The 72,089-nt window shown below is 35.4% G+C and overlaps 1 protein-coding gene across 1 annotated transcript; it reads left to right on the forward strand.

Annotated features, from left to right (window-relative positions):
- Positions 1-3,549: 3,549 nt before the first annotated feature.
- On the forward strand, positions 3,550-33,027 carry dipk1c (divergent protein kinase domain 1C). The gene is made up of 4 exons (XM_056451100.1): positions 3,550-4,006; positions 22,912-23,622; positions 27,625-27,789; positions 32,751-33,027. Exons 1-4 carry the CDS (start codon positions 3,599-3,601, stop codon positions 33,000-33,002), a joined length of 1,536 nt encoding a protein of 511 aa, XP_056307075.1. The 5' UTR covers positions 3,550-3,598; the 3' UTR covers positions 33,003-33,027.
- Positions 33,028-72,089: the final 39,062 nt, after the last annotated feature.

Consider the following 72,089-nt stretch of genomic DNA (forward strand, 5'->3'; position numbering starts at 1 on the left):
GTGTTACAGGTCCAGCTGCGCAGGGATTGAAAACACAGGTGTATGATCAGTTCTCCCTGTTATAAGCATTGTGTCTGTCTCGGACGTGTTTGGGGGCTGCAGTCGGAGTCTGATGGTCGCCTATTTTTCCTTGAGTCGGATCTGCAGAGCTAACAACATGTTGTTTAGTGAAATGAGTTAAAAATAAATATATTTTTCTACTGCAAATGCACTTGTTCTCTTTATTTGTGGTGACCGGTTTAAGGTCGCAACACACCTGATAATATATTTACTTAAAAACATACATCTAAAGTACATCTAGAGGTTATTTATTTAAAATAAAGCCCGACAGTCATATCGGCAGCTTCGATGCTAAGCAAATAATCAAAGTACTGGTGGAAAGGATTGAAGGACTTTAATCTGTGAAAACAACCTCCTTGATATACTTTATCCTGCATATTACACAACTACTTGACACAAAACATACAAATGTAACACAAGATATTGTTCTAAACCATAACAGTTGATTAATTCTTTAATTAAATGCAAAGCTGACAGAAACTAAAATGGCTGCGTGGAACATACACTAACCTGCTCATTATTCAGTCACAAGATGGTGGCAAACAGTCAAAAACACAAAGCTGACAGAAACTAAAATGGCTGAGTGGAGCATACACTGACCTGCTCATTATTCAGTCACAAGATGGCGCCAAAGAGTAAAAAAAAAAGCTGACAGAAACTAAAATGGCTGCGTGGAGCATACACTGACCTGCTCATTATTCAGTCACAAGATGGCGCCAAAGAGTCAAAAACACAAAGCTGACAGAAACTAAAATGGCTGAGTGGAGCATACACTGACCTGCTCATTATTCAGTCACAAGATGGCGCCAAAGAGTAAAAAAAAAAGCTGACAGAAGCAAAACCTGGCTGAATAACAGAACAAAATACACTATAAGTTATGTACTTTTCATCACAAGATGGTATCAACAACAGTGTGACGGACAAGCATGTATATTATATAAACGTGGATGTGTCATGTACATGGATGTGAACGTATTCACTGAAGGTCAAGATGATTCAAAGTTCCCAGATGAGCCTGTGTTTTTCAGTGATTGTTACATACCAATCAACGTTGTGACCAATCAGAATCAAGTATTTCAGACAGCGGTGAAATAAATTGTAATAATTGTATCTATCAGAAATACCTGATACTCCTAAACAATTTGTTAGTCTCATTGTCTGTTAAGCAAAGAGTATTCTGCCTGATATTCTGACTGATTCAAAAAAAATTAATAGAATTAAACTAATTTTTAAACTATGCCTGGATCCATCTACTCCAGTTCAACTAAGCTGAACAGCCATATCACCCTGCAGCCCAAGACCAGTTACTCACTGAAGCTAAGCAGGGCTGAGCCTGGTCAGTACCTGAATGGGAGACCACATGGGAAAACTAGGTTGCTGTTGGAAGTGGTGTTAGTGAGGCCAGCAGGGGGCGCTCAACCTGCTGTCTCCTGCAGTCCTAATGCCCCAGTAAAGTGAAGGGGACACTATACTGTCACTATACTGGAGACGTTAAAGCGAGGTCCTGACTCTCTGTGCTCATTAAAAATCCCATAAAGAGTAGGGGTGTGACCCTGGTGTCCTGGCCCAATTCTCTCCATCGGCCCTTAACCATCATGACCTCCCAATCATCCTCATCTATCGAGGTGTCTCCATCACTGTCTCTCCACTCCACCAATAGCTGCTGTGGTGTGAGCACACTGGTGCTGTTGTCCTGTGGATGCTGCACAGTGGTGGTGGAGTGGAGAGACCCCCCTCATGATTGTGCAGCTCTTTGGGTGTATGGCCACACACAATAAATGTGCAACATAAATACACACATTACATTATTTGAGAACTCTCCTAACTGGACATTATTAGTTTGGAATATAGCAGAGCAAAAATAAATGGCGCCAGCAGGAAAACAATACAATCTTGGTCAAACCTTAGTGAGACTGTTATCAGACCTGTTTGAATCCTGCTATCATGTCTACAATGTAATTGTGAAAAAACCTGTTACAATTTGTTTTCATCTCTGTCAGCTTTGCATTTAATGGGGTATATGCACACAGACTTTTAATTTCAGTCAGCCAGACCCAGAGCTTCCGGTTAATTGTCATCCCATACAAAATCACCCGCGTTTAAACCTGATTTCTTTAAAAGACAGCGATCTTCACTGCCTGGCTGATATAAAGTGGGTCTCAGACCAAACAAGAAGCAGTGCATTAAACGAAGGATGTCTTTGATGTCTTTAAATGCCATGTCTTTAAAATATGGAAATTAATTTTACCCCAGTATTTTCAATGGAGTTTCAAAAGTTCCCACTTAGATATGCTTGGCGTATAAAGCAGGTTTGGCATGCTGTCCCGGGAGAGAACCCTGAGCTCGGAGATATTTGAGCCCTGGGCTCCCGCCCGGTCAATAAGCAAATCAGGAGATCCGAGATCAGGTAGGTCTCGAGAGCTCCCCCTTTAGAAAAAGGAGGAAAAGGAGGAGATGGGGTGGAAGGGGGGATTCTTCCAAACGAATATAGAAACAGTAGGGAGAAAATGATCCATTTATAGTAAACTAGGATCACTCTGATTTGATTATTACTGATTACAGATGAGTGGCCAGACATGCTCAATCATACCAGGTGCTCCTCTCGAAATTAGTTATGAAACTTCACTTCTGCGCTATAGCCTCCTGCTAATGATGGCGCCTGCACTTAAATGGTCTTTTTTTTAACTCTTTAACAACTAAATGTATGCTTAAGTCTATTTAACTGATTATATTTGAATAACATTACAACATCGATGCTGTAAAAGGAGACTTATGAACTTGAAAATAGTCACATAAACCTTTCACCAAAAGTTCATCATTGGCTGAAAACACTAGCTGTGCATATAGCCCATTAAATTAATAATAAACTATTACGGCTCAGGTCAATGTTTTGTCAAATTTTTATGCTTTGTGGCAAGTAGCTATGTAATAAGTGTGATAAAATACATCCGAAACAGATGTTTTCACAGAGTAAAGCCTTCAGTCTTTTACAACAATGATCCGATTCTTGTTATTCCACGATGTACATTATCCCTGAATATATTGCTTTAATCTACCTTTCTGTCACAGAACTCCTCCATCCCCCTTTATTATTTCATTGGGGTGGATCATGAGCTTTGTTGAAAATAGTTCTGCATCTAAAATGTTCAATAAATAAAGAATGAATCAAAAACAGATATCCTTCTTTTGGATTCAATCCTTGGAATCCTTCCTTTGTGGAAAATCCTTTTGTATTATTATTGTTATCAGTGTTAAAACAATGCTTGAAGTGCAAACAGGATTCAGTGTGGAGTAATCTGAGGGTCTGGCACCAGAGAGAGGGATCTGGCACGCCGAGGTCTGAGGAAAGGCCAGGCTGCCTTGGAAACAGAGACGAAGGCGACCCAAAGGAGGAAAGCACTCAAGAAAGGGGGCGGGAGACAGACGGAAAAAAGGTGGAGTGTTGAATAGAGAGAGAGAGAGAGAGAAAGAGAGAGAGAGAGAGGGGGAACCGAGAGCCAGAGGCAGAGTGAAAACACACTGGATTCAAGCGTGCTGAATGAGAACGCAGAGAGAAAGTCTGCTCATTCACAACACAAACGCAGGAAGCTGGAGAGGAAGCAGAGAGAGAGGAGGATCTGCAGGTTTAATAGGAGTCATTCGGAGGAGCGGCAGCACTGAAGCAGATCCTCCACGGCTCCACAGATGCCACACACTCCCTCATCCCTCAGAGGAAACCAGCGGGCTCCTGGGGAAGGGGGTCCGACAGATGTGGCGGCCCCTGCGCGGGGCCCTGGGCTCGGCCCGCAGGTGTCTGGGGGTGAAGGTGTGCCGGAGGAGCGCGCTGCTAGTGGTCCTGCTCTGGCTGGCCTCCTGGATCTTCCTCAATGGCCTGGTGTTCGTCCACAGGAACATGTTCTCTGACTTCTGCACTGATGACAAGAGCAAAGAGATCCTGCAGAGGGTGGTAAGCACAACTTTCTCTTCCTTTCCTTTATTAAATAATAAGTTAATCAGGTTTCTGCTCATTTTGTTTTATTATACACAGTTTAATGCAACATTTTTAGTCAGTTTGACTGAGATGACTAGAAAAGTTCAATTTAATTCAACTAAATAAATTATGCTGAATGGTTTTAACAATCTGCTTTATACTATTGTAGTCGTCAGCGTTGGCTAACTTGACAAAAGAGCCAATTAAAAAACTAAGTGTAGACTAGTAGTCAGTGTAGGCTTGTCTTGCATACATTCAACAAATATTTTTTGCTGCTTGTTCAAACTACTTATTTTAAACGAGCTGCACAACTTAATTGTTTTTTGCTCATTTTTGCTATATTTATAAAAACAATTAAATTAACTTTATTGATTTGTGCTGGGACAACATGAAGGAATTGTGTGGAACCTAGCATATTTTTACAGCGTATGCAAATACAATCAAATGTGTATGAATTAAATATGCATAAACTATTTGCATAACATCTGAATATCAGATGAAGCCAGGTTTAAACTCTTGTTTCATTTTATTACTTAATTAAATGTTAAAGATTTTGCAGAGTAGATGTTTTGTTTTATTTATGACTTCATAAAGAGATGTAAAAACGTAATATTAACACACCATTTGCTCACCCTCAAGTGGTTACAAATCTTGAGCACAATTTTAAAGAAAGCTGAAAACCTATTGACCTCCATAGTGGGAAAACGAAATACTATGGAAGCCAATGGTTACAGGTTTTCTGCTTTCTTCAAAACGTCTTCTTTTGTGTTCAACAGAAGAAAGTTAGCAATAAAGGTATAAAAGAAGGGTGAGTAAGTGATGATGAAGTGATTTTTCATCTTTGGGTGAACTGTTCCTTTAAATAATAATAAAATAATAAATACAGTAAACCTTTAGAAAAAAAACACACCATGTTTTTAGGAATAAAATTAAATATAATGACAATTACATTTTATAACATATAGATATAGATATATACATTTATTACATATAGTCCTTTTATAAATCAGGGGTCGCCACAGTGGAATGAACCGGCAACTTTTCCAGCATATGTTTTATGCTGCGGATGCCCTTCAAGCTGCAACCCAACACTGGGAAACATCCATACACACTCATATACACTCATACACTACGGCCAATTTAGTTTATTCAATTCACCTACAGCACATGTGTGTGGACTGTGGGGGAAACTGGAGCACCCGGAGGAAACCCACGCCAACACGGGATTATTATTGTTATTAATATTATTATTATTGAGTTTGAATGATAATTACAATGCATACAAACCAAAATCTTCTGATTATGGACAGTACAAAGTGTGGTAGAGCTATTCAAGCTTATTTTCTATACATTAGAACGTACAAAATTAATACAAATGTTCTACTGAAAACGTGATAACAAAATATTTATGACACAAGTATTATGAATATCATGTTTATGACAGATTTATGACAAGTTTTGTTGTCTTGGTAATGTCAAATTGAAAAATAAAATACACCATATATTTAGGAATAAATCTAATATAATGACCATTACAGTGCATGTTATAAAAACAAACCAAAACCTTCTAAATATGGACTGTACAAACTGTGGTAGAGCTTTTCTAGCTTATTTTTTAGACATTAGAATGTACAAAAGGAATTAAAATTCAGAATTAAAATTAATTGCTGCAATGCGTACATTGTTATAATGGTTCGCAGAAGATGCCCATTAAAATGTCATTTAATGTAGCACTAGTCTATCCATCTATTAAAAGTTCTGTCAGGCATATATTTAGAACAAGAGCATATTTTAACCATTTCAAATGAATAATATAGAATAAAGATAACAAACATATGAGAGTGTTAGTGTTAGAAAGTCAAAGCAAGGTGTATATACAGTACAGACATGGACGAAATTAACTGTACTCTTCCACTGAAGAAAGAAAAACTGCAGCGGTCACTGACATAACTAAATAAAACGTTTAAAATGACTGGAAATTAACTAATGAGAGTCTGACATTGCTTTCGAAGTGTGGTTCAACAGAAGCAATACAAACTAATGACTGAACTAATGAGCCTGGCCTGGACAAAACTGAAGGGCCAACAGATTTGTCCATGTCTGAATAAATGATAAGTCTTACTGTTAGTAATTTAAGCAGAGAATTGAATTGACAGTGCTAGAATGTAGAATGTTAGTAAAGGTAAGTACTGCTGTCTGTCAGTGGATCAGTTGTCATGATATGCAGTACCTCTGGGGATTTTGGTGAATTTTCCACTGACTGATACACAAAGCATTTCATAGGATTAATCAGTCAAGCATTGAATCGTGGGTACCAGCAGAAACGGGCCTCCATTAAAGGCTTAAGCTTTGTTCCTCGGGGGAAACCTAAAGCTCTTTTGAGCCACTGGATTACGTGATGTCAAGTGAGCGCTGAAAGAACATTTTGTTTGTTGCCACATTGGGAACCGCAAAATCCTGGTGGCCTTGAAATAGGGATTGGGAAATGTTTACTAGCATCAATTAGTTGACAAGTTTCTGCACGCAAACTGTCATTACTGAAGCCAAGCGTGTTGGCATGAGCAGATTTACAGCAATGCATTTCTCTGCAAGAGTGATTATATATACATATATTATATATAAAAACATTCAACTATTTCTACAATGCTCCAAATAACATTTCTATAACTAAAACATCAAAATATGAGCGAAATAATGTTCCATCTTAAGATATATTGGTTACACTTTACATGAAAGGATGTTCATAAGATGTCATGAAACCTTCATAATCATGATAGAAGGTCATGAATGTGAATGAGATTTTATCCATGCTTATAACAAGTGTCATTTGCTCAGTTATGACATTTTAAATGCAAAAATGACATTGTTTGTTATGACAACTTGACAAACAAATACATCATAACCTGTTTTTGTCTTTGTCATGACAACCTGACATTACCAAGACAATAAAACTTGTCATAAATCTGTTATAAACATGATTGCCATTAAGGCTGCACGATATTGGAAAAATATATTGTGATATTATATCTTTCTACATTAAATATTGCGATATGAATACAGTTCACAGGATGGTTTAAATAGCTTTATTTCAGGTATTCAGAAACAGAAACTGAATAATCACAAAGTAAAAAAAAATTGTCTCGTTTCTTGTCCATATTTCTAAAAATTCTTGTAGATCAAGTAAAAATACTGTTTTGTTTTTTGCTTCAGAATAAATAAGTCAACATTAGGAGTTTATCCTTAAAACAAGCTAAATTATCTGCCAATACACTGAAAAAAATTATTCAAAGATGATTCCTTGGATTTACTCAATTTTTTTACGTTGAGTGGTTGTAAACAATTTATTTGGGCTGAAATTAAACAAACAAATTAAGTTGAACATTATTAAATTTAATTTGTTTGTTTAAATTCAACACAAATAAATTGTTTGCAACAGTTTTGCATGCAACACTTTTTTCAGTGTAGGGTGATAACAATAATCTGATTTTCGTTTTAAAATGTGGATATTTGGACTACAAGACAAAAATTAAAAGTAAAAAATATATATATATATATATATATATATATATATATTTGTACCTAAACTCTCTTGAAATGCTCAATCAAAGGCCTTAAAACACATGCAAATGATAAACTTTCTCTCTATTATGGGTTAACTCTATAAATCGGATGTGTTTTATGGCTCCTGGTCAACTATACTCAACTATACTAGACTCAACATTGCAGATCTTGCAATGTGATTATTGCACACATTGCGATATCAATGCTGAAATGGTATATTGTGTAGACCTAATTGCCATATATAAATATGCCATGAATTTTATAACCGCATCGTTAATATTTTTTTTTAACTCAACTACTGTGGTACAAGCCGAATTTGTCATTAATATGTCGTCAAATATAAATGACACTGTTACAGATGATTTGACAGTTTTAATGAGACATTTTAATGACAAACACGGTTTTTTCTACTGAAAATGTGATCAGAAAAATATTTCTGACAATTATTATGTCAATCATGTTTATGACAGATTTATGACATGTTTTGTTGTCTTGGTAATGTCAAATTGAAAAAAAGTACAACACATTTTTATGAATAAAATTTAATATATTGATAATTACAGTGCAAAAATTAATTGTTAATAAAAATTTATTGTTAATAAAAATTTTGTTTTGTTTGTTATTGTTAATAAAAATGTATTAAAATTTATTGCTGCAATGCATATATTGTTAAAATGGTTTGCAGAAGATGCCCATTAAAATGTAATTAAATGTAATGCTAGTCTATCTACTAAAAGTTCTGTCAGGCATATATTTAGAACAAGAGCATATTTTTAATCCTTTAAAATGAATAATAAATAGATAATAAAGACAACAAATATATGAGAGACAATCATTATTATGTCAATCATGTTTATGACAGATTTATGACAAGTTTTGTTGTCTTGGTAATGTCAAATTGTCATGGCAAAGATGAAGACTGGTTGTGATGCATTTATTTATGTCAAGTTTTCATAACAAACAGTGTCATCTTTGCATTTAAAATGACATAACTGAGCAAATTACACTTAATAACAACTGTCTTAAGCATCTATAAAGTTTCATGATCATAAAATCTTATGAATCTCTTACGAACACCCCTTCAGGTAATGCGTTACTGATATATTTATGTATATATATATATATATCAACAACTTGTAATTTTTTCATATTTAAATACAATATGAAATCATGCAATCTTCTGAACTTCTGAATGAATGTGAAATCTACTGAGCGAGTGACATTTTTTGCTCCTGTAATAACTGAGATCATGACACGAGTTCTCTAATTCTTAATATTTGGGCTAGCTAGTGTAAATATTACAGTGAATTCAACAGCTGCGAGACTGAGGAATGCTGCGGTTTGCCAGTATTGTGCAGATGATGACTGGGTGGAGATATAACTGTGAGGTATCAGTCATATTGGCAGTGATTTTTGGCAGTGAGGATCAAGTGAAAATAACAGACCGGCTGCTGTAATTGTTGGGTTGGAGTCAATTTGAAATTCCCAGGGATGTTTTAGTGAGAAAGAGTTTGGTTCAGATTCAGCAGCTCGCGGTTTTAAAGTTTCAGACAGTGAAATAATTCTACAGCATCTGTTTTATTATTAATCATTTGAATTTAAAAGATTTAGTATGAAATTGCACTGTAAAATATATCTGTAAATTAGCAGTTTTCCATATTTTGTGATTAATTTTTTTAATTATTTTATTTTCCCCCATTTATTCATGCTTTTGTATTGCACTATGGCAGTGTTTCCCAACCCTGTTCCTGGAGGCACACCAACAGTTCATGTTTTGGATGTCTCTCTCATCTGACCCATTAACTTCAGGTTTTGGAGTCTCTTCTAATGCAGAGTTTCCCAACCCTGTTCCTGAAGGCACGCCAACAGTACACATTTTCAACCTCTCCCTAATCAAACACACCTGAATCAACTCATCAGAACATTGGAAGAGACTCCAAAACCTGAAGTTAATGGGTCAGATAAGGGAGACATTCAAAACATGAACTGTTGGTGTGCCTCATGGAACAGGGTTGGGAAACACTGCACTATGGGACCTTGACAGAGCAGGGATCAAACATCCATAATGCACAGTATTAATAACTGATAGGGTTCAATGCTAAGGATTTTTTCTACTGGCCTGATCCCTGCCCTGCCAAAATTTTCACTGGCCCCACCAAAAAAAGAGAAGTTGATAGCTATTTTAAAACCACATCTTTTAAATAATAAGATTAAATATATACATGCCTTTATTCAGCATAACCTTTCTTTAAATACAACCGACAATTGAAAAAATTACAATTGTGATGCAACTAAATTTGAAATTTTTTTTTAATTAAATTATGCATTACAGGCTTAAATTATAGAGATGAAACGAGACTGATGAAGCGAGACTGCAGTTTGACCATGAAGCAGATCAGTGTTGATCTTTCTTTCAAGGTGTCAGTGCAGAAATGAACAAAATAATACGCTTAATACAAAATATTATAAGATTAAAATATGGGAAAATGATCAGATGGTAATTTCTGTCAATTTTCCAAACAGATAATCAGCACACAGTAATAGTTCAGCATGCTTTCACTTTCATATTCGACATGAAACGCACATTTACCTGTAGGAATGACATCCCATCCCACTCATTATTGTCTGCATTTAGCTGTTTATATGGCAATTACACAACCATAATACACTGTGATATAGCCTGGTTTGTTAGATTGTTGGATCGTTTTGCTTTCTCACTACAATCGATCCGCTCCAGAGTTCATTTCAATCGAGCCGAGACCACCTCATTCAGGCGATCTCCAACCGAATGATTTCAGAATCAGAAAGAGCTTTATTGCCAGGTATGTTCACACGTGACAGAGCTTCTACAGAGCTTCTACAGTGCAACAGCTTTACAGAGACAGGACAAAAAACAGATAATAAATATATTCTAAAAAACAGAAGCAAGTAGTGAATGCAAATATACAAACTGATTTGGCGTGGATCCGAGCGCGATTGCAAGATTCACATATGTAAAACGAACCACGCTAGCTGGGCAAACGAGACAGGTTCAGAAACAATCTAGGTGTCGAAGCACCCTATTTGCACGCAATTGACAAACAGTCGCAGCCAAATTAAACTTCAGTGACAAGGCAGCACTGTCTACTGTCTAGTGTCCCGAGCATCTCGCATGCTGGCCCCGGGCCATCGGGCAGTACATATTGTCGAGCCCTGAATGACAACCCCAAATGTAAATGGAAAGCACTTGAGAGTCACAAAATACGAAAACTGATAATTAACAGATATTTTTATATCTGAGTATTTTTATTAATAACCTCTCAGTATATGCAAAGACAAAAGAGGGTCAGTAAAAGTGGAAAAACAAAACTGTGAGTGCAATACACCTGCATGTATATATTACTCATTCATTCTAAACATATAATAATGATAATAAAACTTTTGATTTTATTATTTAAAACCATTTTCTTTTTTACCAGTAAAACCTCGAGAACCTCTTGACTCTTTTTCAAGAGTGTCTATTACCTTTACCATGAATTATTAAAGGCACAAACTAATATTCAATGTAAAAATAAGCCATCTTTATAACAAACAAAACAAAAAAATGATGACATATTAAAATATTTAAAGGATCACATTGCAAGCATTTAAACTGCGGTGCTATTAAATGCTTGATTCTGATTGGCTGATGATCATTTTAGTATGTCATTATTTTCAGATAAACCAATGCTATCTCGCGGCTGTTTGAACCTTTTTGATTTAGAGGCTAATTCGTCTGAATCCGTGCGATCTCAGTCGTACAATTTAGTGCAATTTTCTCATCTCCCAATGAGGGTTGAGTTTAGGGGTGGGGTTTGGTGACTGACCTCGTACGAATTGAATTCATACGAATTACATAGCTGCTAAACTGACAAAATGTAAAGTAGCTACATTTCCTCATCAGGCTTGATAAACGCACAGCTGAAGTAGTTCCGGCAGGTTTAAAGTGCATTACACTTCCATATCCCTACGCTGAATGATTTCAGTCATTTCACAGCTACAGGATGCCAATGTTTTGTGTACAATTAACAATTTAGCAATGCTTTGAATCAAAGTGACTTCAAAATGAGAATAATACACTCCTCTGACTGCTGATTTGTTTATCCAGCACTCTGTGACTAATTTTCGTCTAAATTGTCTTACGAAAGTTCAAAAGTGTATGATTGTTCTCATGAGTCATAGTAGATGTTTGTTTGGAAAAGCTTTTGAATCAAATCCTTCCATAAGGTGTCAAAGCTCTTTCACTCATTCTCATGACCACATGCATCTGCATACACTTACGTAATGCACAAATACCAGTGTTTATTCACAAGTGTGATGATTGGAAATTTAAAGGGGACCTGTTATGCAAAAATCACTTTTGTAAGTTATTTAAACACAGTTGTGTGGCAACAGTGTGCGAATATAACCAGCTTCTAATTATAAAAATGTATTCATTCATTTTTTATATAATCACACTTGATAAAAACAGTCTGGAGAAACATGTTGATTAACAAATTCTCCCTTTGTACGTGTCATCAGAGGTGGAAAGTCCCGCCCACTAGAGACGATCTCTCCCTCATTAGCATAGACAGCCCTGAGTGAGAAGCAGCGGTCTTCTATTAAAGTTTTGACCTGATGAAGATAAAGTCAGCGACTGAGAGGATAATAAATGTGGACTTTTAGGATACACAAATGAACACTGGAGTCTCCATATACCTTCTTCCAAGCCACTTCTTTTGACGTTGTCAGTTTTTCACAGAGCTAACATTAGTCTTGGTTTGAATCTACCACTTTGCTGACACATAGGAGTAGCTCCGCCCTCTTTTGAAAAGGGTACAATATCATTTAAATTTAAAGTGACAGTCGCTTAAATGGCACAGTTAGGATCAAAGCCTATAAGAGGCAGATTCAAAGAGTTAAATAGAAAATTATTTGTTGTTATTTTCAGCTGAAACTTCACATACACACTCTGGGGACATCCGAGACTTATTTTACATCCCTCAGAACAGGCATAACAGGTTTCCTTTAACTCAGATTAAATTTCAGACCTCAGATCCCTTTAAAGAATATTGAAATAATTGATGGAGGTTTTAGTTATGATAACACAGCCTCCAAAACACCATTTCCCAGCTAATGAATGGTAAAAACATTCTGATAATCTGCCAAACGGTTAGCATTTCTAAAGGGTTCAACACTGCAATAAACAACTCCGAGTGGTTCACATTTACACAATAAACTGTTTATAGTTTCTGGCAGCATGCGGTTGAGAACCTTTGGGCAATTATGCTTTGAACCACACAAGACCTTTTTTAATCAGCGGCACCATCTGTCACCTGTGCAGCCAGCCTATGTAGAAGAGACTTGTTGGCTTGAGCTCGTGAAATGTACCTGTTCTGTAGTGTTTGCCTGCTGCAGGCTGCCATTCACTTCATTCTTTCCTTATGATCTAATGTGAAGATTAAGCACAGATGGTCATCCGCATGCTTTACCGATACATTCAACTTTCATGCAAAGATCACTGTTTTGTAGAAGGTTTAACGCCTTGACATCAATTCATCATTTTAATATTTTCTGTACAACGTAGATTGTGGCAAATCATCTAAACAGATGAAGTTCTAGTTAAATAAAACCACTTCAGATGAATATTAATATGTTTACAGTATATGCAGTGGCCTAAAAGCAACATAGGCTCATTCGGAAAACGTAGCCCAAATACATTTCTGGATATCATGAATGTAGCCAGAAGTACGTATGGCTGCATAAATTTTTCAATGAACACTACGGGGTGGTATGACGCCATTTCTTTTCACGCTTATCAGATGACCGGTTACCTTCGTATAGACGGCTTCCCAGCTTTTACCAGTTTGTCCAGTTGGCTCGCCATGTACGTCGGTAGACTAGAGATGTAGAGAGGAGATGATGATGACGGGGGTTGAGTCTGGTGAACAACAGTTCCAGAGGGGGGGTAAGAAATTAAAGCGGGTAAAAAATTAAATAAACAAGTAAATAACAGGGTGAGAATGTGGTAAAACATAGTAAAAATCAGGTGAGGGCTTTTTTTCAGAATTTCTTTTTAAATTTGTCAGTTGGGTTTAGGAAAATGGGTCAGCAGGTCAATCTATGCTTTTAAAATTACTACTGGTTGGCTTTAGGGAAGGGAAGGTGGGTCAGTCGATCGGTCAGTCAGTCAGTCAGTCAGTCAGTCAAACAGTCGACAGCGGCCTCTGGTGGATTTACAAGAGAACAGCAGGCGTGAACGGCACTCGTGAGGGAAATTTGAGATGTCTTAGAGCGTACACATCGGTTTCTCGTGGATTCGCGAAAACAAAAACGTGAAAAAAACCCATACCTTCTGGGATGTATTCGATGATCTCCAGAAATGTATGGTATGATTTCAGAATGAGCCTGGGTTGCCTAAAAGACTAGGCTTAATAATATGAATGTCATTGCATACTCAAACAATGACATTTGCTTTATGCTACTTAAATAAAATTAGCTGAAACAACACAATCGCTTTATGTTCAATTCACTTAAATCTGTAAAACGTATTAAGTTAACTTGATTCCTTGATGTTGTCCAAACACAGATCGATTGTTTGGAACCCAGCAGAACCCAGCACAACATATTGTTTGTCTGTTTTACATATTTTAACTTAATCAAATCAAGTAGTATCGTTACTACTGGTATAAGCTTTGTGTTTTGAAATAAATCGCTCACAACGGCTGGATATATATTGAAAGAAATTAATTTGCATATACCACCAATCCTGTCAACAACTGGATAAATACTTTTACACTAAACACAAAAATGGTTCTGATAAATGAGTTTTAAATGGCTAAAACATCTAGCGTTCTAAATGAGTCTGTAAAACTGAAAAAGCTTGTTGAATCAAGTCCTAAATTAGTTTATAATGATTCAAACTAATGTTGAATCAAACATTCTAAAGGAGTCTTTAATGACAAAATACATTTTGAGTCTAAAATGATTTAAAATGCATTCAAGAGCAAAGTTCTGTATGAATCTATTGGCTAGAAATGCAAGTAAATCTAACATTCTAGATGTGTGAATAATGACTTGAGATGCAATTAAACAAAATGTTTTAAATGAGTCTAAAATGACCTGAAATGCCACTGAACTTAACATTTTTAATGAGTTAATAATGACTCAAGATGCTATTAAAATGAACCATTCTGTATTTTAAAAGGGCAATACGGTAATCAAGGGACAAAACATTAATCAAGAACATAAATCCCAAATCAGCCCAAAGGCTATAATGAGTTCATAATGACTCAAAAAAGAGATGAATCTTCTAAATGAGTCTATGATGAGTCAAAATGCAGATCAACTGAATCTTCTAAATGAGCCTATGATGACTCAAAATGTTGAACATTCTAAACGAGTCTATCATAAGTCAAAATGGAGTTGAACTGAACATTCTAAATGACTCAAAATACATAAGAACTGAATGTTCTAAACGAATAAATGAGTCTATAATGATGCAAAATATGGTTTATTCAACTGTTAAATGCATTTATAATTCAAAATATTATTAAATCAATTATTCTTAATGAGTCTATAATGTTTCAAAACAATTAACATTCTGACTAAACGTTCTAAACGAGTTTACAATAGCAGAAAATGTTATTGAATCTGGCATTCTAAATAAGTAATGATCATTTATTTAATTATTCTTACCGAGTTTACAATGATTCAAAACACAATTGAATCAAACATTCTGAATGAGTCTATCATGATTTAAAACAAATTTGAATCAACCATTTGAAACGAGTCTATAATGACCAAAAACTCCTTTTAATCTGAACCTCTAAGAGAGTTTATGCTGACTCTAAATCCAGGTGAATCAAATAATCTAAATGAGTCTAATGACCCCAAAACACAAAACATTTTTGGATCAAATATTCTAAATGAGTCTACAATGATTCAAAAAACACAATTGAATCAAATATTCTAAATGAGTCTACAATGATTCAAAATACAACTGAATCAAATATTTTAAATGAATCTACAATGATTCAAAATACAATTGAATCTAATATTCTAAATGAGTCTGCAATGATTCAAAATACAATTGAATCAAATATTCTAAATGAGTCTGCAATGATTCAAAATACAATTGAATCAAATATTCTAAATGAGTCTGCAATGATTCAAAATACAATTGAATCTAATATTCTAAATGAGTCTGCAATGATTCAAAATACAATCGAATCAAACATTTTAAATGAGTCTACAACGATTCAAAACAAAATTAAGTCAAACTTTCTGAATGAATCTATAAATGACTCAAAACAAAATTTAATCAAAAGAAGGAGTCTATAAAGACAAAAACCTTTATAAAGGAACCTCTAAAAGAATCTATTTCGACTTAAAATTTAGGTGAATCAAAAACCCTAAAGGAGTCCAAGGATCTAAAAATCCCAAATATTTTTAAATCAAATATTATAAATGAGACTACAATGATTAAAAACACTTTTGAATCAAACGTTCTGAATGAATTTATGATGACTCAAAACAAAATTGAATCAGACATGTCTATAATGACCAAAAACGCAGTTAAATTGAATCTCTAAGAGTGTATGTTGACTCAAAATCCAGGTGAATCAAATACTCTAAATGAGTCACACAATTGAATCAAACATTCTGAATGAGTCTATAATGACTCAAAGCTAAATTTAATCAAACATTGTGAATGAGTCTATAATGACCAATTTTTTACCCCTATGAGAGAAGACAATGAATGAATGAATTAATTAATGAATTAATGAATGAATGAGAGTCTATACGCTGACTCAAAATCCAGGTGAATCGAATACTCTTAATGAGTCTAATGACCCAAAAACACAACTGAATCAAACATTCTAAATGAGTCTATAATGCCATAGATACAATTCACAATTAGCCTGGCTCTTTTCGGGCTCCGTTATGAATGTATATAGGCACACGTTGCATATGTTGTACATTAGAGAACAATAAGACCCCCGTTCTCATGTTTCATCACTATTTGTGGTGAGTTTCTTGTAAAGTGAAGATGATGAAGTGACCCACAGCAGCCTATGGAGACATTCTTGGCATGCCGAGACTGACCAGTGCTCCGGCCAGATGGCAATTCAGCCTGCGGGCAACAGAAATAGACTGCTATTCTCCAGGGTCTAATATTTAATCATTACTACATGCTCACGAGCATAAAGAAATACAGTTTGCCTCTTATTTTATATCCTCACTGAACGCTGTTGAGTTGTGCTTGCTTGCTGGCATGATTAAAAAAGCATTAGAGTTTCTGCTCACAGAGAGCGCTCAATATGGTGGTCCATCCTTCAGTGAAGTTTTCTGTTTTTGCTTTTTTTTCTCCACCTGGCAAGAGATATAAGTGCATTTGCTTAGTAACGGCACAGCTCTTCTCCAGAATCCACACCGATTGAAGCATCAGTCATGCCTGAAGTACAAACAGTTCCTGTACGCGTGTTAAACGCTGCAGACAGAGGTTTGTCCAGATCACTAAAGGCTCATTCACACTAGCAGCGGCTTTGTTGCTGCCTGTCGACTTGGGTGGCGTTTGAAGCCTTTATATAAATGGAAAATAATTATAAATGGAATATATACAGTTAAATTCAAAATTATTCGTCAAAATTATTAATTAAAAAATATATATTTTTACAGTATTTCCTATAATATTTTTTCTTCTGGAGAAAGTCTTATTTGTTTTAATTCAGCTAGAATAACAGCAGTTTTTTATTAAGATTTATTTTTTGGCCTTTTTTAGTAGGGACGGGAAATGTCCTCGAGCCGGGATTCGAACTTGGGACGCCCTGAAGTGCTACGGCACCAAATGTCAGTGCGCTAACCACTAGGCTATTGCACAGTAACAGCAGTTTTAAATTAAACAATCGAAAGTTTTCGATTGTTATACGATGACTTGCCTAGTTAACCTAATTAATCTAGTTAAGCCTTCAAATGTAACTTTAAGCTGAATAGTATCTTGAAGAACATCTAGTCAAATATTATATGCTGCCATCATGGTAAAGATAAAGGAAATCAGTTATTAGAAATGAGTTATTAAAACTATTATGATTAGAAATGTGTTGAAAAGAATCTTTCCATTAAACAGAAATTAGGGGGAAAATATACAGTGAGGCTAATAATTCAGGAGTGCTAATAATTCTGACTTCATCTGTATATAATAAATAGAAATGGAATCAGTACATAAAATGCTAAATTACGAATATGACCAGGAAATAAGCATGTGCCCAGTCATTGTGGCCATTTATCTTCTGCACACGCCGGTCTGTGTAGGTCTACAGCACGGAGAATACAACCAACTGATCTAGCAGCTGAAAGAAGATCACATGGGCTCTACTGATGCTCCTATTGGCTGTCACTCACAAAAGTCGCTCTTCATTTGCATAAAGTTGAAGGAAGCTTGTTGGAGGTCGCTCACTCTCCACTGAAATAAGTTGTCACTTGGTCGCTGATGGACAATTGTTTTAAAGTATTACCATTATTCAGTCAGTCATTATGATCAAACTTTAAAAAAAGGGTCACTTTATTTTTGTAATGTTCACAAAGACAGTATAACAAGACTCAGCACTGATGTGTGTGTATGTGCGCTGTAAAAATGGTCCTTGTAATCAGTTCAAGAGTAGCTCCCAGTCGTGAGAGTGTGTAACCTACTGAATGAGGAACCGGTGCGTGTGAGCGGTGCATGACCGGAAGTTTTAGTCCATATACCTGCGGATTTGTAGTGCTTTTGTGATCTGCTTGTTTACCAGCGATCTGCCAGGATTCGATTGCTGGTGATTGTGACAATTTTAAGGTTTAATTATTAGCAAAGCATTTACCAACACTTTTAGCTCAATAAACTAATAATTACTGCTGCCTAATAGTTAGTAAGATGTAGTTGGGTTTAGATATTGGGTATGATAAGGGATGTAGGATAAGATCATATTTTATAAATACTAATAAACAGCCAATATCTTATTAATACAGTCTGAGAAATAAAGGTCCAGAATCCCAACAACTGAATTAATTTGTCCCAACACAAATCGATTCGAGGGTTACCTTAACAAATTTAAGTGGGTTGAACATAAAGTAATTAAGTTGTCCCCAAAAAATCTCAAGAAGCATGTTTCTTTCAGCTCATTTTAGGGCAGCAAAATCATTTTTGAGTGTAGTTCATTTAAAAAGTTCACATTAAATGTTTGCAAAATAATGTGCCAAAACTAACCCACAGTCAAATTCAGAGTTTACACTTAATCTAGGCTGTACTGAAAAAAATGCATGTGTTTCTGTCAATTCAACCACCAATTTACAAACACAGCCATGATTTACACCATACAATTCACTGTCTCCAAGCTGACTTTCACTACCGAGTGTTCCTACACAGATTCATTCATCAAATCTGTAAACACAGCGAGTCTACTTTCTATACTGAACACACAAACATACGTGGGATTTAGGAATTTAGTGTCTGTGGGATAGTTTATATGCAAACGGGAGCTGTTGTTCCATCTGTAGCAAAGCCTGGGAATTAAAACACATGTGGGGAATCTGGCTGCCACTTTCAGGACAGAAAAAAAAGAGCAGACTATAGACCAAAAGCCTCAGAGTGACCACAGAGCACAACATGCATCTCTGGCCCACATAAACACCCCTGAGAGGCCCGTGAGAGGGTCTGTGGGGATGAAGCTCTATGTTTAGTCCCAGTCGAGCTGATAACAAACCTCAGAGATTCCCAGTGCTTTATTCGAGCGTGTTGTCATGGTAAAACCACCAACTGGGAGTAATTCAGGTAATTACTGGTACTTGCTGTTGTTATTATTGCTCAATGTGTTCACTGATGCAGAAGAAACACACACTTAAATCACCACAGACCTGCCTCTCGTGGGGCTGCTGGAAAAATGTGTTGCAGCTAGGTTTTTTAAGCATGGCCTGTGATGGATTACATGTGAAATCACAAAATTGCTTCAAGAAGTTTGCATAATGTGGATTTAACACAAGTACAGATGCAGTTTAAATGCGATTAAATATGTGGCACGTTTTATATCTCATCAGCGAAGAGAAAGTGACACAAATTTATAATTGATATATTGTATATGACGACAAGCCGACTAGCATTTGACGTTGAAATTGGGAGAAATGTATACAGTGGGCGACGCAGTGGCGCAGTAGGTGGTGCTGTCGCCTCACAGCAAGAAGGTCGCTGGTTTGAGCCTCGGCTGAGTCAGTTGGCATTTCTGTGCGGATGTTCTCCCTGCGTTTGCGTGGGTTTCCTCCGGGTGCTTCGGTTTCCCCCACAGTCCAAAGACATGCGGTACAGGTGAAATGGGTAGGCTAAATTGTCTGTAGTGTATGAGTGTGAATGAGTGTGTATAGATGTTTCCAGTGATAGGTTGCAGCTGGAAGGACATCCGCTTCGTAAAACACGTGCTGGACAAAGTTGGCGGTTCATTCCACTGTATGGAAAATGAATGAATGAATGAATGAGTGAATAAATGAATGAATGATATATACAGCGGCCTCAAGTAGATTTATGTGAAATGGCATGTGTGAGAAAACATATTTGAGATTGAAAATATAAAGAATATTAATAAAAATAAGCACACGTAGTCCAGGGTACATATTTCTTGATTCTTAAAAATGTAGCCCTGGGCACATATCTCCAATGAGCCTTAACCACTTTTAATCCAACACTACATCATGAAATCGAACTTCTCAACATTTCTCGTAAATTCTGTTCTGTTTATAGTTATTCACACTAATGGTCTCTGATCAATAAAAAGTCAAAACATCAGTACCAACTTGTTTGGTAACTCATGCACAGCTGTACTCCACTGACACTGTCCTCAGACATTGTACTAATCTTGTGTTATCACTGCCATTTAAAATCAAGCAAGTGTAATTACACAAATGCATGAACTTACATGTTATAGTGTACAAGTAAAATGTTTTAGCAGGATTTTTAAACACAGAGGACATATTTTATATAAGGACACAATCTGACCATCATTGATAGAAATGATATTATATTGCTTAGAAATTATATTGATAGAAATTATATTGCTTACATGCTAAAGCCACCACATATAATAGCAGGACTGAACGTGGATAACAGCTGTTAACTCTGGTAGGGGACAGAGGACGATTTGCAGTGTAATCTCAGTGAAACACAAATCAACCGAAGCCCTGAACTGACATATATATGTGCCGACTGCAGAAACAACCAGTAATTAGCTCATTTTTCATGAGAGGTTCAGGGAGGAAAAAACGAAGAGCAAAAGCAGATCTGTTTTAACAGCTTTGTTTCACAAGATTAAATGTTAGAAATTCATGCATGCTGGTTAAATATGCTGACAGGTGGCGTTGGTACTGTATCTACACAAAGGCACATATTCAATAAATATGAGATGGAATTGAGATTCATTGATTAAAAAAAGCTTAAATGCCATTGATATTAGTTTGAAGAGATGCATAATAAGACTATGATGCTAAAAATGTGTGTATTAGGGAATACAAAGGGGAATGCAGGGTAAAGGACGGGTATAAAGGAATATTATACTGTAGACCTTGTATTTGAAATGAATGAATGTAGAATGAATGTAGAGCTTCATGTTATGGCTCTGAGATCAGAATTATTAGCCCCCCTGTATATTTTTGTCAACAATTTCTGTTTAATGGAGAGAATATTTTTTCAACACATCCCTAAACATAATAGTTTTAATAACTCATTTCTAATAACTGATTTCTTTCATCTTTGCCATGATGACAGCACATAATATTTGACTAGAAATCTTTCAAGATACTAGTATTTATCTTAAAGTGACATTTAAGGGCTCAACTAGGTTGATTAGGTTACAGTTACAGTAATTAGGCGAGTCATTGTATAACAGTGGTTTGCTCTGAACTAATCGACCAGGGGGTCAATGCAACAACGGCGTAACTCGTGGCTGAACTATTATAGAACAATGCATTGTTTGGTGAAAAGAACGATGTAGTGTCGAGTGTTTCCCAAAAGCCGTAGTTTGCCTGTTGCAAATCCATCATTTGAACCACGTTCGTTATAACGTTAAATGCCCATAATGATGTTCTAAACCGGGTGGAGTAACAACTTCTTTAGAGAAGAACCCCATCATTTATTTGTGCAAATTATATTGTTTTACACGCACACGCATTTAAAAAAAAGAAAAATACAATATTAGTTTTGGTAAAAACATGCTCTCGCTTTCCATATTAAATGGAGCTTTATGTAAATGGCACATATAGATCCTGTGTTTCCTTTACATATTTTATTCTAAAACATGAAATCACTTACAAAAGCTAACACGTGTTCTAATATCATATATAAATCATATCAATAAATAAATAATGAGGCTATTTATTAAGAAATGAAATGTAATATTTATTAGAAAAATGAAAAAATCTAATCTAATTTAATAAAAATTATATTAATAATAATGATGATGATAATGATTATTAAGTAGGATATTGTTTATTTTATTTTTGGAAAAGTCTACTTTTACAATTGGACACATGTAAACCCCTGCACAAATGTTCTGACCAACCTGCCCATGTCATATACAGTACAGATACTTAATAAATAACCTACTATAAATTTAAAGATTAACGTATGCTATGTTTTTCATCAATAATACGTCACATACAGCTTTTATCATGAGCCACGGCTGTGTTCAAAATGACATCAATGTTTTCAAAGTGCACTGCGAAGGGACGCAATTGTAAACATGAAGATTGCTAAAACTGAACTGTGAAAATCCTTTAAAAGCAAATTACACCTAAGAGAGAGGACTTTAATGCTTTTTTTCCAAGTTTAAATGTTAGAATGTTCTAAACGAATAGGGCATAGGGCGGATAACTGGGAATATAACACAACCAGAAACTAGGCTTCAGCTCCAGAGATGTAGTTGTAAGCATGCAAGTTTGCGATGCAGTTTGCGAATGTTCGTTGGAACGATGGATTTGGGAAACGCCAAATCAATAAACTATTTTTGTAACGACGGAACTTGCGACCTTAGTTGGCTAACGATGGTTTTTGGAAATGCCCCCTTGTACGATTGACCTTAAAATTGTTTTAAAAAAATGTAAAACTGCTTTTATTCTAGCCGAAATAAAACAAAGAGTTTCTTCAGAAGAAAAAATATTATAGGAAATACTGTGAAAAATTCCTTGCTCTGTTAAACATCATTTAGGAAATATTTGAAAAAGAATTCACAGGATGGTGAATAATTTTGACTTCAACTATATGTGGGAATCCAGATCGTAAGCTGATTGTGTGTCTATATTTTCAGTGCGACGAGTATCATCAAGGAATCCTGACCGGCGACCTTTGCGATGACCTCTGCGTGTCAGGTCGAGTGGAGTACAAACGCTGCCTCTATTATGAGAACGGCAAGAAAGTGATGGCGGCCAGCTGGCGTGGCCTACCCGTGGTCCTGAAGTCAAAGCTTGAGAACTTCTCTTCCTACGAGGCTCTTTCTCTGCTGGACTACCCGGATGGAGGAGCCGGTGGTGGTGAGGATGAACTCTCTCCTCTGGATGTGGTTTTCTACGCCACCCTGGAGATCAAAAACTCTCTGGGTCTGGAGACGGGAAATAATCTGACTTTACCACGTCTGTGGGGTCAGCGGTTGAAGGAGAGCGAGCGGATGTACTCGCGGGCGGAGCTGGCCTCGCTCTGGGCTCTGCTTCAGCAGGAGGAGTACACCTTCCTCAGGGTCCTGCAGGATTTAACAAACCATGTGGCCAAGATCTTGGGCTCCTGCGGACATTTCTATGCTGTGGAGTATTTGGCGGCAGGACATGCGTGGGATCAGCATATCTTCTCTTTGGACGAGCTAACGTTGAGTCCTTCGCCGAGCACATTCTCGGTGAAAGAAATGGTGCCTCGGGTGGCTTTGAGCTTTTTGGAGATGGTGGAGCATTTTGAGAATGATTTTTCCCACCGTTTGCATCTCTGTGATATCAAACCAGAGAACTTTGCCATCCGGAAGGATCTGACGGTGAGTCTTCTAATGTTAAAAAATTATAAGGGTTTCTCAACCGTAATAGTGTAATGCAGGTTTATTTGCAAGCTGAAATAAATAAATAAATAAATAAATAAATAAATAAATAAATAAATAATAATAATAATAATAATAATAATAATAATAATATTAATAATGATTACTACTATTGTTATTATTATTATTATTATTATTATTATAAATTGAAATTAAATACATGATAAATAATAAAAAACAAATAAATAAATAAAATAATAAAATATAAATAATAAGAAATATTAAATAAAACAAAAAAGAAGCAATAAATTACAAAATTACTATTTTAAATGTGAAAGAAATGCCATCAGTAGTTTACTGTCAAAGAAAGATGGAATCGCCCACATGAAACCGGCGCACACAGAAATCTGCAGATTTTTAGCCCATCATTGATTTATTTACTTGTGTAAATTTATATTTATTCAGTTTTTTTTTATTAATTTTATTAATATTATGGACTAATATGAAAATGTTCATATGATTTATTTACGGTACAGGTTGTAAAGTCATTTTTTCTGTCTTTTACTAGATAAATTATATAAGTTTATCAAATAAGTGGATCTAATAGGATTTGCATTGTAAACATTAATTAAAATTTTTTATTAATATTTTTTATTTAATATATTCAGTTTTGAGTTATGATACTCCCCAAATAATTTTTTGCTAAATTCTCAGCGGAAATAGCCAAAAAATGTCCACAGATTCTTTCTGGCCCTATCTATAGCTCACATAATGTCCATTTGATTTCTTTGTTCATTTGTTAATATGTCACTAAGACAAAAAAAAAAAACCTTTCAAGGTGATCATCTTCACGTCGGATCCAAATGTTGGGCCTTTTTGTTAAATTTTGTTAGATTAAATTATTTTGTTAAAGTAAATTAGATATTTGCTTGCAGCAATTCTCTCTAGTAGATTAGATCAAAATCTCTAGTAGATTAGATCAAAATCTCTAGTATTAGATCAGTAGGCGATGCACATTTCTCTTATAATGTGAACCCTATACATTTTTTACAAATATTGCAAACAATTTCATTGGAATATTTTATATAGTCAAGCCTTAAATTATTCACACCCCAGGCAAATTCCGACTTCAAGTTTTTGTTCAAATGTAAATAAAAGCTGAGAAGTATTGTTTTTTCCACAATGATGCCTCTTGTATATTGTCTTATTATCTTTTGGGAGAAGCCAGTGTTATAATCTGGTCCCCAAAGAAATAATAATCCTGCTGGTTGAATAAAGTAACTTTAAGTCAGAATTTGCCAGGGGTATGAATAAGTTCAGGCTTGACTATATTTGTCCTGTTTCATTATATTCTGAGCAACATTTTGAGCATGATGTACAGAAGACGCTCACTAAAATGTTTAACAGTAGTTTACAAAGCAGGAAAAAAATGTTGTGACATTTAATGATCATAATTTAGCAAGTAAATATTTATTTGTCATTTAAAGTGTTTACTTTACAACTATCCCTCAAATCACTAAGCACCCATTTGTCAGCAATAGGTTTTTCTTCATTTAAATAAATAAATAGTACTGTAAAAAAATGTGACTATTAATGTATCGGGTGTATTATGCTACAAAACCCAGGTAATGAGCTGCCAATACTTTTAAAAATCTCTAACGGATACATTTTATGTATTTTTTAATTATTATTATTTATTCATATTTTGTAATTGCATTGAGGGATCTTGATGTAGAACTTGGTGGGAACGTTTAATGTAGAAAAGTTTGGATATTGCTTTACAGTGTATTTATTTTATTTATTTAATATTTCTTATTCAATACACTGTTACTACTAGAAGGTCAGTAAAAGTTACTTTTTTTAAGTAAAGACTAAAATGATCAGCATCGAAGGATGTCAAAAGTTTTCTCAAAGCGCAAAGCATCATCAAAGAGTCATAAGATATGGGTATGTAGTTTTACAGCATATTATGTTATGATGATAACCTACTCTGTATATATATATTAATAATTACAATCCAGAATGTTGCATTTTTAATCAAAATGTTACTCTGAATAGCAGATAAACAGAAAACATTTGTAGATTTTTGTAGTAAATTCTCTTGCAGACATCAAAATGGGATGTCTCGTCTTTGATCCACGTATCGATTGACTAATTGTGTGTGTTTTCCCCCACATTTTTAATGAAAGCAGCCACATTTCTTGCTTTTATCTTCCGAACATTAGTATTTCAAACGTTTCTAAAATAATTCACTCATTCTATGAACTTACTCTGGAGCAGATTTACACAGATCTACCAATCCATGTTATTAAATAAAGTATGAACTCATAATCATGTACAAGGAGAAAACCACTGCAGGAATTTGCAATGATATTGAGTTGAAAGGTATTCAATCTGAATTAAATTCCAATATTTTTATTACGAGTTAACAATTATTCTTTCCAGGAAAGGATTATTATACAAAACTTATTATTATAATTATAGTAAATTCAAGAGCAAATGTTGACAAATCATCTACAGCACCGGTGCCTAAACTCAGTCCTGGAGGTCCAGTGACCTGAATAGTTTAGCTCCAACTTCCTTCAATACACCTGCCTGGAAGTTTCTAGTATACCTAGAAAGAGCTTGATTAGCTGATTCAAGTGTGTTTAATCGTGGCTCGAACTAAAATATGCAGGACACCGGCCCTCCAGGACTGAGTTTAGGCACCCCTGACCTGCACTTGATCCACTTGCATATGACAATTTATAATGATTTGGTAACATATCTCAGATTTATAAAAAAGGAGTCAAACATGAATTTTATAACAATTATATATATATATATATAGTTGAAGTCAGAATTATTAGCCCCCCTTTGAATTTTTTTCGACTGTCTACAGAGCAAACCATCATTATACAAGAACTTGCCTAATTACCCTAACCTGCCTAGTTAACCCTATTAACCTTAAATGTCACTTTAAGCTGTATAGAAGTGTCTTGAAGAATATCTAGTCTAATATTATTTACTGTCATCATGACAAAGATAAAATAAATCAGTTATTAGAAATGAGTTATTAAAACTATTATGTTTAGAAATGTGTTGAAATAATCTCTCTGTTAAACAGAAATTGGGGGAAAAAATAAACAGGGGGGCTAATACAATTATGAAATTAATGTTAGTAAATACATTAACTAATACAACCTTATTGTCAAACTTTACCTGCAAAATTTCCAATTAAAGCAAGAGTGGATGTTGTACAAACTTGATTCTTTTTTGTCAGAAATCTATCAGAAAAACTAAACATATGGAGAACTTGATATGCTGGTTCTTTAAAGTGATGAAGTTCTATTTTGGCGTATTTTTGGTTTTTATTTGTCCTCATTTGTAAGCTGCTTTGAATAAAAGCATTTGAAAAATTATTAAATATACATGTAGTTTGAGTCACAACACTGCACTGTAAAAATTGATAAGTTGATATAGTAAACCTGTTGCTTTACGTGAGTAAACTCATTGCCTTAATTTTAATGTGGATAATTATATAAAATAAGTTCAATCGACTTAACAGTTCCAAGTTATAACCGGTTTACCCACTTTTTTTAAGTACAGTCAACTTGTCGCTTTTAAGGTTACGGGTTTACTCACTTTAAGTACAGTGTGTAAACAAACACTCTATAACTATATAAATTATACCGTTTTTTAAGTAAAGTCAACTTGTCGCATTTAAAGCAATGGATTTACTCCTTTTTTAAGTACAGTGTGTGAACAAACACTGTATGTAAATTATAATTTTTAAAAAATAAAGTCAACTTGCTGTTTTTAAGACAATGGGTTTACTCACTTTTGTAAGTACAGTGTGTATACAAACACTCTATAACTATATACTTTTTTTTTTTTAAGTAAAGTCAAATTGCAGCTTTTAAGGCGACGGGTTTACTCACTTTTTTAAATATATAATTTAAATATAACCGCTATATAATTATTGTTGTATGTATATAACTGTTTTGTTTTCGCTCTGTTCAGGTGGTGGCGATAGATGTGGACATGGCTTTTTTCGAGCCCAAAATGAGAGACATACTTGAGCAGAACTGCACCAGCGACAGCGACTGCAACTTCTTCGACTGCATTTCAAAGTGCGACAAAACGAAAAACAGATGTGGATCAAAACGCAGAAACAGTAACCTTCAGGTGGGTAAGGCATTTGTTGATTTAACTCTATTGTGCGCTGCAATGCTTTTATAATTTCAATCAATTCTCATATATATATATATTAGCGTTCAACAATCTAAAAGTGTGCGGTTTAGCCGTTATCTATGTGGCAAGGTGCTGACTTGCTGTAAAAAGAGAAAAGAAAATGGTTTTGTTTTGGAAACCTGTCACAAAGGAATACCGGTAAAATAGCCGGAGGAGACGATCATTCTTCGGCGGTAAACATTGGCAGGGAAAATGTGCGGAATGTTAATAGTTGATGATAACGCTGAAGGAAATCAGATAACGCCATCATTACTGCTCCAAAACACAATGAGGGTTAACAGGGCAGACCGAACAGAGGAAGCACATCTGACTGAGAGTAACAGATCCTCATCAGTTGTGGATAAAGACAAACGCTACACTTTTTGAGGATGCTACAGTGCATATGCACATGACATTTATTCAATAAATCCATATTATGTAAAAAAAATACTCAATAACGACATTTAAAACTGCATGTATGAGAACTTGTTAGCATAAAATCCCATATTAAGTGAGAAACTAAACTGCAAAAACTGACTGTAACAGACACTACTAAAAACAAACTAATAAAAAGATTAAGAAGTGAAAACATGTCAAATTCAATGATTTCTACATATAGAAACGAGCTGTAATGAGAAAAGAAATGTATTGTATAAAATTGTATTGTATAAATGAATAAATAATTTGCTAATTAAATTCTACTTGCGATTAAATTTCGTTGAAAGGTAATGTTAAAAAAAAATCTTGAAATAAATGTTCCACCTCTAAATATCTACAGTGCATACACACATGACATTTATACAATAAATCCATGTTAATTATGTACAAAAAAACTACTCTGATTTATAAAACATATGAGAACATATAAGAAGCCCTGTAATCCTATATTACGTTTGCAGTTGTGAGAAACATTAAACTGAAACAAGAACTGACTATTACAGATATACTATGAAAACAAACTAATAAAAAAGATTAAGAAGTGAAAACATGTCTTGTCAAATTGATTTCCACACATAGAAATGAGTTGTAATGAGAAAGAAATGTATATTGTATTGCATAAATAAATAAATAATTTGCCACTTGTGATTGAATTCTGTAGAAAAAAGGTAATGTTGACAACTAAAAATCTTGAAATGAATGTTCTACCTCTATATCTATATCTATAAACAAAATATTGCTTGCTTTTAGCTTTTTATTAGAACACTGCACTGTAAAAAATGATTAGTTGACATAGAAAACCTGCTGCTTTTAAAACGATTAGTTGACTTTACTAAAAAAAGGAAATAAAAACATTGCCTTAATTTTTAAGTAAATGAACAATTTGGAAAATTATTTTTAAAAATTAAGTTAAATCAACTTTACGGTTAAAACTTGAAACAGGTTTACTCACGGTTACGACTACTCAGGTTTTCATGTTGAAAGCTTTTAGCATTTTATTGCAACACTGCAGTGTAAAAATGATTATGTGACATGGTAAACCTGTTGCTTTTAAAACAATGAGTTTTAATTAAGAGTGAGTAATCTTAGCTTTAAAAGTGAGTAAACTCAATGCCTTACTTTAAGTAAATGAACTATTTGGAAAACTATTAAAAAAATAAGTTAAATCCACTTAACAGTTACAACGGTTTATTCACTTTTTTAAGTCAACTTGTTACTTTTAAGTCAACAATGCTGAAAACCCAAAATCTTGAAATTAATGTCCCACCCCTTTATACCTGTTTAAAATATTGCTTGCTTTTAGCTTTTTATTGCAAAGGGTTGCATTTAAAACAAGTTTTTAAAAAGGTATTAAATTACTTTTAATCTCAGTACTTTACATTTCCACTAATCAGTACTGCAGTTTTGTTAAAAAAAAACTAATAAACAAACAAAAACAAAGGGTCACAAATGTAATACAGTTGTACTAAATGCATATTCTACAAAAGTGCAGTATAGTTTTAAACAGTTTTACAATTGAATTAAATACCAGATTGTGGCAAATATCAATAAAATATTCATATAATTGTTTAGTTTTTTCTGGTTGTAAGAATTATTAAAGTGTGTGGTTTCTGACCTAACTACACTGTACAAATATCTGTAAATTAGCAGTTTTCCATATTTATTTTTCCCTATTTATTTCTGCTTTTGAATTGCATTATGGGAGCTTGATCTTTCTTCCAACAACTTTTAACCTTGAAAAGTAAAAAAAAAAAAGTTACTTTTATTGACATTTTTAATAGTTTAAAGTGTATATTGTCTGGTTTGGAGTTGTATATTACGCTACAAAGACCTTGTAATAAACCACCAGTATATTTTCAGTTATTTTACAGACTTATTTCTCTATATTTTATTTATTATATTATATTACTTCAAACTACTAAAATGCCAATAAAAGTCACTTTGTTGAACTGCAGAGTTAAATTATCAACATCAAGTCGACAGAGCAGAGGAGAGACAGAACTGTAAGTGTTTTTCATTTGGAAAGCACTTGTGAATCACAAAATACAGAAACTGTTAATTAACAGATATGTTTACAGTGTATTTGCAAAGACTTTACATTAAAAAAAAACTCGCAAGAGCCTTAATACGGTATTAAAAACCCTAGACTATTACAAACACTACTAAAAACAAACGAATAAAAAGATTAAGAAGTGAAAACATGTCAAATTCACTGATTTCCACATATAGAAATGAGCTGTAATGAGGAAAAAATGTATTGTATAAAATCGTATTGTATAAATGATTAAATAATTAGCAAATTAAAGAATTCTTGCGATTGAATTTCATAGAAAGAAGGTTATATTAAAATTAAAAAATCTTGAAATAAATGTTCCACCTCTATATATTTACAGTACATATGTACATGACATTTATACAATAAATCCACGTTAATTATGTAGAAAAAAGAACTACTCAATTCTGATTTATAAAACTGCACATATGAGAAGCTTTGGAATCCTATATTGAGTTTGCAGTTGTGAGAAACACTAAACTGCAAGAACTATTACAGATATACTATTCAGTTAGTTTACAGATTTATTTCTCTATGTATTATTTATTATACATTATATTATTACAGACTACTAAAATGTCAATAAGTTACTTTGTTAAACTGCAGAGTTACATTTTCAACATCAAGTCGACAGAGCAGAGGAGAGACAGAACCGTAAGTGTTTTTCTTTTGGAAAGCACTTGTGAATAACACAATACAGAAACTGTTAATTAACAGATATGTTTACAGTGTATTTGCAAAGACTTTATGTAAAAAAAAACTCGCAAGAGCCTCAATATGGTATTAAAAACCCTAGACTATTACAAACACTTCTAAAAACAAACGAATGTCAAATTCACTGATTTCCACATATAGAAATGAGCTGTAATGAGGAAAAAAATGTATTGTATAAAATCGTATTGCATAAATGATTAAATAATTAGCAAATTAAATAATTCTTGCGATTGAATTTCATATTAAGAAGTTATATTAAAATTAAAAAATCTTGAAATAAATGTTCCACCTCTATATATTTACAGTACATATGTACATGACATTTATACAATAAATCCACGTTAATTATGTAGAAAAAAGAACTACTCAATTCTGATTTATAAAACTGCACGTATGAGAAGCTTTGGAATCCTATATTGAGTTTGCAGTTGTGAGAAACACTAAACTGCAAGAACTATTACAGATATACTATTCAGTTAGTTTACAGATTTATTTCTCTATGTATTATTTATTATACATTATATTATTACAGACTACTAAAATGCCAATAAAAGTCACTTTGTTAAACTGCAGAGTTAAATTATCAACATCAAGTCGACAGAGCAGAGGAGAGACAGAACCGTAAGTGTTTTTCATTTGGAAAGCACTTGTGAATCACAAAATACAGAAACTGTTAATTAACAGATATGTTTACAGTGTATTTGCAAAGACTTTACGTTCAAAAAACGCAGAAAATTTCTGTATTTGTAATAGATTCACAAGAGCCTCAATATGAAATTGATCATGTAAAATTCTGTGATTAAAAAACAAATAATTAAAAATCAAAAACCAAACACACTGTACGACATTTTATTGTGTAAATTAGGAGTAATTCCAAAAAGGCTCCAACCCAAACTACAAAGTTAGAATTTTATTTACGATTGAACATCCTACATGCAGAGGTCAATACGCCGAGTGGAATTTCAAAGCATAGCTGTATTTCCATCAATGTCGCCGCCATTACAAGTAAATGCATGTTTGATTTCCAGTCACGCAACGTCTTTCCTCAGTTCATTGCGGTTTCATTGGCAGTCAACACCTGCTGTCAGTGCCAAGTCCCCTTAAGGAGAGCTAGCTAACAGACGAGCTGGACGCATGAAACCAAGTCCAGCTCCAGTCCACAGGTGGCAGAGACAGAGCCCGTCTCTCCGTTCCCGATCACTTAACGCAACCCTCATTGACCTCTGCCTTCCCATTGTATGGCCTGCCATTCAGAACAATGAGGGCTTTGTAGCGTCAGGTCAAGGAGACCATTGCTTTTCCCTTTCAAATGGCACGCAATGCGAATATGGCTGATGAAATGATGAAATAAGAGCGGGTTTCATTTCCCAAACAACGATGTAACCCGCTGCTGTAACTCACTACCATAGTATGATGCATTGTTGGAGGAACTAGGAGGTTACGACTAAAATAATACGCCATTGATTAGAACTGTCATTATTAGTGAAGTCGTAATAAAATAATCGAAATAATGTCTGATTATTGCTGGTAATACCAACTGTAACATCAATGGATTGCTATGCGGTTTTATTCTCTGTTAAATGTCCCGGGGCAGTGCTTTGAAATATTTTGCTGATCGATGCCTGACGTAATTGGAATTGAAACATGAAGACAGAGAAGACACGCAGCTCAGGATGGTGTTAATGTCTGAACTCTTCCTGTCTCTCTGCAGGTGATCTGTGAGAAGATCTTTAGGCCGTGGTTTTCTCCCACACTGCTGGGGGCTAAAGCAGGGCTCCCCCTACAGGTGGAGCTGCAGCGTGCAGTGCAGGAGTGCGCAGAGATGGAGGATGGCAAGCGCCGGCGGGACATCAGACAGCAGCTGTACGCTCTCCTCCAAGAGCTCGTCCGGGAGGACACGGGGCACCCGGGTGGAGGACAAGAACACAAGAGGAGACGCGTCCATACTGCACTTAATTTCTGAACTCTTGAAAGAGCTAATTCAGTCACGTGCATAGGCTTGTGCCGGTATTCGGTAATGCGATAAATCACGGTAATGAATATGCACGATATTGTTATCGCGGGCACTTCAAAATACCGTGAAAAATAATAGATCCGAATTTATATTCTTAGAACGCGCCTTAGCTTATTTTCCATCAACCGCTTGAAGAAAAACTGCGTATATGCTGCGCAGAACTGATGCGCACTCTGATGTAAACAATCCCCGCATGTAGAAGCCCTGTGTGCGCAGTGCGCGCCGCCGCTGCCACCGCACTATAATCCTCACACGCATGCCATCTGTCAGACCGGGCACTTTCCCGGTGGGCCGACGTACTTTTTGGGCCGGGCTGATCATCGTCTTATGATCTGATCGGCCCATAAAAGGCTTAGCAGCCTATCGTTTTTTTCTGCCTTATTGATTGACGCTGCTGTGATCTGTGACTCTCTGAAAGTAGATGCTTTTTTTCCCGGACAGACAGACCGGGCCGGCCCATGTGACACCCTGCAGCCCATTGGCTCTTTTCGGTATTGACATTGGGCTGGCCCAATCACAAACTCCTATTTTGGACTCCGCGTGAGCGTGCGTCGTCTGTGTGTATTTGTCAAAATAGTCGAGAGTCAGAGAGAAGAAACGCAAGGGAGGCGCAGAGAAATCGCGGGAAATACACCGGCGTTTCATTTAGCGATTCTGAAAAGTTCTGTTCATTCTAGTACACGGCTAAAAACGCAAATCACGTGACCACACACTCTCTGCCCAGAGCTGCAGCCACTAGTTCAGCGGGTAAGCATAAACCCCAGGTCAGAGTATAGTGCATGTCAGACAGTTCATCTGCTGGAGGATCTCATCTCACTATAGCTGTTAAACGTGATATTGAATTCATCTTGTTGTCTCTATCTAACAATTCTTATGTCTTTTGAATCACTTGTTCTCAGTTAACTGTTTTGGCTGAGTGCAAAGATAAGCTAATATATAAATTTATGTAACCACATACACTGATTCTGCACATTGACTGATTGCTAACCTTTATCGTTTAAATTTAATGTACGTTATACTGTTATAATGGCCATTATTGGTTATTAAAACTGATATTCTGCAAAAGAGACAGGGTAAAGTTCATTCTTTTCAATCGAAATGAAAGGAGACAGTTATATTTAAGCCCTGTTTTGTTATAAATATGCAGTGTGAAGATGATGCTCATAAAAATATGCAGCTACACGAGGCTGTTTAGTGTCTGTTAATCATAATATCAAAATGAAACAAATTTGACTTATATTATGTTTTCATTGTTTAGATAGTGAAACAGCAAGCAGGATGAGGTGAAAGGTTAAAGTGTAACACTGTTCCCTTTGAAGATTTACCCATGCATTATCAGGCAGTTTTTGTTATGTTTATTATTGAATATAGGCTGAGTCAATAGTGTATTGAATAAGCTAAATTGGCTGTAGTGTATGAGTGTGTGTGAATGAGTGTGTATGGGTGGTTTCCAATATTGGGTTGTGGCTGGAAAGGCATCTGCTGCATAAAACATGCTGGAATAGTTGGCAGTTCATTCCACTGTGGCGACCCCTGATAAACAAGGGACTTATGCGAAGAAAAATAAATGAATGAATAGTGTATTTTTTTAGAACTCAACAAATATCTTTATGGACAGCATACAGAAATTAAATTGAGATTAAAGTTTGTATTTATTTATTTATTTCATACATATGGCTTTTGTGTTTTATAGAATATGAGTTGATAAGGAGGAACGCTGCCGACAATTTATCCCCCTTTAAAAAGGTTAAAGTCAGAAGTTTGGAAATATTTTGGGTTCCAAAAAAATGCAGAGGGATTACGAAGATGGTTTCCCTTTTGCACATTCACTTTGATATAATTGCTCAAGTTTACTTTTATATTGTGTATTGTTTTATTTATATTTATTTGTATTTAAATGTTTGAAGTACTTTTAGTTAATTAAAAAGTTATTAAAGTTTTGTTATTGAAGTTTTTTGTGTTTTTTTACCTGTTTCTCTAGTAAAATTACAATATCGTGATAATACCGTATACCGTGATAAAAGCTCAATCAATTAATCGCAGCATGAAAATGTGATACCGGCACATGCCTACACGTGCAATTCTGGAGAACATCTCAGATGACTAATAAAGTCAAGATGGTGCCATTTCAGCTGTTTTACAACAAATAGCGTAGTGGTTTACGGCTAGTATTCAGAATGTCTGTTCAAAAGGGGAATAGTTCAGGCAAAAATTAATATTTTGTCTTTCCAAACTTGATTTTTCTTCTGTCACAAAAAATAAAACATACTTTGAACTGTTTGTCCATACAGTGAAAGTCAGCAGGAGCACTTGTTATATATATTAAGATATTTTAGTATGTATATGAGGGTGGATCAGTGGTTAGCGCTGTCGCCTCACATCAAGAAAGTAGCTGGTTGGAATTCTGTCTGGAGTTTGCATGTTCTCCCATGTTGGCGTGGGTGTCCTCTGGGTGCTCCGGTTTCCCCCACAGTCCAAACACATGCGCTATAGGGCAATAGGAGAAACTAAATTGCCTGTAGTGTAAGAGTGCATGTGTGAAATTGAGTGTGTATGGGTGTTTCCCAATACTGGGTTGTGGCTGGGATGACATCCGCTGCATAAAGCATATGCTGGAATAGTTGGTGGTTCATTCCGCTGTGGCAACCTTTGAAATAGAGACTAAGCAGAAGGAAAATGAATGAGTTTGTATATGACTAGTTGTATAGTTATAGGAACTGAGCCTTCACATGACATGCAATCTGGCTAATCATACCACTGATATAAAGCACGCCTGTTGCTATACAGTTGAGGTGAAAAATGATTTGCCCTCCCGTGATTTTTTTATTCTTTTTTTTAAGAATTGATGACTTTAAGTGATGACAGACAGACTAAATGAATTTTCACAGTATTCACTATAAGATTTATTAAAATTTCTTTTAGTTTGGCTGCAATAAAAGCAGTTTTAAAATGTTTTATTATAAGCCACTTGAAGAATTTGTTTTTTTATTGTCAACAAGAACAAACCACCATTCTCCAATAACTTGCCTTGCCTAGTTAATCTAATACCTTAGTTAAGTCTTTAAATTGCCCTTATACATGAATACTTGCGAAATAAGTAGTAAAATATAATAATAATAATAAGTAGTAATAATATTATGCTGTCATCATTGCAAAGACAAAAGAAATAAGTAATTAGAAATAAGTCATTAAAATATTATGTTTAAAAACGTGTTGAAAAAAGCACCCTTAAATCTCACAGAAGAGCTCATCATTTTGACTTCAACTGTGTGTATATATATATATATGTATATGTATATGTATATATATATATATATATATATATATATATATATATATATATATACACATATACATACACATACATATATATGTATGTGTGTGTATATATATATATATATATATATATATATATATATATATATATATATATATATATATATATATACACTAATCGATATATATATATATATACATATACACACACATACACAGACACACACACACACACACACACACACACACACACACACACACACACACACGCACACACACACACACATACACAGACACACACACACATTTTCATTTTAGATTCGAAAATATGTGAAAAGTTGCTATTATGGGACATAGACAGCAGGCACCCAGACAGGCTATACAAAATTCATGTCTACTCTTGTCATAAAAATGTGTATTTCAGAAGTTCACAGAGATCGAGACCCCAAACAGAACACCCTGTTTGTTTTCATATTTATCAAAAGTACAACCCTTTTTTGATATTGTGACTATGCTCAAGCAGAAGTAGACCCTATATAGTTGCAAATAATGACAAAGCCTCATCTGTATGATCAAAACAGATGGAGTACTTTAGGTCATCTGCAATGTGCCGGCACACTTCTCAAAAACCTCTAAACCTGTCTTCTAGATGCCTGACTTTAATTCATAAACATCTAAATGTGTCAGTCATCTCGTTCACAATTTTACCCCGTGTCCTCTAGGCTATAACTTATTTATTTACAGTCTTTATGTTGTTTACTTCATTTTGACATCTGGAATATATCATTCAAATGCAAATTTCAGAGATTTCTGTCTGCTTCCTTATGAAATAAACATACCAGTTTTCTAGAACTTCATTCTATTCATTATTTCCCAAGGGAATACAGGCCTGATAATAACATAGCAAAGGGAGGAGAGTAAAGAGTGCTGAAGGGTCACTTTAGGAACTAGCCAGCAGGTTGGTTTCTAGAGAACCAATATTTTCCCCAAAGGCCATCTTCTGGTTGCATTCATGCCGTCACAAGGAACTCTAAATTGTTGTAAGACAGCTGACAGTGACAACAAGTGCAGCATTCATTATAATCAACAACTGGAGGATGGAGGACTGTGATTTCATTGTGTCATTGGTTCTGTAATAATGTGGTGGAATACAGATTTACATGTAGAAGTAATGCAATTGAAAGAGCAACACTTTCAAATGACGTGCTGTTGTTATGTACACTGTAAAAATGCTGAGTTCCACACAATTCATTCATGTTGTCTCAACACAAATCAGTTAAATTAACTTAACAAATTTAAGTGAATTGAATATAAAACAAGTTAATTGTCCCAAAACTCAGTTTCAGCTCATTTTAAATAAGTAGTTTGAACAAGCATATATATATATATATATATATATATATATATATATATACATATATATATATATATATATATATATATATACACATATATATATATATATATATATATATATATATATATATATATATATACACATATATATATATATATATATATATATATATACACATATATATATATATATATATATATATATATATATATATATATATATATATATATATATACACATATATATACACACATACACTGCTTAAAAAAATAAAGGTAACACTTAAACAACACATAGTAACTCCAAATGTTCCCCTTATTTTTTTTTGCAGTATATTTTTAGAGTTTATATGACACGTATTTACCCAGTCAGTGTACACCTAGTACTTACTAGAGATTATGTTTAAGTATGCACTAATTTAGTCCCTCTAAAAAGAATTTCTAGTCCCTGAGAATGAAACTAAAAGTATTAAAATTCCTGATGCAATATAAAGTATGTTTTTATTGAGTTTACTGCATAGACAAACCTTAGAAGAAATAAGTTCTAGTTATAATAACTTCAAGTTTGGTTTGGCAAATTTGTATATCCTGTGCTATCAATATTGTTGGTAAACCTATATGGGCTTGTGAAAAAAAATGTCATTCAAATAAACAAAAATGCCTCCAAAATGATCAAAACTGCTCAACAAATTCAAGATAATGAGGCAAAAAAGCCTCTTTCTATATAAACTTAATCATCTGTTGTGACTGAAGTGAAATGTGAAAACAAATGATACAATAAAAGGTGAAATTTGCCATTTATTTAAGAGCTTTTTAAAATATATTTATTGCAGCGCTGAGCATTAAAACCTACCATTTAAATTTTTTGTTGAGCTTATGAATGCAATGGTAAATTAGAGGGATTTAGATGAAAATGCTGGAGATAAGTAGTCTTTTTCTAATGACAACATGCAGATACAGTGGGAGATATTTCACAGCCTCAGTGATTATAATAGAAGATTTTGTGAGTGTTTAACTTGGGCAAACATGCTTTGCAGTTTTTCTATTTCCCCAAACACATAAGTAACATTATATGCTACGCATATAATAATAACATTATACCCCTTTAAGGTGAGCTCTATATATTAGAAAAAATTGGCCAATTAATTTCATTGGTTTCTGACACCACTCTAAGCAATTTAATACATATAAATGAATATATATAAATATTATTATTATTATTATTATTATTATTATTATCTTTTTTTAAATAATGATTATATGGACAAAAGGTCAGCCAGTTGTTTATGATGTCTATTAAGTGAAGTGTATTTATAAACTAATTTCGAGAGGATCGCGTGCTTATGATTGCTTGCGGCTGGACCCGCATTATCCAATTTATGATTCACCAATCAGACAATTCTTAAGCCACAATAAATACCCTAAGTTCCATATAACAGCCATCTTCGTTTTGAAGAATCCCCTTCCACCCCTACTCCTTCTCCTTTCCTAGATGAGTGGCATGGTGGCCCAATGGTTAGCGCTGTTGCCTCACAGCAAGAACGTCACTGGTTCTAGTCCTTATCAAGCCAGCTGACGTTTCGGTGTAGAGTTTTCACATTCTTCCCAGGCTCATATGGGTTTTCCCCAGTTTTCTCTCACCGTCCAATACATGCAACTTAATTGACTAATCCAAATCGGCAACATAGACATGCTTCTAGTAAGTAGTTATCTCTTAAGAGCAATCCCTATCTGTTCATTAGCTACTACAGCAGGGTAGTTCTCAAGATCTACCTGAGCTCAAACTCCCCTCTCGCCTTGCAAACGGGAGGGTTCTCTTCCGGGACAGCATTACAAACAAGCTTTATAATAAATCATCAGCTAAGTGTGAACTCTTGAAAGGGTTAATGAATAAAGTAGAAAATGCCACAAGAAATCGATACTGGAATACAGTAGGTCACGCAAAGATGAAAAATACCTCATAATTGACTCACCCTCATTCTCATTGTAGACGACTTTATTCTGTCAGTCAATCACAGTCGGAGATTTATTTTATTCTACATCATGTAAAAAAGGGCATAATAGGTCACCTTTTATGGAACAGCTCATTTCAGACCCTAGACGATACACAACTGACAGTTTTTTTCTCACCGATATGACCGCACCTTACACAAAATACTCAGGATCATCTCAGCTAATGCATCCATTTTATTTCCTGTAGAGAATATGTCTATATGTGTGATTTGTTTTGTATGAGCATTTAAATAAACCATCACAATTCATCAGTTTTGTGTCTTACCCGCACTAAATCCCAGCTGCACGCCATCATGCCACACTATATTCAGTTCACATATCAACACCTTGCAGAGAATCCAACATAAAGCTCAAAGATCAAACCAGCATTTGGTTCCTACTGACGGAAGAGGAACACTCGGTAGATTTGTTTGGATCTACCTTCAGCCTAGTGGCCTTCACAGGAGATCAGGTTTCAATCTGCCTCCAGCTGTCTTGCAGAAGAGAGACTAAACACAAGGCTTGAGCGCGGGGAGGATGAGATAGGGTAGAGAGACTATAGGAGCACAGATCACCTGCTGGTGAACTTCACTGATTTATGTTGTTCGGTCTTGAACTACAAACGTTTTGCAGCTTGGCTTGCAGAAGCAGCAGCCATCAAATTTTGCATCTCCAGGGCAACGACAGGGGTCTGGTTTTGATCTGCTCAGAGAGAACCTGCTGACGGCATTAGATATGTTTCCATCTGCCTATTTTTATGCACACTTTGGAATATTTCATTAAAAATGCTTGATGGAAATACTAAGATGTGCATACATTTTGAAAATGTGCAAAACCGAGAACATCTGATAGGAAAAAAAATGTGCATAAACTAAATGCCCGAAGCCAACCTGGTGAAAGGGGTGGTTCTTTTTTCTCACGTTTTGCAGTTATTCACCTCATTTTTTATTTAACTACGAAGTTAAGTATTTACAGTTTAAATACTGCAATTTTTGTGACATTTTAAGCACTATTTATTTCTGGATTAGCTTGTCGGGTGGCCATCATAACCACACTAAAATTTAGAATAAAGAAATATGAAAAAAATATATATTTATACATATTTTTATCATATATAATTAGGAAAAGATAAAGGAATCTGCTAAAGTTTTAAATTAAAAACTGCCTATGTTGACTGGAGTTGGCTGTCTGGTGTAGTCACAACAACCTGGAGCTCAACACGCTCAAAACAGTGGAGATGATAGTGGACTTCAGGAGAAACCCCCCTGCTCTCCCCCCACTGAGCATCATGGACAGCATTGTGGCAGCAGTGGAGTCATTCAGGTTCCTGGGCACCACCATCTCTCAGGACCTGAAGTGGGACACTCACACTGACTCCATTGTCAAAAAAGCTCAACAGAGGCTGTACTTTCTTCGTCAGCTGAGGAAGTTTAACCTCCCAAAGGAGCTGCTGAAACAGTTCCACACCTCCATCATTGAATCAGTCATCTGCACATCAATAACTGTCTGGTTTAGCTCAGCTACTAAATACGATCTCCAAAGACTACATTGAATAGTTCGGACCGCTGAGCGAATCACTGGTACAACCCTCCCCAAGAACTGTACTTTTCCAGAGCGAGCAGAAGGGCTGCCAAAATCACTCTGGACCCCTCACACCCAGCACACTGCCTCTTTGAACTTTTACCTTCTGGTCGACGCTACAGAGCACTGCGCACCAGAACAGCCCGACACAGAAACAGTTTCTTCCCTCAGGCAATCCATCTCATGAACACTTGATGATAATAATTGTGGAACCAACATCACTACTTGCTATACACTTTTATACACATATACACTTATTTAACACACTTTACATGCCAATTTGCACATAACAGCTGCACATATAATGTTGTATATAGTAATATAGCTCTACATACACTTGTCAATTTGTATTTTTGCATTCACTACTTGTATTTTTTTAAAATATATTCATTATCTGTTTTTTGTCCTGTCTCTGTAATCCTGTTGCACTGTAGAAGCTCTGTCACCAAAACAAATTCCTCATGTGTGAACATACCTGGCAATAAATCTCTTTTTGATTCTGATTCTGATTAAGGCTAAGTAGCCTATTGTCATTTATTAAGCAAATAACAAACTAACCAGCACATTCAACTTTCCTCAGTCAGAATCTGGCCACTTGAATAATAAAAAAATTATACATAATAATAATAATAATAATAATAATAATAATAATAATAATAATAATAATGTAGAGCTTCCCAATTTTTCTAGCTCTCTTGTAATACAAGTACATTTGAAAATTCGTGGATAACAACAATAGCCTAATTAGTATTAAAATTAACTTTTATATGCTTCGAAATTTACTTTTGTTCCTTCATACAGCGAGCACAATGTAAAACATCTGAAATGTTGTTTTGCTCATTGTAAAATCCCTCAGCCAAAGTCTGACACCACAGTGGTTCAAATATTGTTATTATTATTATCTCCAGAACTGTGTTGAGCATCTGTCTGCACTCCCAAAGAGCATCTCACGCCTCCAAAAACCATCACATGTTCAATGCATTTCGTCTTACGAGGCGCAACTCATTTATTATAGAAAAAGACCCAGAGAGGCTTCTCCTACTGCAAAAAATATCAATGTTTCTTTTTGATATTCGCCGCCAGTTTATCAGGAAGAGACAATTTTGTCCTCATTGACTCACTGAATGGAAACACTGCTTTATTTGCAAACGTATGAATCTAATTCACATATTTGGATGGAAACGGAGCAGATAAGGACTTTGATTTGATGTCGACTACATGTTTACGTTGCATTTGATCTAATTAAAATGGAGTATAACAATCCTTCACAGACTGATCAAACACAATTTGAGATGAGTGTAGTTGTTTACCTTGACAAGAGATTGGCAGTAAATCCTGCATTTTTCAAGAGATATTTCATTACTTCAGACTGGCCGTTGAAATAATGAAGTGCAGTGTCCAAAGTTATCTAATGTTTACAGCCTCACGCCAGTGTTTAGAAACCTGGAACAAACTACAGGTTTTAGCATTCAACCGGCCACATTTGACAGCGGTTTATACCAGCTGCTTTGTGCTGAAGAATTCTGTCTTCAGGCTTTGAGAAATGCTGGAGGTCTGGAAAGCATCTCAACAAACAACACCTTACATTTGAATGATAAAATGCAAGAGTCAGGTTGTGAGTGCAGAATGTTGAGCACTTGAAAGGACATCTGAAAATATATATAAACCTTTAGTAATACTTCAGACGTGACATAAGCTACAGATGTATAAAAATTACTTTGAAAAGATTTGAAAGATTAACACTGGGAAGAAAACTGTCTATTTGACCTTGAGATCACAAAAAATCCATTCATTTGAATCAAAATCTTGAAAATAAATTCATATTTTTATACTAAAAGCAATCAAATATTTATATTTCTATACAAAAGGTATTTGAATGTGACTGGCTTAAAAGTTATATAATGTATTGCAGATCCTGTCAAGCTAATGACCACTGCTGCAGACACAACTTGCATTAATATTTAACTGATTATATCATTGATGATTTAAATGACAATTGATTATGGGGGAATTTGTGGAAATTGACATTCTTAAAATTGATGTTCATGGTTGCTCAGCAACGGCAGACACTATAGGGGCAAGCTGAAAAGGAGAAAGCTGTTCGGCTGGTTTTTACACTGATTTTAAGACGTGACCTGAACACCCCCGAGACATTTAATTTCCAGACATCAGATGGGTGTTTTCATGTAGGAGCTTCTGTTTTCAGAAGTGGTGAATGCAAATTAAAACCTTTAGATTATTATGAGGAATCCTCTCTTTTCAGAATTGGTGAGAAGACTTCAAGCTGTAAATTCACCCTCTTTAAAGCACTTTGGTGTCAAGTTAAATTTAATTATTAACAGTCTTAAAATCACCCACTGTATGTAATATTCCCATTGTTATATGCAAAAGCGAAAGGTGGCCTTTTTTTCAGGAATTTATTAGGACATTTTATGTTCATTCTGTCTGGCTTATTGTAAAATGTCTATGCTTTTTAATTTTTGCAATTGAGTTTCTGCAAATGAACACACTTTGAACTGGCTTTCATGATAAAAATACTTAATAGTACTGTAGATCTGCTATCTTTAACATGGGCTCATTGGGAACATGTGCCCAGGGCTACATTTCTGAGAACCAAGAAATATGTGCTTGCAAATACATGGCACATATGAGAAAACGTGCCCCAGTAACGTATTTGAGATTGTCAAAAATATACAGTGCCCTCTAGCAGATTTAAGAAAAATAATGGCAAGCACACAAAGCCCAGAGTACATATTTCTTGGTTTTAAAAAAAAATGTAGCCCTTGGCGCATCCAGTTGAAGTCAGAATTATTAGCCCTCCTCAATTATTAGTGCCCCTGTATATTTTTCCCCAATTTCTGTTTAACGGAGAGAAGATTTTTTTCAACACATTTCTAAACATAATAGTTTTAATAACTAATTTCTGAGAATTTATTTTATTTTATCTTTGCCATGATGACAGCACATAATATTTGACTAGATATTTATCAAGATACTAGTATTCAGCTTCAAGTGACATTTAAAGGCTTAACTAGGTTAATTAGGCAAGTTAGGGTAAGTAGGCAAGGCATTGTAAAACAGTGGTTTCTTCTGTAGACAATCAAAAAATATTGCTTAAGGCGGCTAATAATATTGACCTTAGAATAGTTAAAAAAAAAACTGCTTTTATTCTATAAAATAAATAAAATAAAATAAATAAATGTATGTATTAAAATAAATAAAACTTTCTCCAGAAGAAATATATTATAGGAAATACTGTGAAAAATTACTTGCTCTTTTAAACATCATTTGGGAAACATTTTTAATAAAATTAAATACATTCACAGGAGGGCAAATAATTTTGACTTCATCTATATCTCCAATGAGATGGGTTGGATATCTTGGCGAATCCTCAAATCCATCTTGATTCAAGTGGTCTTAATAGCATGCAAAATTGCTCCCACATTTTCTTGGTTTTTCGGTCTACCAAGAGCCATTCTGCGTCCCTAAAACCCAGATGCAGAGGTCAAAGGGAACGCAAAGTGATGTATATTTCATGTTAATAAGTGACAATGTAATGACAGTCCTTGCTGAATTACAATGGAGTGCAGATATGCCTTCATTTATGACTATCTGGGTCATTTTAAACATGGAGATCTGGAAGGAATTAGTGGCTTTGTAGACAAGCATCTCTGAGCTGAAATATCCAGTATTTAGGTATTGTGCAAAACAGAGGCCTCGGGGTGCCGTGATGTGCAGAGCTGTAACTGTGCTGTTTTCACCACTGAAAGGGTCAGAAGTTTGAGTAATTGCAGAGATTGTGTTACTACATCCCGAAAGAGTGACGCAACACTAACGGAATTCAAGCTGAACCAGGTGGGCGCTCGGAGCTGTTCAGTAGATTTTATCAGAAATATGTTGCTCATATTTTCTACAGTGATGAATTATTACAAACATTAACCCAAAATCAAATCAGTATTTTACTTATTTGTAATAAGTATCTATATTACTTACTTAAAATGAACCACATTAAATTTAAGTGTAAAAAGGACTGTAAATTGAAGTGCAAACTTATTTTATTTTCACTGGTTAAATTTGTTTAACGATTTAAATATCTAATTGACATTTTGTTCTTAGTTCAATATCAATGATTTAATAATAATAATAATAATAATAATAATATCATTAACAATAATATTAGTATTAGTAATAATAGTAATTCCCCCACAGTCCAAAGACATGTGCTACAGATGAATTGAATAAGCTAAATTGGCTGTAATGTATGTGTATGGGTGTTTTCCAGTGCTGGGTTGCAGCTCGTAGGGCATCCGCTGCATAAAACATATGCTGGATAAGTTGGCGATTCATTCCGCTGTGGCAACCCCTGATTAATGAAGGGACTAAACCCTAATAATAATAATAATAATAATAATAATAATAATAATGATAATAATAATAATAATAATAATAATAATAATAATAATAATGATAATAATAATAATAATAATAATAATAATAATAATGATGATAATAATAATAATAATAATAATAATAATAATAATAATAATAATAATAATAATAAAGTAATACTTTAAATATCTTATTACTTATATCATTAACTTACATTAACAATGACCAATACTTTTTTACAGTATCATTAATTTAAACTTGGTTAACATTAATCAATTCAACTATATTTACTTACAGCAAATAAATAATATTAGCAGATACAACTTTTGATTTTAATACTGTGTCAATAAATGAAAATAGCATTGACTAATCAAACTATTTAGGAGCATTAATTAACATTTGTACATTGTTTGTGCTTGAGGTATATAAATACACACACACACACACACACACACACACACACACACACACACACACACACACACACACATATTTAATAATATAATTTACATTATATGCAAGTATGTGGTAGTAAAACACTATTAAAGCAAACAAGTCTTCTTAACTCGACTAAGAAATTGTATTTGCATTTGTGTTTGATATTTCTATATATGTAATGCAAGTTTGAACATAACAATAAAAATAAAAACTAATTAAGTTTAGCAAACATGTACAGCTTTATTACACATAGTTGGAACTGAAAGACTTGAATAATATGCAAATAATATATGCAGAGTAATATGCAAAAAAAAAAACAATCAATCAAAAACAGCTAATTGATGCTTATTTGCCTATTTAGTAATAGGGGTGCACTGATCCCAATACTTAGATCAGATATCGGTTTGATACCGCATATTTTTGCTGGATCTGGTATCAGCCAGCTAGTACCAATCCAAATCCAACCTTGCGCGTGCTCTATATTCTGTGTAATTTATAAGCCACCAAAAGCCATAAGGGTAGCCTATTATAAGGCACTAGAAAGTTGTCATGTAGGCCTACTATATCCCACATGTTCTGAAGCCATCCAATAGTTTAATGTAAAGTACAGATGAATATTCAAGTGGTTAAATTCATGTTCAGTTCAGCGCTTCCCACCGCTGCACCTGTCAATCATTCTCCATTCATTCACAATTCAAACTGCATGTCGTGTTCATGACAACACGAAAAACTTTCTCCAAGACTATTTGTTCCTGTTAGTTTAAATAATCAGTGGAGAAATGGATTTAGTTTTGCATTAAATGGATTCATTTTGACCTGAAACAAGGAGTTCATTGCTGTTTCTGTTGCGCTGTGTCTGTTAGATCAGCAGATCGCATTCGCAACACTGGAGTAGAGAGGGTTATTACCTGCTCTTCACACACAAAGTAGGCCTACCTGAAATGTTAAATTAGAAAAGGTTCAATAATACATTGGACAGGTCCTCAATGCACTCATTTCTTCCCTTTGTTCATCTAAGTTTGGAAAGAGTCCACAGATAAATGAGAGATGTGCGCTGTGTATCATGCATCAATTGTTTCATTCATGCATCAGCTGTGCAGCAGCTTTGCTAAAAGGCTGGTTATTTTTCAACGATTAGGGTCAATAGTGGTAGCCTATTGCAGATTTCAAAGAAAAATCTCAATAGTAAAAAAGGAAACATAAGCTGGACCACAACAGATCAATGTCATAACGAATGCTCATGTAATGCAGCCTAATTTATGGCAAGCATCATGTTTTTAGTTAGACTGTGTCATCTGTCATATACAGTAGGCCAATGGGTCTGTTATTTTTACTAAAGAAGATATATTTTTGGAGTTTATCACCAGAACTATAGAAACTGTATTATGCTTTAAAAAAGGCAGTTTCGGGATCAGTTCCAGGAAAATACGGTATTGGGGCATACCTAATGCTGTTGATATTGATGAATTATGTTGTAGTTAACCCTATTAAAGTGGAAAAGTCTTCTCAACTGAACTACTTTAGGTGGACAAAAATCAGTATGAATCACATAAGAAAGATTTGGGTGAAAAAATATTATGAATCTGGAACGATCTGCAAGTCTCTACAAGACCAAATCAACCAATTAGAGGCCTATTAAACTTAATAACTAACTTGTACTTTGAATACTCCTGAACTGTTAAGTCTTTGTTTTTATTACCTCATAAATAATTTTGACCATTAGTTTGAGTATAAGTTAAGTATCATGTTGTATTAAAGGTGTTGTTTTTTGACATTCTGCTCAACCGTCTTTCCTCAGTGTCTTCTGTGCATATGAAATATTGACTATAAAACATCGGTGACAGGAGATGGATGTGCCCTGCTGTGATGTGAGCTACTTTATGCTCAGAAACAGAGAAATATGTTTGGAATAAACCCCGCAATGTCTTTCGCAAACATAAAGATTGGTATTTCTCTTAAAATCTGCTAAGTCTGTGTGGAAAACTTCTCAGTCAACAGGTCTGTTATTAGCAACATTAAGCTTTGACAGAATAATGGGATGCGCAGGGAAAAGCTGATAGCGAATGCAGCTCACATCAGTGTTTCTCCGGTGGGGCTGGTGATAAATTAGTGCTAGCTCTACAAGCGCTGCCTGGGAAAATGGCAAGAAAATATGCACTGCAGCTGTTTTTTTGTATAGGATGATCCTCAAATTACAGAGATTCTCCAGTACAAAGCAAATACCGCTGTTAGTACGGTGTTTAACGTGAAAGGTCAATGTAATTTACCAGGATTGACATGAAAAAAAAAGAGTCATTAAACACATCCTGAAGTCATTTGCAAAGTTCACTGTAAAATAAAAGGGTTCCACACAATTCTTTCATGTTGTCCCAATACAAATCATTTCAGTTAACTTAATGTTAAATATTAACATTAAAAAAATTATAATTATATATAAAATAAACTATCCTATACAAAATAAGAGCAGCGCATTTAGATTTCATTCCGACTTTATTAGTACTTGATAAGTCCACTGTAAACCCTAATAAGTTGAGACTACTCAAATGATTTGAGAAAAGTGATTTCCTCAGTTTGTTTGAGTAAAAGGTAATCAACAACTCAAATAATGGAGTTGACCAAATGTGGTCTCTTCACTAAATAAACTTAAAAGTACAGATAATTAAATATTTAAGTACAGATAACTTAAAATGGCTAATAGACTTAACTTCCAAAATTTTTCAGCTTTTATATTCTGTACTTACTCCCAGGGCCATTTATATCGATGTTGATATTTAGCCGCACCATGTTGGTGTTTTGTATAATCTAATTTTTACAAGGTGGGTCGTTAGCCCAACGCTCAACACCCAACCTGGAGGACCAGGACATACACACATGCACTTTAGCTTAACCAATTCCCCTATGGCACTTGTCTTTGGACTTGGAAACCGGACCACCAGAAGGAAGCCCATGTAAATACGGGGAGAGCATGCAAACTCCACACAAAAATGCCAATTGCGTGTGTCAATCAATTAAGATAAATGCATAAAAGCATTTAAATATCTACAAATTTAACTTTTCTCTTTCGTCAGATTCAGGGTTCAGGTAGTGCCTCTGTCCTTCTGCGCTTCAGCAAAATTCAGCATAACAAGCAAAATGACCACTGTGTGCCATATAACATATATCAACCAATCAGCTCGGTTATCAAGGCAGAATTTCAAGTGCAAACAATCATTTTAAACAGAGAAATGTTGACTCATTCATTCATTTTTCTTTTCGGCTTAGTCCCTTGATTCATCAGGGGTCATCACAGCGGAATGAACCGCTATCCAGCATATGCTTTACACAATGGATGCTCTTCCAGCTTCAACCCAAAACTAGGAAGCACCCAAACACTCTTGTATTCACACTCAAACACTACAACCAATTTAGTTTTATTCAATGAACCTATAGCACAGGACTTTGGACTGTGGGGGAAACTGGACCACCCAGAGGAAACCTAGGCCAACACGGGGAGAACATGCAAACTCCACACAGAAATGCCAACTGGTCCAGGCGGGGCTTGAACCAGCGACTTTCTTGCTGTGAGGCAATTGTGCTACCCACTGCGCCACTATGATGCCACATGGTGAATCGTTTCAAGAAATGAAAATGTTAAGTTCAGAGAAAAAACATTGGTATTTTGAGTAATGTCAAGTTATATTAACTTAATACCTTTCGTAATGACCAGAGTGAGGTTTACAGTGTACATATTCTGCGTGATCTTATTCTACATCCCTAATCCTACTCAAAACCTAAACATGACATACTACCTCAATTACTAATAATATCAGCAAATTAGGAGTTTTTTGTAATCATGATTGACTCATAATTTGTTAATAGTGAGAATTGTACCTTAAAATAAATAGTGTCCATAATAATAAAAAAAAGTATTGTGCTAAGCCATATCTAACAAACTAACGTGTGATGGTGCGACTTGGGCACCGCTTGGGCTGGATGAACAAAAATTAAGGGTGCTTTCACACTCGGTTCAATTGCCTGGATTGAAACAAAGTTTGATGGTCCCCCTTGTCACCTTCTCAGCTGGTTTGTGTTCACACTGTCTTTTTTCCCACTGAACCCCGGGATGCTTGCGTTATCGAGCTGCAGTTGTGTGCTAGGTGATGGACGGCCACGAAAGCCAGGCGCCAAAATGGAAAGATGTACGCACATCACGGACGTTCTGCTTTTACTGAATCTTTTGGTTTTGGTAACATACAGAGTTTGACTTGCCTCTTTCTGCCGCAAAAACATTAAAAACATTCAGAACATCTGGTGATGTCTGCAGAAGTTGTTTTTGGAGGAGACAAGCAGACATTATCACTGTGTTTGCACTTGGTCAGTCCCGGTTGTCGCCAAGGTAACGTTAGGTGATACACACACACACACACACACATATACACACACACACACACACACACACACACACACACACACACACACACACACACACAAATGAACGTTCTGAAAACGAAAGTTTGTTGTACAGTTGAAGGTTCACCTCCATAATTTGGTACGATTGCATTTTTATAACAAGTGAACTAGACCAGAGTTGGTGCGAGCCATACCTCAGACCACCTCTTTCAGGCAGACATTGGTACAGTTTGTGAGTGCACACCCGAGTTCAGAAGACACCATTAACACTAGCTAAACGTACATGTAACATACCTTGACGTCAAACGAACCGGGGTGTGGACCAATAGTGCTAACGTGAAAGCACCCTAAACGTCTGTGTGCACATAGCCCATGGTAAGGTAGTGGAAAAGGGAAAGACAGTGAATGAAGGAAAGAATGACCAGTGTTTGGTTTCTTTTACTATTGCTTTCTGACCTGGAAAATGCATTGTGTCTGTGGCCGGGGGAGAATCACCTGACTCATACTGACAGTTGCCCGGAGCAACAGATGAAAATATACAAATATGCTGAAAGCCAAACTCTGGGAGGAAAGAATAAGGCCTGAAGCAACACCTTAGTCCGGTTAGGTTTTTGTGTGAGTCAATCCTAAGCGGACGCCTGAGGTGTTCCAAAAACTGTCCTCTAAGCTCATAATGGTTTATTTTGCTTCAGGCCAAATTGGACCACCTCCAGTTGAGGTTTATTTTCGCTGGCATCAGAATAGAATAAATAATGGTGACTTTCATTTTTGGTATTATGAGGACAGGATCACATTATAAGATATTAAAGACAATTTGCAGGTTGTATTTTTAAGCTGGTCAGCTATGATGATTGGCTCAGATGATTTGGTAATGATCATTTATGCAACCGGATATCATATTCAGTTAAGATAAGGTAATTAAGGATCAAGCTAAAGATGAGGTTGATATTTACAATGGAAAAACATAAAATCACTATTTAAGAAAAACAACATATATGCTGAGTTGTTTCAACTCAAATTTGAACAAACCCATTCTCTAAAATATATTTTAGGTTTCATGTTTTACCATTTGTTTTGGGTCTCTCCATTACATGCAAGTTTGTTTCAGAGTTCCATCTAATTACCCTCTATATAGGAAACACACGTTTAGCATTTTGTGTTTTGGAATGGAAGATAAAGTCAAGTTTATTGCACTTACAGAGCTACAAAAATTATGCAGTGCTCTCCCAGCAGGCACAGGACGTCAACATAATGTCAGATTGATTTTGTACCCCAACGTTGTGGAGACGTTGCATTTTGTTTGGAAATGAAAATTGGGTTGACGTCAGAACCCAACATCAGGCCGACGTCAATGTCCAACCTAAAATCAACCAAATATCAACGTCTAATGATGTTACAGCTTGATGTTGAGTGGACGCTACCACGACGTCTATCAGACGTTGGATTTTGGTTGTCAAACCTGACAAATAAATGTCAGTATTTGACATCAATATGACGTTGGTTTAAGATATCGATGCTGGATTTTGGGTCACTTTCCAACACAACCTTAAAATCAACCAAATATCAAAGTCTAATGATGTTACAGCTTGCCACAAAATGACAAGGTGACCTAAAAATGACTTAAAATGATCTTTAATAAGACAAAACAAACATTAAAATGACAAAAAAGACTATTGGCTATTGATTTGAACTATTTTGTGTTTATTTTTATGTAAAAACCCATCACCATTCACTGCCATTATATGAATCCCGTATTATATATCAATTATTGACCACAGATTCAGCTTAAAATCTTCTTTAATATTCTAGAGAAGAAAAGTCACCTACATCTTGGATGACCTGTGAGTGAGTAAATGAACAGGAAATTTTCCCTTTTAATTTGATTTTTCAACGGGCTAACAAAACAAATCACAATTGTCCAATGACTTGCCTAATTAACACAGTTAAGCCTTTAAATGTCATGTTAAATTTAAATGTCAAGCTGAATACTTGTCTCTTGCAAAACATCTATTAATGTTTAGTAATGTCTAGTTATGTCCTGTCATCATTTCAAAGATAAAAGAAACTATTAAAACTATTATATCTAGAAATGTGTCGAAAAAAATCTCCCTTTTAAACAGAACATGGAAAAACAATGTAAATTAATTCAACATTAACAGGAGTGCTAATAATTCTGACTTCAACTATAAAACTTCAAAAAAGGACAATTAATTTTCAACCGTTTTTAATTTGTCAAGCAGATTTCTAAAAACTGATTTCGTCCAGATGAGAGCTACTACAAAACGACCTGAAATGTGTCTGGAGACATGTTTTTTCAATCTGAAGCTGGGCATTAGTCAGTCTTCACTCTCTCGCCTGCAGCTAGTTGTGAATGCAGCTGCAAGGCTTTTGACTTACATTGAGAAGTTTCACCATTTATCACCTAGTTATGGTTCTGAACTCATTGACTTTTAACACACCCAGAGGTCCCTCAGATGAGCCAAGCAAATATATCATATCATATTGACTTTGACATAGCTCTTTGCACCGCGGAGCATATGAAGCTCTCAAGCAATTAAAAACGATGCCAAAAAAATGTAAAGTTTAGAGTGGGTCAAATCAATGAATATGCTCTAGGGAAGAACAACTGCAGTCTTGAACCACCGCAGGTCTTCTCAAAATGACAGTAAAATTACAGAGGACGGCTCTGAAAATCAAAGTAATAATGCTTTACTTGCGAAATGTAAAAAGACGCAGTAAACGGTGAATGTTCAGGACAACCTACTGAAGTGGAACACAAGAAATGTCACCCAACAAAACGAAGCGCCTGGCTCAAGGGCGGAGAGAGACTAAAAGAGCCGAGTTCCTTTTGTTCAATGACTTTCTGGGACATCCTTTCACAGAGGTTTGATAGTGCTTTTGTCAATTCTAATCTAAGGATGAGTCAATAAGGATGCTCAACAAAGCCAAGCCCGAGCCCAAGAATTAAGGCTTGTTCACACCAAGAACACTAACTATGAATAATAAAGATAGTACAGCCCATTAACTCATGATAAATGTTAATTATTATAAGTTCATGCTGCAGTTTTGTTGTCATGCTGCCCAGTGTTTGTCCAATACGGCACCTCAGAGTCTGTAATCCTGATGTCTATAACCAGATCAAGCCAGTCTGTGACAAAAACAATGGCTGGACATCACAGTGACAATATTAAATACGACTCAAGCAGATACTTAAAAGTATTAATTTAACACATTTGTACCAAATAATGTGATTTATTCATGTATTAGTGATCACAATCACCAACAAATCATACTTTTAAACTGAATCCTCTAAGTGAACCGGTTGAACTAATTCAAGTCTCCAGTAACGTTAAGCACTTATCCACAAACAACCTCTCAAAAAACCAATACATACAGAGTTATTCAGTTATTAGAATAGTACACTGAGATCTGATTTGAGAAGCGATGAACCGATAATACTGTGCATGCATGATTCAGTGAACTGAACACAAACAGTTCATGACAGCCTGGTGTGATTGAACTAAACCTGAACAATTGCAGTGCTGGTAAACTGAGGGCTTAAATGAGTTTATTTTATAACAGAAAGTCGTAATGGAATTTTAGATTATCAAACTTTTCAGATCATGGTGATGTTTTAACTGACTGAAATTATGATTGCTGACTACATATTTTTATATGTTGAGTCCAAACTTGGAAAGATTGTCCTGAAAGATCCGCTGTTTATTAAAGATCCGAACTTCCCATCACTACTGTGCATTTAACCTCAGAAGCAGCCTTGCCCTTGTACACATATTTTACTTAAGACTGCTATCCTGTGGGCTGTTGTATTTGATTTTGAGGATGGGTAGATGGTAGTGTTCTTGTGTCAAAAAAAAAGTAGGCCTATCTTTGGTTTTTATTATTAAGTTTTTATTATATAATATTTATTTATTATAACAAATATCCTAATTTACAAACAAAACAACAACAACAAAAACTAAAACTAACACTGAAACTAATAAAAACTTAACTAAAACTAAGCAATTTTAATATATAATAACTAATAATAAAAACTAGTAAATCAACCACTAAAAACTAATTGGAACAGTCTGAATTTAAAAGCAAAAAATCAAACGAAATAAAAACTAAAACTAATGAAAAATCCAAAACTATTATAACCTTGATTGGGAGTTCGACATTTTAATATACTCATATAGCCTGGCATATACACATGAAATAGTGAAAAAAAGTTTAAAACTGTGTGACAAACAGAAAACCAATGTCAAAATGTGTTTACATTTCAACAGAAAACATGCAAACATACCCTTTTTTATATTTTTATGTGCTTTGGCAGTGTGTAAAATGCATGGGCATTAACGGGACAGTTCCCCCTAACCTGAAAATTATGTCAAAGATAAATATACAGGGCGCTAATAATTCAGGAGAGCTAATAATTCTGACTTCAACTGAACATATTCATTACCATACCAAATCACGGCACAACAGAAATGCAGCTATTTTTCAGTGTATGTATCTTGCACTTATTTGGGAACTGAATCCAAATCTTTGAATCGAAGCTCTTGTCAAATCAGGTGCAGGTTGAGCCTTGCCCTAAAATGCTGGGAGGAAGGATTATTTCACCTGTCATGCCTGCCTCCACCTGCTCTCTATCTCCAAATCCAAGACTCTAGTCATACTCTTTCAGCATATCTGCACCTAATCTTCTGGACTACCAACAGCCACAGACATTTCTTTTAGATTCATCCAGTGGATTACAAGGATTTTATGTAATTAAAATTGTTGTATTGTAGGTCAAGCCAGAACAAAGGAAGCTTTGATCAGAATGATAAGTCTGTATGTCAAAGGCAGTCTCTTAAATGCTATCGGCAATGGTTGCAACAAAGTAAATAATTTTTTTTATATTTCCCATGAACCTGAAAATTTCGTCATCATTAGCTGTTTTCATCTACCTATTTTGGTATATGCATCAAAATGGAAGCACCAAGAAGTGCATAGGTGTTGAAAATGTGCATAAACTAACGTGAGCACAACGGAGCATAAAATGTTCATCCGATAAGAAGAAAAGGTGCATAAACAACAATGGAAATACATATACTGAATAAATTACAGCAAATGCATCAAAAAGTTCTTCTTTTGTTTAAGAGATCATATAATAGACATGATGGGACAGCATTATTGGACAAACCAGTGGACCGACCACATTGTAATACACTCAAAATGTTGTTTTGGTCATTCGAAGTCTGTCATCACAGAGGTTCAGTATTATTATTATTATTATTATTAATATTATTATTATTATTATATTACCTCCAGAGCTGTCTTGAAAAGCCACCGAACAATCATTGCATCTTCGAGTTGCTACACAGGCTCATTGTGAATATGTACCCCTGTATACATTAACCAATTATGCAGCCAGAGGTATGGCTGCATTTCATCTTTCAAACGAACGCTACGAGGTGGTATGATGCCACCGACGGCTTCTGTTTCTGTTCGAGCTGCAAGCTGACCCTTTAACCCCATGTGGACAACTTTTTCACTGTTATGAGTTTGCCCAGTGGCTTTCCGCATACGTGGGCAGACTTGAGATGCAGAGAGGAGTTTACCACAACGATGAGGTTTGAGTGCGGTAAAAAAACGGTTCCAGAAAGCAGGTAAAACAAAAAACAAGATATCAAGTAAACAAGTAAATAACAGGGTGAGAATGTGGTAAGATCTGAAAACGTGGTAAAAAAAAAAATCAGGCAGCTTTTCTTTTTTTAATTGCTTTTGAAAACACTATCGGTCGGTCAGTCAGTCAGTCAGTCGACAGCAGCCTCTGGTGGACTTACGCGAGAAGAGCAGGCACGAAAGGCACTTGCAAGAGAAATTTGAGATCTCAAAAAGTGTACAAAATGACCTCTGTTGGATTCGCAAAAACAAAAAAACAAAAAAAAAAAAAAAAAAAAAAAAAAAACGTACCTCCTGGGATGTATTTCGCGCTCTCCAGAAATGTATACAGAGGTACGTCTCCATAATGAGCCGAGGCTGTCGTCTTCTAAGGTGCAACTCGTATATAAGAGAAGAAAAAAAAGACCAGAGTGACTTCTACTGCAGAAAACGTCATTTTTCCTTTTGATATTAAGCGTCAGTTTATCATGAAGTGATGATTTTGTTTTATTTGACTCATTGAATGGAAAGGGGCTTCCATTGCAAGAAGGTTTTATTTGCTATTCATGTTTTGTGCATAAATCTAATTCGCATATTTGAATAGAAACATACTCAATGTCATCTCAATGTTTCAATTTCATGATGAGCAACAACAAAAGCAGGATCTGTCAGACTTCATAAACTGTGATTTCAAACCATACAATAAATTCCAGCATGCACATCAAAAAAGTCATGTGGCTTTGTTTAAGAGGTCATATAACAGGCATGATGAGACAGTATTGATGGACAAACCAGTGGACTGACCACATTGTAAAACACTCCAACTTCATTCATTCTCTTTCAGCTTAGTTCCAGCATATTTTTTACACAACAGATGCACAACCCAGTACTGGAAAACACACACACACACACACACACACACTCATTCACTACGGACAATTTAGTTAATCCAATTCACCTATAGTTGGACTATATCTTTGGACTGTAGGGGAAACCCGAGCACCCAATGGAAACCCATGCCAAAACAGGGAGAACAAACAAACTCCACACAGAAATGCCAGCTGGCCCAGCCGGGACTCAAACCAGCGACCTTCTTGGTGTGAGGCAACAGTGCTAACCACTGAGCCACTGTGCCGCCCACTCAAAATGTTGTTTTGGTCATTCTAAAATCCCTCAGCCATAATCTGTCATCACAGTGGTTCAGTATTGCTATTATTATTAAGAACTGTCTTGAAAAGCCACCAAATGATCATTGCATCTTCGTCTTCTGAGGCACAGCTCATATATAAGAGAAGAAAATAGATCACAGTGGCTTCTCCTACCGCAGAAAACTACATTTGTCCTTTCGATATTTGCCGACAGTTTGTTCTATTTGACTCACTGGATGGAAATAGAGCTTTATTAGCAGTTTTGCGCATAAATCTAATTTGCATATTTGGATGGAAAGATACTCATCTCAATGTTTCGATTTAACAATGAAACAACAAAAGCAGGAGCTGTCAAACTTCATAAAGCTTTTGTCATTCCAAACCATACACTAATTTTTGTTTTGGGGAGAACTTTCCCTTTAAGAATTATAAAAGAGCTGCCCTGCTTCCCCTTATCTGTGTGTTAAATATGGATGAACACTTTTTTCCCACTTTGTATTGAAGGTCTAAAGGACAAGCACTGAAATGGTCTCAGTCCTTTTGACCACAGTCTGGCAGCAGTGATTTTGAATTCTCCTCATCTTGTGAGTGTTCGGCAGAGCTCTCGTTCAGGTCAGATGAAGTAGGTGTAGTAATTTATTTTCTCAGAGCAAATCGATTCATTTTGCTCTACACAAAGATTGCCCTTGATCGCTCGCATAAATTTAATCTTTCACTTCCAAATGCATTCAAGCGGGGTGAGATGCTGCACAGAAACGAAAATATGACAGGCACGTCCAGCGAGTCAAGAACAAAACAACACACACATAAATAAACAATGATGGAGGGCAATGTTTGCTTGGCTGGTGAAGAGATGGAAGAAATCCTATGAGAAAAGCTCTCTGCCTGGCCGGGAAATAAAGCAGGGGAAAAAATAGTAGGAATCTTTTCAGTTCATTTTGATTCTGGAAAGGACACATGCAGTGAAGAAATACTGACTTTACTGACCCTGAATAAAGACCTACACCATTCAGTTCTGAATATGAATGGACTATATAAGCTTGACTTTATTAGAGAAAGTGACTATTATTAAAAAGTGATGCTTAGTACAATTAATTACTTTTAGAAAAGCTTGAAAATGTATATCGTAATCTAAGGCATTCATTTTTCCTACAATTATTTCTATTAGGTTATTTGCTATGAAAAAGATTTATCCATTGTCATTTATTCTGATTAAGATTTTAAGATTTTTTTTAAGAACATTTCAAGAGTTCACACTTAGCTGATGATTCATCAATAGCTTGTTTGGCATGCTGTCCCGGGAGAGAGCCCCGAGCTCAAGGGATCCTCGAGCCCGAGGCTTCCTCCCGTTTGCAGAGCGAGAGGGGAGCCTGAGCTCGGTGGATCTCAGAACTCCCCGTCTGCAGTAGCTAAGGGAACACGTGAGGAAAAAGAAAGGGGGCTAGACAAATGTTTCATTGTTATGCATGATGTATATTTTTTGGATGGTGGGAGGAAACCGGAGAACCCGGGGAAAACCCACGCGGACACGGGGAGAACATACAAACTCCTCACAGAAACACCTACCAACCTGGCAGGACCAGGGTTGGCAGTGTTCTTGCTGTGGGACTAACAGTGCTAACCACTGGGCCTCCGTGCTGCCCGATCTATAGTGAAGGAGGAGAATGGGGAGGAAGGGGGGTTTCTTCCAAACGAAGATAAAGTGGACTGAAAACTGTGGTTATTTATAGTAGCTTATGGCTCATATGATTGGATGATACTGATTAGCTTAATACGAGACCGGCTGTGATAAATCATAAGCACGTGATCCTCTCGAAATTAGTTTATTAATAAACCTCACTAAGATTTTTTGACACCCAAAGCACCAGTTCTGATCAAAAAAAAATAAAAATGTAGCACCAAAAGCACTTGTTGGCTTAAAAAACACTGACACCAGGGGCTGGTACTGTCGAGTCCAACAAGATTAACTGTTTTTACTGGCAGTTTTGAACTACTGCAGCAGAACTACTGCTGAACACATTATTCTCACTTTTAATCTCCATCTCTACAATTTATGGAGAGTTGCACAAATGTGTTATTCTCACCTGTAATCTCCATCTACACAAATTAGAGTGAGCTGCACAAACTCTTTACAAACTCTGTCATTTCCGTCTGTACAAATGACAAGCCGCACAAATCATGTTTGTTTATTTGCCGTATTTGGATGCCAATGTATGTTCGCGAAGCCATTAACATTATTTACATTAACAACCTGGCTCTGGAGTGTGTCTTTAGCCATATTAAACTAATTTCGAGAGGAGCATGTGCTCCTCAAAAGTGTGTGTTGTGAGGATTTGCAGCACATGTTGTCAAACAGATGAAGATCTTTTCTTAATTTGCAAGTGTTTTTTTGTAATTGCATGTGTTTTCTCAAATAGCAGCATGTTAAGCTCCCAGCCACCGTATGATTCAGATTTGGACCTCTGAATTGAGACGTTGACAACCCCTGATCCCGACTATAGAAAAGCAAAGGTGTCCTTAAGTCAAGTCATCTTTATTTTTACATTTCTTATTTTATTTTTCAATGTAGATAGCGTCAAAGCAGCTTAACAGATAAAAAGAGAAGGAAAAGCCATAATATTTATAACTGTAGAACAACACGGCATATCAGGCAGGCATAAATGTGGTAGTAGTGGTAAAATGCTGTTGCAGTTGTAGGTAAATTAAACCTAATTTAAATGCAAATGAAAACCATATAAGAACCAACTTTGAACCGGAAATAGCTATAACTCACAACTAGCACGGGGTTTATGCTAGTGGAAAAAGGCTATAATATCATAATCAAGAGCAGATTCTCTGTGTATAATCTATGCAGAGACAAGAAACCCATATGTTGAGTTCAAACATGATGAAGTAGGTTATATTAAGATAACCCAGTAGTCATACCTGTCACACACACATCCTTAACTAGAAACGCTGTCTTCAATTTCTGGTTTACATCAAGAGACATCCATCCACACCCTGAGTCCTCAATACATATGGCACTTCACATAATCTCTCACTTCCCCAATGTGCTGTTTTATTTCTGAAGTGAGATTGCTTTGGCTCTACAGTGTGTTGAGAGGCAGGGCATGTCTGTATGGAGTATAACAGTAAGCCACACTGGACTCCAAGAAACTGTTTAAGATGATCTCTAAGGTGAAGCGGGAGAAAACTGAGGCCAAAGTGTTAATAAAGTTGGTGTTTGCTAAAACATGAAGGCTACCGAAATTGTGTGGCTTGTGGAGGAGAGATGTGCTGTTGCCAGACAATAAGAGGAGTGAAAATAAATCCTCCAAAAACATTGAAAGAAGTAAACAACCCATATATAGAGACCAAAATATGTGACTTGGACATGAGGGCTTTTGACTTTTGGGCTCTTTTCTGTTTCAGAACACACTAGCGGCTGTATAACAACCATAAAATTCAAAGAAACCAACAGCTATAGTGTTACTTTAGTAACATTGATGGACTGCGAAGTAGTTTCTAGTAGAATAGTTTGAAGTTTATTTTTATATTTTGATAAATATTTTAAAATGTATATGTATGTTTGTATGTATATATATATATATATATAGATAGATAGTTTATATAAAATTTTTGCTATATTAGTACATTAAATAAAAAGAAAATCAGAAATGTTTTCTTCACAACTAGCTGAAAAAAAGAACAATTTATTTCATTAAATAGTTAGCGAGATATACTGTTGCCAATAAGGGTATTTTTTATTAAAATCTTTTGATAAGATTGAGTGGACAACAATAGGATTAGATTACAAGGACAACAATAATCAGATTTTAATACGATTACGACAACACTCCAATAAAGAGTCGACCATGTAAACAGCAATTTTTGATTACCCTAATTCGACTAAAGTCAAAATCGAACTAAATAAAAACTGAGTTAAGATATGTGGAGTATGCCGAATGTAGTCGCATTATTGAAGTTAAGTACAGACATGTAAACACTGCAATCAAACTAATACCGTCATGAAGGATTTTCGCCACATTTTGAGACAGGATAGTCTATACACGCATGGCTGTTTGAAACTATTTTCTGCACATACAAAGTCAGTAAAGGACCACAGACACATGCATCCTGAAATGTGGAGGTTTTTCTCCCATACGGCATGTGGTATCAAATTCCATTAAAATTACACTTTTCCAGCAGTTCATACTCACATCCAATATCTCGTTTGTCACAGGGGGCATGCATGAAATGTTCCTGAATGAAAGTGAAACTGCCGAACTGCAGTTGATGTCGATAAATTGAAATGAAATGGCTGAAATTACATGAAACTCCGGAGGAAATGTGGATACCGTGGTGACGCAATGACGTTAATCAAACTATGTGCTATAACATGTAAAATGAGATCGTGAAAGGAACATTCAAAAACCAAGTTATGTAAATGACTTAATCGTATTATTGTCTTATTCAGATTAGGACAAATATTTCGATTACTGAAGTCAGTGTAAACGTAGTCATTGTTTAAAAATTTCTCTCTCTTTCTGCCTTTGTTTTTAATAGATTTTTGTACTAAAATGACTAAAATTGAAAAAATTTGTATTTTTTTTTATTAGTTTACTATATCGAATCAAATAAAAACAAAGACAGAAATGCTTCCTTCATAACTAGCTAAAATAAAATAAAAAATCATCTATTTTATTTTAGTTCAAAATTATTTTAAGTATAGTAAATAATAAAAATGGAAAAACTCCAAAAGAACGAGTGGTGCTGCTCAGTAAAAAGCAACGTTTCATCGTTTGAAAAAAAGCTGAGTTGCAAAGCACAGAACAAAATTTGAAAATGTCATTCATATTTCCCATGTGATGAACAGAGAAGGGAAATGTGCACAGAATATCCTATAATATATTTTCTTCCAGAGGAAGAAGATGTCCCTGCAGGCACAGGACGTCAACATGACATCATATTGACGTTGTACCTCAACGTACACCAGAGTCGTAAGGATTTTGTTTGGAAATGAAAATCAGGTTGACATCAGAACCCAACGTCAATGTCTAACCTAAAATCAATTAAATATCAACGTAATTTGATGTTGTTATTGGACGTCAAAATAACATTGTCCTTAGACGCTGCCTAGATATTGAATTTTAGTCACCTCACGTCATGACCGAAATCTAACCTAATATTAACGTGTTATGATGTTGTGTGCCTGCTGGGGTAGCTCTGGGTATGTATTTCGAGGTCTTCAGAAATGTAGACATGGGAATGTATCCACAATGAGCCTGTGTTCCAAAACACACCTATAACTCATTAAGAGAATAAGGACCACCCTTTTTTCATGTGCCTGGTGCGCCGACCATTTTTCCCATCCTTAAATTAGCAAAAGTGTATTCAAACACCTGCTCTGTGTGCTTTAGACCATGTGCTTACATCGTTAAAATAGAGCCCAAAGTGATCATGCTTTTCAGGAAACATATTAAACTAGGCCATGAGAAAGTGCTTTTTTTGTTTTTACACATTTTGCAACTCAACAATCAAACTGTCTTGTACATCCTGGGGTAAAATGTTAACACACACCCATAAATCTCAGTGGCTGCAAATGAATGGGCATGAAATCCAGCTGAAAACATTTCTTTTTCTTGAGGCGGTCTGCTTCAACAGAACCCATTCTTGCATTTGGTGGCACAGTTCAGTGGGTTCAGAAACACAATGGACCGTTTTTACACGCTGACCTCTAGAGACCAGTCCCTCTGCGAGACAAACTGAAAGAGTGACATTGTGATATTTCATACGAAGGAGCAAAGTGAACTTAATGGAAAGCATGAGCAATTCTTCCACTGATTTTTTCCCCTCCAAAAATTCAGGCAAGGGCTGTCAGCATTCTTGTGTGGAAATGGAAACCAGACACAGGGATAGTGTGCAGATGCCTCAAGGGAGAATGCAAGAGCCCTTGAACCACAAACTCCATAATTAGATTATAACTGACTGTCATGAACATTAATTCTTGAAATCAGAACAACAACGAGACTTTAATCTTTGTCTTAGAGTGCTAACGTGCTACCGCTACATTTGCCTTCTGTGAGTCAGATTTACAAACCAAACAAACAATAAGGCAATACAATTTCTAAAATGCTTAGTATGACCTCTTCTGCAGCACTTTAAAAATGTCCTCAGCTTAATATTCAACAAATACAATGTGGAAATGCAGCAGCTAAACTAAAGCCTTCATGAGCCCATAGGCTTTAAATCTGTCTTATAAGCAAAGGTGCTTTTTAAGTACACATTATGCCAAATGGACTGTTTTCCAATGTGGATCTGTTGCTTTGCATGGCAGTTGCTTCTGTTCATTGAGCTTCATCCCACTCCTCAATATAAACTCATGCTGCAGTAATGCATGCACAAGCTGTGGGCTTTCTTGTGTGTGATTCCATGACTTTTCCAGATGTGCATGATTACTGGACGGTTTTATTCATCCATTAATCATCCTCTAGTCCACTCAAATAGAACAACTTCTAGCATAAAATAATATATACATTTGCAATATTAAATATATGAAGCCCTTTTTTTGTCATGAAACAGAGCTCATTATTTTTTCATTTTTATTATGACAAATATCCAACTTCCAAAAACTAGAGGGACTTAATTTTGTCCACAGGGAGTTAATTGGATGCTTGGATTGTGGAAGACCATTAGATAAGAAATGATAATTAGGATAGGGAAGTCTTTTTGGTTAAATTAAAATAAAATTAAATTAAACATAAATATGGATCAATTATTTATAATACACGCAGCAATATTTGATAATCAATTTTGATCTTAATTGATGCATTTTTATACTTTTATAGTGACTTTTAATAAATATATTCAATATATTCAATATATTTAATATATTTGATATTATTTTAAAAAGAGGAAAAGTCAAGAGAAGAAAAAAAATTGTTGAAATTTTGTAGGTTGTAATTTTTTTGCTTGAATTTAATTGCATTATCTTTCAATTTATAAATATGTTTGGTGACTAAAATAACATTTTAATAAATATATCTGTTTAATTGAAATGCACCAAATAAAGTGTCTATATTCACTGAGAAATGGATAAAAATATTCATTTTCAAAATGGGCTGTTCTCAATTATGCTGAGCACTATATATATATATATATATATATATATATATATATATATATATATATATATATATATATAAAATCAAAGGTGCATAAACTATTAAACCACTTAATCGTTTATAATATTTAAAAGTTTATTGTAATAATTTTCTATCATTGTCTAAGAAATGTTAAATTCCCTGCTGTTTATTGTTTTTCATAAATATGTAAACTTGAATTAAACTGACATTAATACTTTTTTACTAAAATGTCAAACTATTAAAACAAACTTGTGTATGTAATATTTCTAGGGTACTGTTTGCCAAGTTTATTATTTGTTATGATACTAAAATAATGCAACAAACCTTCGATTGCATTTAACATCCAGTCTAAATAAATACATCAAACAAATGCAATATCTTTATAGATTTATTTCTTTGAAATAAATATATACACTTGAAATCATAATTATATATATATATATATATATATATATATAAAATAACATTCAAAATGTTAAGTTCAAATTTTAAATTTATTTTAAGGTCCCCTCATCACGTTCAATGTACTTACTATAGTAGGTATAATTAATTTTTTATAATTATGAGCAACTTACTCAGAACATATCACACAGTAAGTACATAAGTACTTACTGAATGATTACATGTACAGTAGCTAAATGAGTAATGAGTAGACACCTTAACCTGTTAACCAGCACTCACTCAGGGATCATTGGAATGAAGACACTTTGGGTTTTACTATAGTCTATACTACGTTTCATGCCAAAAAATATAAAAAGTTATACATGATGAAGTCATGAGAAAGAAATATTGTACTGTGTACAATATTTGTTTTTCTATATAGAAACACATGAAATCAGTCATGTAATAATCTAGAAAAAATATGCCTTGAAAGTAAATAAAGTGTACCCACGTTTTTCATACGTGTTTAAATGCCATGTTGTGTATAATTTATATACTATTTATAAGAAGCAAACACACCCAAATCACGGAATGTGCCAGAGGCTTCACACCTATATGACTGACATTTTCCTAAACCTCTTTCAAGCTATGTTATTATTATACAAGTATACACACACACACTGCCGTGCTTCATGTTACACCGGGGTTGTGGAGGGTTAAGAGCTGATATTTTTAATTTTTTTTTGGAGCTGGTGAAGACGACCAGCTGCCACCTGCTCTAAGACTCTGAGAAGGTCCCTCTGGCATTTCTTACATTAGGACACATTAAGCACGGAGATCGCTCTCCGTTTGGCATCAAAATGTAGCCATGTGTTGAGGACGTGAGAGAAAAACTACACCATGACCAAACTGCACATTATCAGGACTCTGTGGGTGTTCAGCTGTAAGAGATTACTCTGCTGTCAGGGGCAGCGCTTTCCAGCATTTGGCTCGATTTGACCCCACAATCCTACTTTTACATCAGAACAAAATAAAAGCCATTAATCTTTGAATTAGAGAGCTAGCGTTACATTTACTAAGCCCATTCCGTCTGTGAACAGATTCACTAAACCAACAAACAAGACATGAATCTCTTTTTGGTTTTCAAAATGCTTGAGCAGGATGTAGATTCACCCCCTCTAAGGCAACTTAAACCCTGAAAGCAAACTTTTTTAGCTTAAAATCCAGCAAAAAGACAGAAACCAAGACAAGACATGATGAAACAGAAACCCACAGTCACAAATACCACTGTATGATACTACTGATGAATGAGCCACTAATAAATGTTATAGGTAAATATGTTGCTGTATAGAGATTCATTATAGATTATAGATAGATTCATAATCATGATTGAACGTCCACAAAGTGGGACTCATGTTGTGCGATTGAAGCATCCTCATTTATAGATGTGTACACCAGTCTCTCAACCAAAATCCTGGAGGCTCACCAACACTGCACGTTTTGGATGTTTCCTTTGTCACACCCATCACTGAAAAAATGATGTCTGCAAAACTGTTGCAAACTATTTATTTGTGTTGAATTTAAACAAACAAATTAAATTTAATAATGTTCAACTTAATTTGTTTGTTTAAATTCAGCCCAAATAAATTGTTTACAACCACTTAATGTAAAAACAATTAGTAAACCCAAGGAATCATCTTTGAATAATTTTTATCAGTGATTACAGGTCTTTCAGACTCTGCTAATGAGCTGATGATCTAAATCAGGTGTATTTGGTTGAGGAGACATGGAAAATTTGCAAAGCGGTGGTTCTCCAGGAACATGGTTGAAAAAAACTGGTGTACACTATGCAGTTGAGGGGATTCCAGCAGTTATTACGTAGCTCAAAATGTACAACCAAAATCCTGGAGGCCCACCAATACTGCACGTTTTGGATGATTCCTTTGCCTGTCATACCCATTACAGGTCTTTCAGACTCTGCTAATGAGCTGATGATCTAAATCAGGTGTGTTTGGTTAAGGAGACATGGAAAATTAGCAAAGCGGTGGTCCTCCAGGAACATGGTTGAAAAAAACTGGTGTACACTATGCAGTTGTGGGGATTCCAGCAGTTATTACGTAGCTCAAAAAGTATAGTTTAAATGCTAATAAGTGCTTCTTGAAGTGCAGTTGGATCACAGAGAAGTGGAACATATTTTAATCCCAGTTTCTTTGCAAATCCTGTCTTGTGGACATGATTATGCACGTTAGTACTGAGAGACATGGTAATGCACGATCGATATTGGTGGGCGGGGAAAACTGTACAGCTACTTCATGTTTTGGTGGTCCTCAAAATTGCTGGGATTTGGATCCTGTTTTAATGTCAGAAAATTTTAAAGAAGAGACCTACAATCAAAGGTCGCTGGTTCGAGCCCCGGCTTTTTCTATGTGGAGTTTGCATGTTCTCCCTGCGTTCGCATGGGTTTCCTCCGGGTGCTCCGGTTTCCCCCACAGTCCAAAGACATGTGGCACAGGTGAATTGAGTAAGCTAAAATTGTCTGTAGTGTAGGTGTATGAATGAGAGTGTATGGGTGTTTTCCAGTGATGGGTTGCAGCTGGAAGGGCACCATGGCATGGTGGCGCAGTAGGTAGTGCTGTCGCCTCACAGCAAGAAGGTCAGTTGGCATTTCTGTGTGGAGTTTGCATGTTCTCCCTGTGTTCCCCGCTGAGACATGTACTACAGGTGAATTTGGTAAGCTAAATTGTCCATACTGTATGAGTGTGTGTGTGAGAATGAGAGTGTTTCCCAGTGATGGGTTGCAGCTGAAAGAGAATCCGCTGCGTAAAACATATGCTGGATAAGTTGGCAGTTCATTCAGCTGAGGCGACCCCTTATTAATAAAGGGACTAAGCCGAGAAGAAAATGAATGAATGAATGAATAATGCAAAGTAATGATAAGAAATTCACGAGAAAGCCTGTAGAATGAGCAACAATGCTTCACTGTGACTCTATATGGAGCATTCACATTGATTCTCTTCAGTTACAGCCCATTAAAGTTTAATCATGACATCTGACCAAACTGTGATTCCTGTTTCTTCCATGGCCAAATATGACATTTTAAAAAATGAAAAGGCAACAACACCAAAAGCTCCAATAGTGTCAAATGTTTTTACTTAAAAAGGCTATCACAGCATATTTAAGTTAATAAATCAGACACTTTTAGAGCATTTGGTGTTGCCGCTTTTTCATATTTTTACATTTTCTTATTTTTTATTAGGCTGAGAACCCGGTTGAGATTGATGTGCATGCATTTGTGAATATATTTATGACATTTTAAAATGATTATAATCAAGACTATAGATATGCAAAACATTTGATAATATTAAAACTGATTAAACTGATTTTAAGACTTTATTGACTCTCATGGATTATGTATATGTTTTTTGAAATGTTGGAAATGTATATGTTTTCATGGATATGTTTGTCCTTTTTCAGTGTTAGATCAAACTAATAAGGGTATATTCAGTTTTATTATTTTGCAAACATTATGTAAATATTATTTTTGTAATCTTATTTTAATGTTCTGAAACTAAAACTTAATAAAAAAAAGGTTAGACCAACTTCCAACTAACTAAGGTTAGATAGGTTAGACCAACTTCCAACCAAAACATTTCCATAAATATATCGTTTGTGTTAACATGTTGGGAAGTTTATTAAACTACATGGCTTTAAACAAACATTCTATTAACATTACTGGAAGACTGAGAATATTTGTCATTAGGTAATGATATATACCCAGATTTACTCTGCTTGACTTTATTTATTTTAAAGGGCACATAGTTTACCTCTTTTATATGATTTAATATTAATATTATGGTTCTTCTGAGTGTGCCAGTTTAGGTTCATTTTAAAACACAATTCAGATTTTTTGTTATAATGTGTTAAAGTGTCTGGTTGGGGGCGTGTCCACAGTTCGCTGAGTTAGGGGTGTGTTGCTTCACATGTAAATTAGTTTCGGCTTCCCGCCCATCATAACAAGGGGGCGGAGCCATGAGCTCACCCGCTCTGTGTTTGCAACAGAGTCTGACAAGCAGACGGAGAGAATCCGCATTCAGTCGTACATGTACGACTCAGACACAGACCAAGCAGAGAGTACAAAATCATTTGTGTCTTTGTACAGTTTTACAGCCAACTGTGTGCTAGTTTCAAGTGCCGAGCTTGTACACCAAGACTAATAACCACGCACACTGAATTAACTTTGACTGAGGCACCGGATGCGCTGCTCGAAGCCGCGACACGACACACCAGACACTCTCTGTGGCCCAGGCAGAAACATGAAGTGTCCCGAATCGTCGCGTCGTTGTGTGTACCCTGATAGAAACCTATGTTTAGAATTCTAAAACGCATGGCGCAGCGTCAGGTGTAGCAGCACCTAGTTAAGATCACAGGGAGCTTCTGGGATCGCGAGAAATGCAAATGGCTGAAGTATAAGGTAGACTCAATGAGAAGTACACATGTTTGCAAACCTACCTAAAGATACAACCAATAATTCCGATTAGAGCGATAATGTGGAGAATATTGATCTTGTGTTGAGCCCAATGAGCCTTGCATCTAAAAATAGAGCAAGGGTGTTACTTTAGTGAAATTGCTTCGACTCACGCTGAAAATGGCGGACGTGAATCAACAAACTGAGGATATGATGACGCTCCTGTCAATCAATATTGGTGGGCGGGGGGACCGCTCTCCTACGTAAAGTTGCGGTCGGTTTTTATGTTGTTAAATTGAAAAAAAAAAACACTGGGTGTGTTTATATCACCCCAATATGACGGTCTATACACCATACATGCACATATGTCAGTCCAAACAGCTTGAAAAGTAGATTTTTTACCATAGGTGCCCTTTAAAGAGTACATTGGTGGCAAGGCTTTGCACAATCTAACAACCATAACAAGATGTATTTTCGTCAACACTATCACAAGCTAAATACATGTGAAAACATGGTATACAAAATTCTGAGTTTGTCCACTTTCGACCACTTCTAGGAACAGCAAGACAAATTCAATCAGCTTACTTTCTTAACATATAATGCCATATTTTAGTGAACATCCAAAAAAAGACCATGTACTCTCCATCTATGGATGTTACACAGAATATGCATTCAATCACCAAATTCTATCAGCTTACTTCCTTAGCATATAGTGGTCAAAAGTGAGTGAACAGCCACAAAAGACCATCTACTCTTCATCTATGGATGTAATACAGAAAATCCCAACAGTTTGCACTATATCACGCATTACAATTCAACCTGCTATATTTGGAATTATAAGAGCGAATGCAATCGCCCCACTTACTTTCTGACTGTTTTGATCTGACAGACTAATTCCTTTTTATAGGAGAAATCAAAATGTCCAAAATGTTACTGCTGATTCACTCCAGGATTTAATAAATCACTTGGACGCTTCCCTTGTGAAAGCTCATAAATTACAGCTCGACTCTGTGTATTAATTTGGCTATGAGTACAGTCTGTCAGGTCAGAACTCAGGTAAACAGTCTAAATGAGAGCAGCAGAAGAGTCCCGAGGCCTGTACTCTGAGACGAGAGCATGAACCAGCACGTAGGAGATGGGAATTTTTACTGTGCCTTGTGGCGACTGGCACCCAAACAAAAGTGTGTTCTAGGAGTTCAATGATGTCAATAAACGAACAAAAAATGAAAACAGAAAAGAGCCGCATGTGAATATCTGCATTGTAGTCAGTGACATGAAATATGACAGGCTGAATTAGTTTTAAGAACACCATTTATCATATGTATCATTCGTCAATCACTGCATGTGCTGATGCAGCCCAAAAAAGGCCTGATTCTGCAAAGCGTGGGAAATGTTTTCAAGAAACATTTTTCTTTGTCTGTGACGTGAGGTTGAAGACTTAAACTAAGAGTCAATAAATCAACTAGCCCCTGTTTGCCTCAATAAACAAGCCATATGTGCTGATATTAGAAACTGTTATGGTAATGACTAACAGTCACCGCTAGTCACGGCGTAAAGGAGAGCAAGTCTGTTTCACATTCAAATCTTTGATGTGCAAAACACACAGCACTCTTTCAATATTTGCCCTGCAGAAGTGCCCACGTGCTTCTGCATGACCTCCTACTTACTGCAAAGCTTTTCAAGTCAGATGTGTTTGGGTCATCAAGCTCTTTCAGCATAAAGGGCAGAAAAGACAAGAGTGATCTTGCTCTTTTAAAATAGAGAAAGTGGCACGATTTGGCCCCTATCATTAGCCATCAAAGTGCCTGGGCCTGATTTCCATCTCAGTCAAGAGCCTCTGACTCTCATTCCTCTCTGGAGTCTGCGGTGTCATTATGGTTGAGGAAAGTCACCTTGCATCACTGTTTTCTGCAGTGCTGGCATCCATGTTTGAAAATTGAAATTCTGTGTTAGGGCTTTGTAAAGATTGCAGAGAAAACATGCAAAAATAAAGGTGTTGTTCTTTTTCTGGGAACAAAAATCTCTAGATCAATTATGAGACAGGATTTCAACAATCCCAGAAATGGCAGTGATCTTTCAAGCCAAAGAACAGCTTTAAATTCATGGCTAACACATCAGAAAGAATTGGAAACTTGAGGCAATAATGCCACCAATATTTATAAACATGACTTCAATAATCAAGATACAATCTGTAAGTTCTTGTTTTAAATATTCAGCCAAGTAAGGTTTTAGTTATCGTAGTTAAACAATGCTATGAGCAAGTGTCAGTTTTTTTTCTAAAGATCACCATGATAGCAAATGTCATACTGATTTGATCCAACAATTCCAAAAACAAGAAGTTAAGATTAGATTATTTATATTTTTACAATGTAGATTGTGTCAAGGCAACTTAACATAGATGAAGTTCTGGTAAATTGAAATGGCTTCAGTTCTGTAGTCACAGCTGAAGTTCAGTTTTGTTCAGTTCAGTATAATGTAAATGTCCTCTTCCCACATACAACCCCTTTTTATAATGTAAATGTCACTGCTGAAAGCTGAAACACTGTAAAGCAACTCTACTAATGTGCAACTTTACTAGTCCCAAACCAAGCAAGCCAGTGGCGAGGAACAAACTTTACCAAATGACGAAAGTGAAGGGAAAACACCTGAAGAAAAAGCAGGCTCAACTGGGCATGACCAGTTCTCATCTGGCCAAATATCTCATGCAGAGCTGCAGTTTAGGTGTCAGAGGCTTGAAAACGATGATAAAGTCCAGGGATTTAGTATGAAGGATTACGAAGAGTACAAATAATGGACACTTCAAGCCTGCATGATCCTTTGCGCATGGAAGATGTTTGACATTGAATTGTAT

This window comes from Danio aesculapii, chromosome 24, assembly GCF_903798145.1.
Source record: "Danio aesculapii chromosome 24, fDanAes4.1, whole genome shotgun sequence".
Lineage (NCBI taxonomy): Eukaryota > Metazoa > Chordata > Actinopteri > Cypriniformes > Danionidae > Danio > Danio aesculapii.

Bases quoted from the DNA above. Each gene is read 5' to 3' on its own strand.
- dipk1c (XM_056451100.1), top strand. From the start codon at position 3,599: ATGAGAACGCAGAGAGAAAGTCTGCTCATTCACAACACAAACGCAGGA. The intron at 4,007-22,911 runs GTAAGCACAACT...CTATATTTTCAG, and splicing joins AAGAGATCCTGCAGAGGGTG to TGCGACGAGTATCATCAAGG. The intron at 27,790-32,750 runs GTGGGTAAGGCA...GTCTCTCTGCAG, and splicing joins GCAGAAACAGTAACCTTCAG to GTGATCTGTGAGAAGATCTT.